The sequence below is a fragment of the Candoia aspera genome, chromosome 3 (genome assembly GCF_035149785.1).
Source record: "Candoia aspera isolate rCanAsp1 chromosome 3, rCanAsp1.hap2, whole genome shotgun sequence".
In the NCBI taxonomy this organism is placed as follows: Eukaryota; Metazoa; Chordata; class Lepidosauria; order Squamata; family Boidae; genus Candoia; species Candoia aspera.
This window is the reverse complement of record NC_086155.1, coordinates 59311954-59384042: the sequence shown is the minus strand read 5'-3', so window position 1 is coordinate 59384042 and position 72089 is coordinate 59311954. Positions and strand designations below refer to the sequence as shown.

The window sequence follows — 72089 nt, the reverse complement described above, 5'->3', positions numbered from 1 at the left end:
GCGCCCTGCCGGGTATATCGCGGACCTCTCCTTCCTCCCCGTCGCCGTCCTTGGACTCCCCTTCCTTCCAGGACTGCTGGAAGCGCCCGGCGTTCAGCCCGGCATGAGTTGGCCGCGTCCTCCGAGGCGGCAGCGCCAATGCCTGGCAAAAGTTCCAGGTCGCCAGATGTGGCTGCCCCGTCCCGGGACTGCAGGAGCAAACGACGAACACAGCCCGTTTCTTCTTCTTCCCCGGCAGGGGCTGCCCGTGGAGAGCCCCGGCCCGCACCCGGCGCGGCTCCGGCTCCAGCCTCCCCTACCTGGCCGGGATAGGAAATACAATGCGGAGGAGCGAGCCGCTGAGAGGCGAGCTCAGCTACCGTAATACCCCACGGAGAAGCACGCTCCTCCTTACCTTATTTCCTGAGTGGAGGGCAGGAGGAATAAACAAACACTCGCAAGTGGAATCCAGTCTTGCCAGATTTTGAAGGATGGCTCTGGACATCCAGTTTAGACTCATTATATTGCAGTTGAATTTACAGGCTTCTCCTTGCCACTTGTCTTTCCTTCCTGACCAGTATTTTTTTCATTCATTCCTACCTTTATTTTCACGACAGAACTGGTGATGGAATTTTTAGAGGGGCTTCCTTAGAAGGGGAGAAGCTGGATATGTGTCCTTGGTGCTAAGCTGAAAGGCCAAGCTAAGTTTCTCTGAGTCCGCTCTCTGCAATGAGCTGGGGGGGCGGGGGGGGCAGGCTCCCACCACCACTACCAGCCAGAAATCTACATACTGTTTAGGTACTAACTATAAATATGCATTGTGTATAGCCATAAAAACAAATCTCTGAAAAGAGGAGTATATAAATGTTTCCAATAAGTATTGACATCTTGTTTAAATTTTTTATGCCAGTTTTTAGAGTCCAAAGCACTTTTATATAAAACAATGAGCATCATCATTAATAAAAGCTAGTGTCTTTTCATGATATTAAATACACCCAGAGAGAGAGTATATCAAAGGGCCTGCACACTACGTTACCAGCAGCCAGGACAAAAGCACATGTTGTTGTTCAGACTCACATGCAACAAATATGTGAAATATTTTGTTTATAAAATGTTTCAAAGATAACAAATACATGAATAAACATTTTAAATATTGCTTTTATTTACAAAATAGATAAATGGCTGATTGAAATTGCACTTTTTTTCTTTTTTCCCCCCACAACCCAATCATCCTTTTAGCCCAGCCTGTCTCCCAGCATTGTTGGGCGAGGGGGACCTGAAAGAAGTTGTAGATGTGTCAGTTTGAATTCATGGATGAAGAGTAAGATATTAGTCTAACATATAAATAATTTGACCAGGCATAAGGAAGCTTCCTGATGACTCTAGAATGAATAAGGCATTTAGTTACAGCAATGGACAGTCTCTGTGTTAATCCTGGAGTAATTAAGTGAGCTTGGCATGAATATGTAAGTGTATTCTTTTTAAAACCTGAGTTTACTTTATGCCCTAGACCATTGGAGTGAAGCATTCCTTACCTGTCTGTCAGTTTCATCATACCTCATATAAGCATTTTACATACAGGTAGATGTCACTTAATGACCCACCTGTTTAGCGACTGTTCAAAGTTACAATAGTGCTGAAAAAAGTAACTTTATGACCAGCCCTCACGTTTACGACCATCACAGCATCCCCGCTGTCATGTGATCGACATTCAGGCACTTTGCAACCAGCAGGCATTTATGACTGTTGGAGCATCCCGCAGTCATGTGATCGCCATTTGTGTGCTTCACAACCGACTTCTGACAAACAGAGTCAATGGAGAAGCCTGCAGTAAAACCACAAGTCGATTTTAACAACCCATGGTGTCTTGCTTAATGAACACAGTGGAAGTGAGGTTGTAAGCTCCTCATGGTCATGTAAAGTTTGCTTAGCGACTGCATCACTTAGTGACAGAGTTTCCAGTCCCAATTGTGGTCACTAAGCAAGGACTACTTGTATGTTCATACTAATTGAGGACTCATAGCCTTTATTATTATGTCATTATATCCACTGTCTGGAAGAGCTCCTGTTTGAACTACAGCAGAGTGAAGTTCAATAGATAAAGCTCCTTCTTTCATTGTTGGATTTATATGCTAGGAAAAGTTGTGCTTATTGATTCTGGGCATATCATTCACATCTTTAAGAGTCTACCTAAAAATAAAAGTAAAATTACATCACAGGTGATGAAACAGGCTCATGACTCAAAATACTTTTTTGTTGAACATGTTTCTTTGAATATCAGTAGACTACCATTTTTCTTTTTGTAAATGTGAGATAATTATACTCCAGGCATGCTTCTGGTTTATGGTCCAATGTTCTGTATGAACCCAGTCAACTGAGGATTACTCAGTACATCACGGTTAAGCAAACCAGGGTTAAGCACAATTTATTAACCCAGTCAAGGAGGTCTTCCTGTTCTGACTCCTCAGACTCAAATTATTCTTCCTCTGAACTACCTATAGCCGTAGAGATCATCCTCCGTCTCCTGTCCTGCATTCCCAAAACGCTGCAGAAGACATTTAAACCATGCCAGAACTCATTACTAAGTAGTACAATTTTATCTACCAAATAGCTCCAGTCCAGGAATATGGGATTCATCCATCATCTCTGAAGAATTTCAATTCCAGATCAGTGCTGCCGTGATACTTCTACTTCCTAGCATCCCACCTAATCCCAAACCTTGCTTCATGGGGAGCTCTCCACAGTCCTGATCCTTAGCTGTCTGATCTATATCTTTGCACACTTCCTAATTCACCTCCCCCAGTTTGATATCTTCCCAACATATGCAGCTTACAGGTCAGCATGTTGGCTTGGAAGGCTGGCAGTTACAGGCCCAACATGTGTGAAAGGCACAAATGTGGGGAACTAGAAATAAATACACCTCCAAGTGCAGGAATAGAACAAAACAATACATTTATTTGCACCAGGAGAAAGAAATTGAACTTCTAAGGGTTCTTCACGATGGCTAGTATTTTGAAATAGATGTATAGCAAGTGGAACTACAGTTTACAAGAATCCATATGATAATGTGTATTTATTTCTTCTTAGAAATCGATTTCTTTTTGTGGAGCTCTCAGTAGCTGTTTTCCCACAACACACTGAAGTGAATTGGCCCACCATTTCTCAGAGTACCTTACTGTGCACTCCTAGACAGTGTGGTTAATTCGAGAGGATGCAGAAAATTGGGGTTCAATGATTCAACCACAGGCAAGTTAACCACGGGGAAAGAGACCACCGAGAAAACTGGTGAACAAACCAATTCTGAATCACAAATTACACCACAAGGGGAGCAAGGAGATCCATTTCACATTTGGAAATACAAAAGAACTTCCAGCAAAATGTATCAAGGAAACATTCTGCAGCCTGTCACTCAGAGTTCATTAGAGGATATATGTATTTGGCCTTAAGTTCTATTGAATTTACAGAGTTTGGGGAAGCTGTTTGTTATAGTGCCTCAGCCTGGTTCTTTTTATTGTTTTTTGTATTTTTTGTTTGTTTGTTCACCAACCAGAGTTCCAATGGTAGATGGGCAGCTGAATAAATACTGAATTTATTCAGTACTTATTTACTGAATAAATTAAGAAATAGGTAAATTTTATAAAGTTGCATATTTGGAACGTATCACCACACCCCATGAAATGAGATTGGCCCCGACTCTGCCAGCCTTTTGTAATGCATTGAACATCTAGATGTGCTCCAGAGCCTGGGGACTGGGAGGTTAGGTGGCCCACTGAGAGATTTTTGTAAATTGTTTTGTTTGGGTTTACCCTCAGTGACCACTGTAGGTGCTTACCTTTGTTAATATTGTTCAAAATTGTTTTTAATGTGATGTTAGCTGCCTAGAGTCACATTCATGAGATGGGCAGCCATGTAAATCAATTAAATAAATATTTAGTAAGTCCCATCAGAGTTTATTCTGGAGAAGATATGCATAGCCTTGTAGTCTAATATTGTTATTGTTCAAATGTGTAAGTTTAGAAACCTAAGGAGTGGATGTCTACACAACAGACTGGCTTAAACTGGCCAGATAGCAACTAAATCCCTTTGCTCTGCCACAGACAGACCCTGCTGGCTGGAGCTGCTGCAAATGAGGAAGACCACCAGTTCCCCAACTGAAAACAGCACAGCTGTCTGTTTCAGGAGCTAAAAAGGAGATTTGTAGACTCAAAGGGGCATAGGGTTATTAGTATTAGGATCCAGTCACTGACTGAGCTACTATTCTGAAGATCTGAGGGAAAAAGATTTCTGCCAATGGCCATACCCATTTTCATCTGAGAGCAATAACGGTACAATGAGGGTCAAGAAGCAATGGTGGAAGGGGAAGGTGATAGCAACTTTTAATTTTATTTGTACAGGAGCTCAAGGCAATATACTAGTGCAGTGTTTCTCAACCTTGGGAACTTTAGGACACATGGACTTCAACTCCCAGAATTTCCCAGCCAGCTGGGAATTCTGGGAGTTGAAGTCCACACGTCTCAAATTTGCCAAGGTTGAGAAACACTACTAGTGCTTCCTCCTCCTATTCTTCCCCACAACAGCAAACCTGTGAGGTATGTCGGGCTGACAGAGAGTGACTGGCTCAGAATCACCCAGTGAACTTCCATGTCTGAGGGCAGATTAGAAGCCGGGTCTCCCTGTACCTGGTCCAACTACCCACTACACCACACAGCTCTCATCACACCAAAGTTACCCTTGGGTTGCAAGTTTTCTGGTGTTGCAGGAAATTACTTTATTTCACAATATTATGCAGCATATCTTTGGAGACACTTTGTGTGTGTGTGTGTGTCATGTTCTCATTCTAATGTCTGGTTAACATTGTAACGTTTCACATGTCATTCTCTGTTCCGTATCCCTTCACCCGGGATTTTTCCATTCTGTTGCCCTCCCTTGTTTTGAGGGCTTGGAATGCATGTTTGGGTTTGCGCTCCTGTTCAAGGTTACTTTCCCAGGCGCGTCTAACGGCATTCAGCACCTGGGAGGGGGAACGTCCTGACGGGCGACGGGGCGGGACCTGCCCCAAGCAAGGCTTTTAAGTTTGTATTTGGCGCGCTTTTGCTCATTCTCAGCTTTCTCTGTATTTGCATACTATTCCTTTAATAAATCAGTTATCTTTAAGCCCGAGCTTGTGAGACTGAGTATTTGGGTTTAGGCAATCATTACATAAAGCTGAGAATTCATTTTTTCCATTTTCCGCTGGCCCCATCCAATCCTTGGATAAGAGGGAACGCCAGCGATGACAGAACCTCAACTTCGCGTAAGTGAGGGAGGCGAAGACGAGCGGGAGGTGGCCAAAAGCCGGCCAGCGCTAACCTCGAGAGCGCAAAGAGCAGCACGTCGGGAGTTGCGAGATACCCAATTGGACGAGCTGCTGACATCCATACAGGAGAGTCTCAGGAGTGAACAGAGATCTGTTATGGAAAGAACCACGGGGAGGGGGTCTCCCCAATTGGCCTGGGAGCACGAGGTCCCCTTGTCACCGAAGGTGGTGATAACCAACCAACCCCAGGAGGAGCCGGTCACTCCGGCCCGTATGAGGGCATTGGAAGATAAAATGGATTTAATAGTGACGATCCTCAAGGATCTACCCAGAGAGGATCAGCCCAGAGAGGCAGAGCCCACCCCGGAGGATTGGGAGGAAGAGCCGTCACAGTACCCCAGGCACAGCACCCTGTCGACCCGGGGGAGAAGTAAGACTCGATCAGCCCATCAAAGGGGAGAGCGAGAGGCAAGACCTCCTAGGGATCGGCCACCTCTGGGGGCTCGGCGTACGCTGTCATTCGCGGCACCGCCACAGCCAGCTGAGCCGGTAAGAACCTTCCCACCATTTGGAGTGAAGTTTGATGGGGATCCCGCAACGCTCTCCTTCTTTATTACGAATGCCAAGCATTATATAGAAGATTGGGGTCGGAACTTTCAGTCTGAACATGGCAAGGTCAATTTCATTGCCAACAAGCTGAGAGGAAGGGCAGCGGATTGGTATGTGCAACTATGCCAAGCTGAGGCAACTGAGTTAGAGGACTTCGATGAATTTTTGTGGGCACTCAAGGAGCATTTCGAAGACCCCCTAGCTCAAGAAACGGCCAAAAATGACCTGCGCAAACTCTACCAAGGGTCCCTCTCAGTTGCTAAATATGCGTTGGAGTTTAAAGCTTTAGCAGGAAAAGTGGAAGACTGGTCTGAGCCAACAATCATCGAATTGTTCAAGCAGGGGCTAGAACCCGAAATCCTTCGATGGGCACTAGGCAGAGACGATCCCAAAACGCTATATGGGTGGATTCAGCTGGCGGGAAGCGCAGAAAATGCCCTACGAACCTACGCCCATACCAAAGAGCTTAGACAAACACGTCTGGCTAGAGGAGCGCGCACATCTGGACTTGCCAGCCGCCCCAAACCGAAAACCTGGGAAGAGGAGAGGGAGCAACGGTTCTCCAAGGGTCAGTGCCTCAGATGTGGGAAAGAAGGGCATCGAGCCACGTCGTGCCCGAGACGCCGTCCTGAGGAACGACAGACGAAGCCCACGGTAAAGACGCCTGCTACTGCTCCACCGCGAAAACTGAAGGCGGCCCTCGCAGAACTGGACCCCCCCGACCTACCCTTCGGAGAAGAGGAGGAAGAGTTGCAATTCGAGCAGCCGGCGGGAAAAGCCTACCACCTGCCCTGAAGGGCGCCCTAGGGCAGGTGGAAGAAACCGGGCGTAACCATGATTCGGTGAGTGGAAACTTCCCCACACTGACTGTTAAAGTTAAACTGAGCTCAAAAACCAAAACTGTGGAAGTGTGGGCCATGCTAGACTCGGGTTGCTCCCGTTCCCTAATGCACCCTGATGTCGTAGCGGCTCTGGAACTGCCCACGTTCCCTTTGCCAAGACCCATGATTTTCACCCAATTGGATGGAACTATGGCGGGAGGGAAAGCAGTCAATCTTTCCACGGGACTGGTTGCCTTGCAGATGGGCTCCCATCAGGAAAAGCTGCCATTTGTGGTAGCTCCAGTGGGGGGTCCTCTGGTAATCTTGGGGATGCCTTGGTTTGTGCAACAAAACCCTTTTATCAACTGGCTCCATAGAACTGTAACGTTTGCAGATGGATTTTACAAAGTACCCGAAAAGGACCTACTGGAGGACATGGAGGGTGGAGGGGTAGCGTATACTACTGTGCAAACGCTTCACCCTCTTGAAGGACTACCCAATCAGTATCAGGATTTTGCTGAAGTATTTGGGGAAAAAGAAGCGGATCGCTTGCCACCCCACCGAAAAACGGACTGTGCCATTGAGTTTTTACCAAATGTAAAATTGCCTCACCCAAAAATATACCCCATGTCTCCCAAAGAGCTTACCACGCTAAGGGAGTTCATTGACAAAAACCTCGCTAGGGGTTTCATTGAGCCGGCAAATTCCCCGGTAGGAGCTCCTGTCCTATTTCGGCCAAAAAAGGATGGGTCATTAAGACTTTGTACCGATTTCCGCGGGCTCAATGCGGTCTCAATATTAAATAAATATCCTTTGCCCCTGATCAAAGATATGTTATCACATCTGGCCAGAGGCAAAATCTTCTCAAAACTGGATTTGAGAGAAGCTTATTTTCGCATTCGCATAAGGAAAGGGGATGAGTGGAAAACAGCATTTAACTGTCCTCTTGGGGCTTTCCAATATAAAGTCTTACCTTTTGGTTTATCTGGGGCACCTGGGGTTTTTATGCAGTTAATCAATGAGGTCTTGCATGACCACCTATTTAAGGGGGTACTGGTATATTTGGATGATGTATTGATTTATACTGAAACCATGTCAGAACATATCCACTTGGTGCGTCAAGTATTGGCTAAATTGCAAAAAGCAGAATTGTACGCAAAACTGTCAAAATGTGCGTTTCATCAGTCGCAAATTGATTACCTGGGTTACCGAATTTCAGCTCAGGGCATTGAAATGGACCCTGCAAAAGTAGAAGCTATTGTGGCATGGGAGCCTCCCCGTACCAGGAGACAATTACAAAGTTTCCTTGGATTCTCTAATTTCTATCGGGCATTCGCCCAAAATTTTGCAGAAATCGCCCTCCCCCTTACGGAACTGTTAAAAACCAAAGGACAGGGGGATACGCGACGCTCGAAGAACCCAGGCGCGCTCCTTAAATGGACTCCAGCCTGTCAGCAAGCGTTCGAAACGCTCAAACAACTTTTTACCACAGAACCAATTTTACAGCATCCAAACCCTTCTAATCCCTTCGTGGTACAAGTCGATGCTTCTGATTTTTCCATAGGCGCAATTTTGTTACAATCTGACCAATCTGGCGCTTTAAAACCCTGTGCCTACCTCTCTCGCAAATTCACTGAAACAGAGAGACGATGGCACGTTTGGGAAAAGGAGGCTTTTGCTGTAAAAACGGCTTTAGAGACATGGCGACACCTATTGGAAGGTACTTCCAACCCTTTTGAGGTCTGGACTGACCATAAAAACCTGGAAGCTCTAAGCACCAGCCGAAAACTCAGTCCCAAACAGCTGCGCTGGGCTGAGTTCTTCAGCCGCTTTGACTTTACTCTAAAATTTATACCAGGCAAGAAAAACTTTTTGGCTGATGCACTCTCGCGCAGACCCCAAGATGCTGGCCCAGGGCCAACGGTCCAAGGCACCGTCTGGACCGACAAACAATTAAGTCTGGCAGCGGTGACTCGCAGCCAGACCCGAGCACAATCGACTCCGCCTCCCGCCGCTCAGCCTTCCAGCGGCTCGCCTCCCTTGTCAATTCCCTCCGATTTGCAACAACAGTTGCTCTCCCACCTTAAAACAGATACTTGGTTACAAGCCAACAGACACATGTTAACTTTCACCGATGATCTTGCTTGGCGCAACGATCGTCTCTATGTACCCGAAGCAATGCGAAAAACCATACTCCAGCGCTGCCACGATGACAAACTAGCGGGGCATTTCGGCTACGTGAAAACGTTGCATCTCGTGCGCCGCCAATTCTGGTGGCCCACTTTGCTCAAAGACTTAAAGGAATATGTCACTGCGTGCCCTGTATGTGCGGCGATAAAGCGCAAACCGGGCAAGCCCCAGGGTCTCCTTCAACCCGTGGCCACTCCGTCTGTCCCTTGGCAAGATATCTCCATGGATTTTATCGTTGATCTACCCCCTAGTCAACGAAAAACTGTCATTTGGGTCGTCAAAGACTTTTTCTCCAAACAAGCCCACTTTATTCCATGCGCTTCTATCCCCACCGCACAACAGCTGGCACGCCTCTTCCTCATCCACGTGTACCGCCTCCACGGTATCCCCGCCCGTTTGGTGAGTGACAGAGGCACACAATTTACGTCACAATTTTGGCGGGCATTTTTGAAACTCTTGGGTACGAAACAATCACTTTCTACTGCTTGGCATCCGGAAACGGACGGATCTACAGAGGCGGTTAATTCTACATTAGAACAATACCTCAGAGCTTTTGTTAACTACCAGCAGGACAACTGGGTCGATCTACTCCCATTTGCTGAGGTCGCTTATAACAATTCCATTCATCAAACCACTGGTCAAGTTCCCTTTAAAACAGTTTTTGGACGTGAATTTGTTCCTATTCCTGAACTCCCTCATCCTCAACCACTCCCAGCCACCCTCGCTGGCTGGGCAGACTCTCTGAAAGACTCATGGTCTAATATTCTACTCGCTCTCCACCATGCCCAAGCTACCTATAAACGCCATGCTGATGCAAAGCGTTCCCCAGAACCATCCTTTGCAGTCGGGGATAAAGTCTACTTATCAACTAAATTTATCAAGTCCCCACAACCCTCCAAAAAACTTGGTCCTAAATTTGTCGGTCCTTTTCCTATTGTTGCTCAGCTCAACCCTGTTACGTTTAAACTTGATTTACCTCACAACCTTAAACGTTTACATCCTGTTTTCCATTGTAGCTTACTCAAACCCTGCCTGTCATCGGACCGTTGGCATCCACAACCCACTCCTCCGCCTCCCCTCATGATAGACAACCAGCAGCACTTCGAGGTGGCGTCTATTCTCGATTCCAGGCGCCAGCGCTCTACTCTACAATACCTCGTCCGCTGGAAACATTTCCCTCATCCTGAATGGGTTGCTGCTCCAGACGTGCATTCTCCTCGTCTTGTAGCCCAATTTCACTCTGCTTATCCTGACAAACCAGCTCCCTAATTTCTTTTGGGGGGGCAATATGTCATGTTCTCATTCTAATGTCTGGTTAACATTGTAACGTTTCACATGTCATTCTCTGTTCCGTATCCCTTCACCCGGGATTTTTCCATTCTGTTGCCCTCCCTTGTTTTGAGGGCTTGGAATGCATGTTTGGGTTTGCGCTCCTGTTCAAGGTTACTTTCCCAGGCGCGTCTAACGGCATTCAGCACCTGGGAGGGGGAACGTCCTGACGGGCGACGGGGCGGGACCTGCCCCAAGCAAGGCTTTTAAGTTTGTATTTGGCGCGCTTTTGCTCATTCTCAGCTTTCTCTGTATTTGCATACTATTCCTTTAATAAATCAGTTATCTTTAAGCCCGAGCTTGTGAGACTGAGTATTTGGGTTTAGGCAATCATTACAGTGTGTGTGCCTTCGAATCAGTGTTGACTCCCGGTGAGTGCCTGGACTAGTCCCTGCAATTTTCTTGGTAAGATTTCAGAAGTGGTTTGCCATGGCCCCCTTCCTAGGCCAAGGTCACCTAGCTGGCTTTGTGCCTAAGGTAGGACTAGAATTCACGGGCTCCAGGTTTGTAGCATGGTGCCTTAACCACTGCACCAAACTGGCTCTCACCTGGAGATCTGTCAGAAAAACTGTTCACAGAATATGAGTTATTACAGGGTGACCCCTGTCAAGCACTCTGCACAGCCTGAAATGCTCCTACCCTATGAAAATCTTAAAAGGACAAGGGCATGAAACAGATGAACACAGGATGGACAGGCTTCAGTCTTTCCAAATGCTTATTTGGAGTAGGACAAATAGCACTGCAACTGCCTATGTAATAGCATGTTATGTAGTACATATTTATACATACACACCCATCGTGAGATTTCCTTTCAGGATAAGCAGTGTTATGCAAAGCACAGAAGGGGAATACGAAATAGATAGCCAAAGACATTAAAAACATACAGTATGAGAAGAAAATAAAAGGAAATACAGGTAAATCTAGTTTATACTAACATCATTAATTACGGCTCTCCATACTTTTTATCACTGCTAACCATTCTTGCTTCCATGATATCCAACCACTGCTTCAGACATTACCTTCTGTTCTTAAGACTTCTCACTTTTTCCGGAGGACCTCATCAACTCTGTCCAGCCACAACTTTTGACCCATTCATTCTTCTTTCATATATTAATTTTGCAATTCAGTCCTCATTCATTCTCTCTATTTGACCAAACCTTTGCAACATACCTCTTTCATACTCATTTTTGTATTCAGTTCACATTCATTCAGCACCTATTCAATCTTAAACCCATCTCTTCCTTTCTACCATACACGTACACTACTTAAGTACTTCATTCCCACCACATTCAACTTTTAAGTTTTTCTTGATACACCCATACAACTAAGTGGGCAGAAGCATGTTTTTGTTACAACCATTTTTGTTACTTCGGGAAAACTCTGTTTTCTCACAATAGACCATGTGCTACTTGCAATCTTTATGCTCGTTTATGACCATTATAAAGATTTGGTTGATTGACTGATTAACATGTATACCAGCGTTAATATTTCTCCACCTATTTCCCCATTTTTAATAAACATTCTATCTTATTTTTTTTCCTTCACATACTGCTACTAATGCACTTAACAAGTGATTTCTCCCCTTGGTTCCTGGTTCAAACCCAAAATGTGTAGATGCAGCATTCCCTGGAAACATCTCACATAGCTTTCACTGGCCCATAACGACTGAGAATTCTGAAATTTGCAGCCCGACATAACTGGAAAGTACCAAATTGAAGAAGGCTGATTTAACATATCCAAACTATAAAAATAAAATGAAGAATGAAATTATTCATTTATCCCGCCTGCCATTCTGGCTCATACTTTTCGAACTGTGTGGTCTTTTCTTTGTTTCTCCCACTTTGTAGTTGACAGTCATGCAAATCTGAATGGCTAGGAATTAGCATAGTAGTGCCTCAACAACAGGGCTTCCCTCTTGCCTAGACAATGAATTCAGCCAGAAACTACAAGGAAATGCATGCAGTCAGCCGTTTAATTGTCAATCTGTTCCCAGTGAGGTTCCAATCCACCCCCTCACAACAACAGCAGCAGCAAAGCAGCACAGAAAAACCATCCAGTGATCAAAAGCAGAAGAGATCCGGGCTGCCCTCTTGACTTTCTACTTGCTTGGAAGAAAGAATTTCAGTAGGACAGCTGCATCTGCATTTTGACCCTCCTTGGCATTTACTCATCTTAGAATGAAAGGTCTATCAGATGAAAGATGACAAGCTGCCTCCAATCCTGAAGAGTAATTTAGAGGAGGAAACCTGGAGGACTGCCCAAAGAGGGTAATTAATAATTAATATTATCCTCTTTAGCCCAAACTATTTAAGACACAGATGCAACTGAGCAAGGTTCATGGGTCCATAGTATTGCAACAGCTTTGCCCTTAGAATAATCTTACCTTACCTGGGCTGCAAAAATCCAGACCAGCACTAGATGAAGTTTTGCAGCCCAGATACAATAGCCTAACTAAGAAAAAACCAAGGTTCAAATCCTGGTACCGCTAATCAACATAGCTCAGTAAGACAAATTCTATTTGTAGGCAGAGAAGGCAGGATTTTCCTCAGCATCTCCAGATAGGACTGGAAAAGTTCCTGCCTGAAAACCTGTAATCTGTGTGGACAATACTGGACCAAATCAGAGCTAGAAAACATGCAGCCCTCCATTATTGCTTCAGTGGCCAAGAGATGCTTTGCATCTAGCGGGAAAAAAGGAACTTCTTTTTTATATTCTTTTGAATTGTTCTAGAATTTTGGAGGGCTTTTAAGACTCAAAATGGATGCTATAAGCTTGCATTTCATAAAACCTCCAATCCTCTGCCACCGCCAGTTGGCAGTCAGCTGCTTTTGACGTGCAATGCAAAGCCTGGAGTTTCCTTCCAGTTCACAGAAGTTGTGCACTAAATGGAACACTAGTCCGACTTACAGTAAGGCAGCTTATTATCTGAGAAAGCTTCTCTGGAGACTTGGGGAACTACTGATAGACAAACTGAGCTAGACTGACCAATGATCCAAGTTAGTATGAGGTCTTCTCTTGTACTTCTCAGATGACTCTGCCTCTAAGAATACTGTAGAAGTTCCAAACACCTACTCTGGATAATAGTCTTAAGAGGTGGATTATATTATAGTCATAGCCAACAAGCAGCAAAACAGCCCTTCTGTGAAAAAGTGTGAAGATGGAACCAGATGTTTAGCATTTGGTCTAAGGTTATAGTCCTATATCCACTGACTTAAGATTATGCTGCACTAAACCAAATGGGACTCCCCTCTAAATAGACATTTACTGTATAGGACTCCATTGCAAGAGTATGTCGGATTGAAAAGAAAACACCAACTGATCTTAGTGAAATAAATTCATAGAATTAATTCTGACCAGTTTATTAGATCAGAATTCACCTTGAATAGTCTTTTAGATCAGTTAGAAACCTGCATTTTTAGGAATCTTATAGAAAAACAGCTAAGAGCAATAAAATAGCTAGCAGTAAAATTATCTAACAGCTATTCACAACATCTTGAAACGGAATGGTTAATCTGAACACTGAAGTCAACACTGTGAAGTCAAAATGTTACAGTGGATTTATTTTACTGAATATCCTTCCTGCCCTTTAAAGGTTCCCAGAATGGCTTACAAAGTATGACAATTACAATAAAGCAGATTAAAGCAAAGACATCAACATTAAAATCAGTATAAACCATCCAACAGATTTAATAACAACAACAAAAACATAAACACAATACACAGAGAATTTTTAGAGCCTGGGAAAAGGTCTCTGCCTGATCCTGAAATGACATCAAAACAGGCCTCGCTGGGAAAAAATTAGCCCATCACCACCTCTGATTACCAGTCAACCTTATCTGGAAAAATGCCCTGTTTCTAAATGTGGCATTTTATTTATATAATTAATATTGAACATGCAAATAGTGCTCAGCCTTCCATCATACCTTCCATCATACCTTAATTTATCATACCTTAATTTAAACACCAATTTATTCCATTTGAAATACCACCTCTGTTAACTGGGAGTAAAAAGAGAATATGTCCACACAGAAACTTTAGAGCTTAAAACATTTCAATTTACACATCTATAAGAATATCCTAACAAAGCACAGGGGCATGAGGGTGGGATTGTTGAGATGGGCGGCTATAGAAATCAAATAAATAAATAAATAAATGTGCTTAGAGTTTCAAGGCTTTCCCTTGAAAAAAAATCCCCCTACTTCTGTCTATCCATGCCATTATGCTGCCACTTAGTGGTGCAGGACTGCTTCTCCATCAGATAGCCATCTACTTACTATTATGAAATGATTCAACCCATGGAAGTAGAAGCACGGTTGTGGCTGCTGTCCCGAACCAACCCCTTTGCCCACCTGTGCTTTTAGGTGCACAGATCCTATGCATGTGTTTGTTGTTGTTTATTCATTTAGTCGCTTCCGACTCTTCATGACTTCATGGACCAGCCCACACCAGAGCTTCCTGTTGGTCATCAACACCCCCAGCTCCCCTAGGGACAAGTCCGTCACCTCTAGAATATCATCTATCCATCTTGCCCTTGGTCAGCCCCTCTTCCTTTTGCCTTCCACTCTCCCTAGCATCAGCATCTTCTCCAGGGTGTCCTGTCTTCTCATTATGTGGCCAAAGTATTTCAGTTTGGCCTTTAATATCATTCCCTCAAGTGAGCAGTCTGGCTTTATTTCCTGGAGGATGGACTGGTTTGATCTTCTTGCAGTCCAAGGCACTCTCAGAATTTTCCTCCAACACCACAGTTCAAAGGCATCTATCTTCCTTCTCTCAGCCTTCCTTATGGTCCAAGCTCTCTCAGCCATATGTTACTACGGGGAACACCATTGCTTTAACTATGCGGACCTTTGTTGTCAGTGTGATGTCTCTGCTCTTAACTATTTTATCGAGATTTGTCATTGCTCTTCTCCCAAGGATTAAGCGTCTTCTGATTTCCTGACTGCAGTCAGCATCTGCAGTAATCTTCACACCTAGAAATACAAAATCTTTCACTGCTTCTACATTTTCTCCCTCTATTTGCCAGTTATCAATCAAGCTGGTTGCCATAATCTTGGTTTTTTTGAGGTTTAGCTGCAAGCCAGCTTTTGCACTTTCTTCTTTCACCTTCATCATAAGGCTCCTCAGTTCCTCTTCGCTTTCAGCCATCAAAGTGGTATCATCTGCATATCTGAGATTGTCAATGTTTCTTCCAGCGATTTTAACCACAGCCTTGGATTCCTCAAGCCCAGCACGTCGCATGATGTGTTCTGCGTACAAGTTGAATAGGTAGGGTGAGAGTATACAGCCCTGCCATACTCCTTTCCCAATCTTAAACCAGTCCGTTGTTCCATGGTCTGTTCTTACTGTTGCTACTTGGTCGTTATACAGATTCTTCAGGAGGCATACAAGATGACTTGGTATCCCCATACCACTAAGAACTTGCCACAATTTGTTATGGTCCACACAGTCAAAGGCTTTAGAATAGTCAATAAAACAGAAATAGATGTTTTTCTGAAACTCCCTGGCTTTTTCCATTATCCATCAGATATTGGCAATTTGGTCCCTAGTTCCTCTGCCTTTTCTAAACCCAGCTTGTGCATCTGGCAATTCTCGCTCCATGAATTGCTGAAGTCTACCTTGCAGGATCTTGAGCATTACCTTACTGGCATGTGAGATGAGTGCCACTGTTCGATAGTTTGAACATTCTTTAGTGTTTCCCTTGTTTGGTATGGGGATATAAGTTGATTTTTTCCAATCTGATGGCCATTCTTGTGTTTTCCAAATTTGCTGGCATATAGCATGCATTACCTTGACAGCATCATCTTGCAAGATTTTGAACAGTTCAGCTGGGATGCCGTCGTCTCCTGCTGCCTTGTTATTAGCAATGCTTCTTAAGGTCCATTCAATCTCACTCCTCAGGATGTCTGGCTCTAGCTCAGTGACCACACCGTCAAAGCTATCCCCGATATTGTTATCCTTCCTATACAGGTCTTCTGTATATTCTTGCCACCTTTTCTTGATCTCTTCTTCTTCTGTTAGGTCCTTGCCATCTTTGTTTTTGATCATACCCATTTTGGTCTGGAATTTACCTCCGATGTTTCTAATTTTCTGGAAGAGGTCTCTTGTCCTTCCTATTCTATTGTCTTCTTCCACTTCCGCGCATTGCTTGTTTAAAAATAATTCCTTATCTCTTCTGGCTAACCTCTGGAATTTTGCATTTAATTGGGCATATCTCCCCCTATCACTGTTGCCTTTTGCTTTCCTTCTTTCTTGGGCTACTTCTAGTGTCTCAGCAGACAGCCATTTTGTCTTCCTGGTTTTCTCTTTCTTTGGGATGTATTTTGTTGCCGCCTCCTGAACAATGTTGTGAACTTCTGTCCAGAGTTCTTCCGGGACCCTATCTACTAAGTCCAGTCACTTAAATTGATTCTTCACCTCCACTGCATATTCCTTAGGAATATTAGTGAGCTCATATCTAGCTGATCTGTGGGTCTTCCCTAATCTCTTTAGTCTGATCCTAAATTGTGCAAGAAGAAGTTCGTGATCAGAACTACAGTCAGCTCCAGGTCTTGTTTTTACCGACTGTATAGATGTCCGCCACCTTTGGCTGCAAAGGATGTAGTCAATCTGATTTTGGTGTTGTCCATCTGGTGAAGTCCATGTATAAAGCCGTCTCTTAGGTTGTTGGAAGAGAATGTTTGTTATGCAGAGTGAGTTGTCTTGGCAAAATTCTATCAGCCTATGTCCTGCTTTGTTTTGTTCTCCCAGGCCATGCTTACCTGTAATTCCAGGTGTCATTTGACTGCCCACCTTACCATTCCAGTCTCCTGTGATGAAAATAATGTCTCTTTTAGGCGTGTTGTCCAGTAGGTGCTGCAGATCCTCATAGAACTGCTCTACTTCAGCTTCTTCAGCATCTGTGGTTGGGGCGTATATTTGGATCACTGTGATGTTAGATGGCTTGCCCTGAATTCGAATTGAGATAATTCTGTCATTTTTTGGATTGTATCCAAGCACTGCTTTAGCCACTTTACGATTAATTATGAAGGCTACTCCATTTCTTCTGTGGTCCTCTTGTCCACAGTAGCAGATCTGGTGGTCATTTCATGTGAAGTGGCCCATTCCAGTCCATTTCAGTTCACTGACGCCCAAAATGTCTATCTGTAATCTTGACATCTCACCAATAACCACATCCAATTTGCCCTGGCTCATAGATCTTACATTCCAGGTTCCAATGGTGTGTTGATCCTTAGAACATTGGATTCGCCGTTCACCACCAGCACCGTTGGCCGCTAGCCGTCCTTTCGTCTTTGAGCTAGCTGCGTCATCATGTCTGGGGCTAGTTGAACTCATCCTCTGTTCTTCCCCAGTAGCATTTTGACCATCTTCCAACCTGGGGGTCTCATCTTCCGATAGTATACCGACATATCTCTGGTTGTACTGATCCATTTAGTTTTCATGGCAAGAATACTGGGGTGGGTTGCCATTACCTTCCCCAGGGATCGCATTTAGTCTGACCTCTCTGTCATGACCTTCTCATCTTGGGTGGCCCTTCACGGTTTAGCTCATGGCATCACTGAGGTGCTCAAGCTCCAGCACCACGACAAGGTAACAATCCTTTGCTGAAGATGCATGTGTTACAGCCTTGTAAATGAACCTACATGTGTGTTACTAGCCTTCAAAAGCACTGACTAATTGCTAGAGTGAAAGAGAATGAGTGAGCTCTTCCAGCAGCATTTGGGGCACATTTTTACGCTGGAAACAAAGCAGGGGTATTTCCTCTAGCAGTTTTCTTGGTTTGAACCAGGCAGAGAGGACAAATGGAGTGACTTATCTCTCTTTCAGCAGCCTGCTCACTCTCTTGCATGCAATTCCTGTCCTAAGGCTACCAGGAAAGTGCTTAAATACACTTTTGGTTTACTTGCCTGCAACACCAAAGAGACCCTGTAAAATTTATGAAGAAATATTTTCCCCATTTATTATATTAAAGTAGGCAACTGCAATGGTTTACCCAGTTAAACACATCCTGAGTTCAGGCAGGGCTATCAGAACTGGATTGCAAAAATCTGGATGGCTGCTTAATGGCAGGAAACAGAGTTTTCTGTGTGCCTTTGCTGCCATGTCCTGGTCATCTTGATTTTTGCAGCCTAGGTCAGCTGCATCTAATACCTTCAGCCTAGATCTAGTAGCCCAAGTTCAGGAGAAATAAAGCATTTGTTTAAAGAATCAGACTGATTCATTAAAGGCAAATCTACCAGTAGTTATCAGGTAGCAAAAGGTGAGTTTCATATGCCTATGCAATATATCTGTGAAGCCTCAACGCCAGGAACAAACAACAAGAAATTGCCAGAAGGCTCCCCATCATACCTTCATTAGATGACTCTAAAATCAGTCCTTTGTCCTCCTGATTTTGCTGATGAACTTGCAGTGATTTTGTTCAGCTGGCCTAATAAAGCCTGCTCTTATGGATCCCTCCCCTCAGCCTCCACTTTAGGCATCTGAGTGTTTTTAGGGGGGAAAAAAGCTAGGCCAGGGCCATAAACCATCATTTAGAGAAAGGCACTTTCTTAAGAGTCTCAATTGGATGTAAGTACTACAGCTGAGAATGGTTCCAAGCAGTATTTTCAAACATCAGTTGGGGATGCTGGCGCTTTAGAGTGCTCCTCACATACGTATGAACTTAATTAGATCTTTTACTACCACCTGGATTTTATTTTTTTTATATTTATATTTATATGTATATTTTGTATTTGTATTTATATTTTATATACTATTTATGGCTATTGGTTTTAATTTGTTAGCTTTATTGTAAACTGCCCAGAGTCCCTCTTCTGGGGGGAGATGGGCGGTAGCAAAATTTGAAAAATAAATAAATAATTGATTGATTGTCTGCAGGCATCCATGATGGTTTTAAAAATCACTACCACCAGTCTGAGGGAACTACAATCCCCACTGAGAACATCCATGCAAGGCAACCAGGCTGGTACCCATAATTCCACAGGCCATACTAGCAGACACTTACAGTAGTTTTAAGTCTTGGTTGATAATAAAAAAATACCCTTGGCTGATAAAGACAAATACCAGATTGAACAAATAACTAAATCAAGACTCAAAAGATAAATATTTCTGCCTTCAGTCTGAAAGATGTAATATACCATAAGTAAAATGAAGAATGCCAAGGCTTTGTAATTCCAACAGTCAACTAAACCTTAATATGGTTGTTTGGTTTTGGCTCAGCTTGATGTTTGAATTGTCTCCTGTGCTTTGTACTGTGTTTATGAGTTTATACTAAAGGCCCAGTTAGCATTCCTTTGTGTACTTTCCTAATTAAATGATATGGATGAGGGGTTTGTGTTCACTATTCAGAACTTCTGTATCTCTTTTATTATACAGAATTAAATAGCAAACTATATCAACATCGATAATCATAAATATTGTCCAAATAATTGCTGAATGCAACAATATTTATGAGCACTCAAACTAACATTTTGTATTCAGCCCTCGCACTGACTTGTGAAGATTTACCACAAGCAGTCAACTTTTGGCAGTCCCTGACAGCTGGGAGGCTGTAGCACCATGATCGCATTTGACATATAGCTGTCAGAATGACACCGTCTGATTGCTAACATACAGCAGCAGTCAATTATTTAACATTATGTGACATGTAGCAGCCAGCATTTATTTATTTATCGAATCCTTCCCCAACCTGGAGCTATTGGTTAGGCTGGTTGAGGATTTGGGGCCTTGGCTTAAAGAATTAATAAGCAAGAAACTGGTGCTGAAATCTACTGTCGGTGACAGGAGGCAATACTGGCCTGGAACTAGTGATGATGCCCCTCTTTTGTGTGACTGCTTGCTATCCAACTGGCTCAGTCCTCATATCTCTTCAAGGGCTCAGGACACCATCTAAAGGAGAATTTGGGTCAGGTCAGATTAATCTGAGATATGGAGGGCAAAGAAGGCCACCCTTTTATAAACAGCTAAATACTTTAAAATCAGGCAAGTGGTGTGTGGTTTCATCTACAGTATTAAGTGGCTTGGTAGCATCATGTTTGTTGAACAAGCAACAGTGGCTTGGTACATTTATAACGCTAAGGCATAAAACATGATCTATAAACTTCACACATGGCATTCAGTCCCAAACCCCAATCCAGCCACATTAAGGCTTCACAGGAGGTATGAGCTTCCCGGAAGGAAGTCCCCGAAATCTGCCTGCTGTGGTCTTCAAACCCAGGGGACTCTATACGGCCGTCTCGGGGAGGAAGCTGGTGTGTAAGTGCGCGAGCGAGCGCCCGGTCGCACGCGGGACTGTACCGTGCCAACATTTCTCCCCAAGGGAAAGCAAGGCAGTTCTTCTCACCCCTTCGTCTCCTTCAGCCCATCTTCGGCAGGGCGCCCACTACGCGCCTGCTCTCCACACCGCCGCGGGAGGCGAAGCAGCCGGGAACAAGCTCCCATCCCGCGCTTTAGGCAGAGACAGCTGGAGGGAGGACTCACCTCTGACGCACCCCCTCCCGCGCGCACGCCGTCTTTCAAAGGAGGTGCCCCAACTCCAATAGACAACCGAGATAACCAATCACATTTTGCGACATGGTGGCTCTTTTCTTGCCGCCGCCGCCGCCGCCGCCGCCGCCGCCCTGAATTGGAACGCAGAGGCCTCGCCTCCTCTCCAGGCGCTCCGCCTTCCACCCCGTCTCCCCCGACCTGGCTCGCTGCCTTGTTTGAGCCGTCTCCTTTAAGACCAGGCTTCTAACCTTATATCCCGCGCCGGAAGCAGAGCGGCGCGTTAATTTCAGCTTCTCGGAGTGGGGCATCAGCAGCTGTTTCCACCCCCGCTCGTGCAGGGGCGGCTGGAGTTCTACGTGCGGCGCTTGGCTACGGAAAAAGCTCCGCTGCTGGCCTCGCGGTACACAGCCCCAGTAAGTGGATCTGTGTCTTTTTAGAATGGCAGGTGGTGTGGAAATGAGAGGGATTCACTTGGGAAGCGGGGGTCCTTCCCACCTTCCAATACTCTATGATTCATTTTGCATCATCACCATCCACCCCCTTCCGTTTGTATTGTGGGGCAACCGGTCCATCCGTCTTAATTGGTTTCATTTTACGCGCTTCCAAATCAACCTCATTTACTCTGTCTTTATCAACGGTTGGATGGTAGGGGAGAAGAAAGGTCGTCCAGCTGCGCGTGGGGTTTGTTTTGAGACAACGGTATGATACCTCTCTTTGGTAGCCAGCGCTCTCTTTCTTCTCTCCCATTTTCTGCATTGTGAATTCTGTTTGTTTTTTTGTTGGATTTTTATCCCGCCTTTTATTCAAGAGCTCAAGGCGGCGTTCATAGCACTCCCGTTTCTTTGATGAATGTAACTCTGATGTTGGGTTGGACAATTTGGGTTAAAAAGTTATGGGTGATATAAAACAGACTCTGCAGGTGCTGCCCCTATGATTCTTATAATGCCTGGCTAGCATGTTGATGGATGGGACATTTGAGTGACTAAGAGCTTCATGGGATTTGAAGACCAGCCTATGGTAGGCTAGCAGATTGAGGAAGCTAGTAAAAAGGTCCTGTAGAAAAATATCCTTGGGGATAATGAAGCTTGGCAGAGATGCTGATTCAAAATAATGAAAAATCTATAATCCAATCACTTTGATGCATGATCCAGGTCTGTCTGTAGAGATCTGGATTGGAAGGCAATTCATAGAAGAATTCTTTTCTTAACAGCAGTGTTGAAAGGATGGTTCTGTATGAGAAATTCAGAACGGGCTAGATCTGGTCTCTTTAACAAGTATTGCAAACTTAAAATAGCCTCCATGCAATTTCTAACATGTTCAGTTTCTTCTTTTAATATATATCTTTCTGGGAATGGAAATGGGACAAAGTTTTCTGAGTGCCTCTAAGATCTTGCCCCCATTTTCTGCTGTCTCTAATGTCCACAGAAGGTTCCTATTAATCTGAAAATATACTGTTTTCTGTGGTGGTGGGGGGAGAGGTTTGCACATATATCTACACGATATGGGTATACTAACTATGATTCTATTGGGATGTGGAATAAAACCCATGATCCTTTGCTTGGGTCCTTCTTGTTCAACATTCTTCACTCTTCTTTCAGTTCTCCCTGACAAAGAATTCATTGTTCTTCCTTCCAATCTGTCTTTGTCAAACCATTACATTCTGCAAATTTCCAAGTGCGTTGCCCAGAATAAATTATATTAAATATATGTGCAAACTTGGGGTTTAAAAAACAGCAGTGTGCAAAAACATAGTGAGGTTCTCAGACATTTGAACCTAAACATGACCAGCTCTTCCTTTTAGGACTTCCGTTTTATTTGTTTTCTCTGTCCTGCCAGGTTTAACTTGAAGAATTCAACTAGAGAAGAGCCGATGGTGAGCGTTAGCTCATGTTATCTACCGATGTCCATTTTGCCCTGCTATGATGGATGAGTGGAAGCCTAACCCACAACCCAAGCTGTGGAAGAAACGCAGCTGGTATCTGGCCTGGAAGTACAAGTTGACAAATCAGAGGGCGCTTCGGAGACTGTGTCAGGTGAGAAGAGGCCCTGTTCATCCTTCCATCTGTTCAGGTTGCTTGGGTAATAGTATGCATTATATCTGGTAAGAAGATTAGCAGAGATCATTGGCTTTAAATACTTCTGGATTATAGTGTTCAAGGAATTGTAATCCTTGAAAATGGAATCATGTGGATGTGATATTCTTTATATAGCCTAAAGAATATATTTACACAAATGGATGCATTACTTTGGAAAGATGGAATGGTGTAGTGTTTTGCAAACTAGCATATCTATTATAATGCAAGCTCTTCTTCAGGCAAGAGTGCAGGGCCATGAAGCTCATATTACAGTAAGAATTGCTCAGCATGGTACATTAAGGCACTTGTATCTTTTTAGTGTATCAGACAAGGGCATATGATCTCCTGAACTTGTTTCTCTTGGACAATTACCCTATTTTTTTTTCCTATTTAGTTATCTTTCTGCCTAAAGGTCAGTTGTAGCACTTTGAAATATTTTAAAGGCTGCAATAAAGGATTTTTTACCTTTTCCAAACTGATACCTCTGGTAACTACAGTGTAATGATTGCCTTGATCCAAATAAAACTCTCAGACTCAAAATCACAATTCAGGTTCTGGGTTTATTTAGAATAGAGTGCAAACAGGTAAAAAGCTGAGAATGAGAAAACTCAAACTAAATAGTATCGTTTCAAACATCAGCCCACCCCCTCCTTCACATCAGTACAACCCCACATTCCCAGGTGCTCCTAACGAGCTCTGCTGATCAACGGGTAAAAAGACCTTGACGTTTAAGAGATAGCCGAAACATATTCCTCCCTGGCACAGTCCAGCACGTCTTCTGTACAAGGCTCTCAGCAGCACCCTCCCAGCCAGCACATGTATCAGCACTTTGGCAAGTAAACCGTTACGATGCAGAAACACCGCAACGGTGAAAATGACATACCGCCCCCCCAAAAAATTTTGCATTAATTAGAGGGCTTAGAAGGATAAGCAACATGAAAAGCACATATCAAATCAGGTGCCAGAACATCACGTGCAGCAACCCATTCAGGATGGGGAAAATGCCTCCAGCGGACCAGGTACTGAAGAGAACCCTGAAGCCTGCGAGAGTCGAGAACCTCCTTGACTTTGAAGTGTTGCTGCCCATCAGTCATGATCAGTGGAGGGGGAGGTGGGCATGGATGCCAGCGAGATGAGTCGTGCACGGGCTTGAGCAAACTGCAGTGAAAAACAGGATGCAAGCACTTCAAATTATGAGGCAAATCCAAACGAACAGTTACAGGATTGAGCACCACAGTAATAGGGAAGGGTCCAATAAACTTAGGAGCCAGCTTCTTAGAGGGCTGAGGAGACTTTATAAATTTCGTAGAAAGATAGACCAAATCCCCAACCCGAAAAGCGGGCTGCTGGCAGCGGTGCTTATCAGCATGCAGTTTATAGGCTGCTTGAGCCTCTCGAAGAGCAGTCCGAATAACGGGCCAGGCGTCAGCCAGTTTAGAGCCCCATCACAGGCGGCCACCACCAGAGCGGGAGGCTGGGGAAACTCCGGAATGGGAACAAAATCCCTACCCGAAACAATGCGAAAAGGCGTTTGCCCAGTACTCTGGTGAACGGCATTATTGTAAGCGACCTCTGCAAAAGGGAGCAAGTCAACCCAATCATCCTGATGGTAGTTTATGTAAGCGCGAAGAAATTGCTCCAATGTGGCATTAAGGATCTCAGTAGATCCGTCCGTCTGGGGATGCCAAGAGGTCGACAATGCCTGCTCAGTGCCAATTAGCTTTAAAAAAGCCTGCCAAAACCTCGAGGTAAATTGTGTGCCCCTATCGGTCACCAAACGAGAGGGGCAGCCGTGCGGACGGTACACGTGTACTAAGAAAAGCTTAGCCAGCTGCTGCGCCGAGGGAATGGAAGCGCAGGGAATAAAATGAGCTTGCTTTGAAAAATAGTCTTTGACCACCCAAATGACAGTCTTCTTTTGACTGGGGGGTAGGTCGACAATAAAATCCATGGAGATCACATCCCAAGGGTGAGAAGGGTCAGCCACGGGCTGCAGGAGGCCCTGCGGTTTACCAGCAGAACGCTTGGACATAGCGCAGACAGGGCAGGAAGCCACATAGGCCTTGACATCCCTTCGCAGGGTGGGCCACCAGAATTGTCTCCAGACCAAATGGAGGGACTTGAGAAAACCAAAGTGACCAGCCTGCTTACTGTTATGAGAACGGGCTAGTATGGCAGAACGTTGAGAGTCAGGCACATACAAACGTCCCCCCACCCAGGCAAGGTCATGCTCAAGGGACACCTTGTCAGGATTAGCAAGTAGCCAGGGGTCAGAGCGCAGTGCAGAAACAAAATCAGAACGCAATCCACCTGACAATGAAGGAGGCTTGCGAACCGGAGGGCAGAGCAGTGGAACCGCAGGCGAAGGTGACGACACCTGGCCCCGAGTTCGGCTACACATAACAGCCACCAGACCTAATTGTGGCCCCAACAGGACAGTGCCAATTATATCGGAAACGGGGCCTTTGTCTTGAGGCAATCTGGAAAGGGCATCAGCTAAAAAATTCTTTTTCCCTGGGATAAATTTAAGCTGGAAATTAAAACGGCTGAAAAATTGAGCCCAACGAATCTGCTTTGGGCTGAGGCGTCTTGGTGTACGGAGCACTTCGAGGTTGCGGTGATCCGTCCAAACCTCAAAAGGGCAAGAAGCCCCTTCCAACAGGTGCCTCCAAGCCTCTAAGGCAGCCTTAACAGCAAAAGCCTCCTTCTCCCAAACATGCCAGCGCCTCTCCGTTTCAGAAAACTTTCGGGAAAGGTAGGCACAAGGCTTTAACAGCCCGCCAGAATCCTTTTGTAATAAAATAGCTCCAATAGAAAAATCAGAGGCATCCACCTGAATGACGAACAGAAGGTCCGGATCAGGGTGGGAGAGGATGGGCTCTTCAGTAAAAAGAGCCTTCAGCCAATCAAAAGCAACCTGACATGCAGGAGTCCAACTGAGCACGGCCCCTGGGTTCTTAACCTTGCGGGTTTCCCCCACCCCTTTAGTGTGCAGCAAATCAGTTAGGGGCAGGGCAATTTCAGCGAACCCCCTGACAAATGATCTGTAAAAATTGGCGAACCCCAGGAAACTTTGAAGTTGGCGCCGGGTGCGGAGCCGCTCCCAATTCAGCACTGCCTGAACCTTAACAGGATCCATTTCAATGCCCTTAGCCGAAATCCTGTAACCAAGGTAATCTAAGCGAGACTTATGGAACTCACATTTAGAAAGCTTAGCATAAAGCTTGGCATTCCGAAGCTTAGTGAGGACCCATTTAAGAAGTCGTTCGTGTTCAGCCAAAGACTTAGTATAAATTAGGACATCATCCAAATACACCAGAACCCCTTTAAACAAGTGGTCATGCAAAACCTCATTGATCAGCTGCATGAAAACACCCGGAGCCCCCGCCAGACCAAAAGGGAGAACTTTATACTGGAAAGACCCCAATGGGCAATTAAAAGCCGTTTTCCATTCATCCCCCTCCTGAATGCGAATGCGGTAGTAGGCTTCGCGGAGGTCCAACTTCGAGAAAATTCTGCCTGTGGACAGATGTGTGAGCATGTCCTTGACGAGAGGCAGAGGGTACTTGTTGGAGAGTGAGGCAGAATTTAACCCGCGATAGTCCGTGCAAAGTCTGAGGCTGCCATCCTTCTCCTGGAACAACACGGGAGCCCCAAGCGGTGAATTTGCCGGCTCAATGAAGCCGCAAGCCAGGTTTTTATCAATGAACTCCCGCAATGCGGCAAGTTCTTTCTTAGTCATGGAGTAAATTTTCGGCTTTGGCAAAGGGACGTCAGGAAGAAGTTCAATGGAGCAGTCTGTTTTGCGATGGGGTGGTAATTGGTCGGCTTCTTCCTCCCCAAAAATATCAGCAAAGTCTGCGTATGTAGCCGATAGACCCTCTAAGGGGGACTGGGAATCTAGAGATTCAACAAGCTCTGCTCTCCCCGCCGTCATAGGCATGGAACATCCCAGAAGAGGAGCTTGATAGAAGCCATCCTCAAAAGTAATAGAGCGGGACTTCCAATTGATGTAGGGATTATGAGAGGTGAACCAGGGAATCCCCAACATAACCAAAGGATTTCCCACTGGGGTTACGATGAAGTGAATGAGTTCGAAGTGCGACCCCATATGTAAAGCGACTTCCCCAGTAAACGGTGGCAGCCCCCCCCCCCGCCATGGAGCCATCAAGCTGCTGAAAAAGCAGCGGCTTTGGAAGAGGGAAGCAGGGCAAATCCAATGCCTTGGCTAAATCAGGATGGATTAAACATCTGGAACAGCCCGAGTCTAGTAAAGCCCAGACCTCGATGGACTTGGATTGAAATCCCAATTCAATTTTGACAGCGAGGATAGGGCAATCAGCACTCACCATGTTGGAATTGCACCCGAATTCCACCACCTGCCCCGCGGCGCCAGTTAAGGCAGGTGGAAAGCGTTTTCCGCCGGCTGTTCCAGAGCAGCCAAAGCATCTCCCAGTGTGTAGACATCATCGTCGTCCGCAGTCGCCAGTGCCCCAGCCAATCAGCGAGGAGGGTTGAGTGGTTTCTTTGTGGTCTTTTGTGGCAATTTGGATGGACGGTCCACTACTTTAACCTTGGGGCAGTCTACGGCGCGGTGACTCGGTTTTCCACAAGTGATGCACTGTCCCTGGACAAAACGGTGTTGTCTCTCTGCATCCCATCTAGAGGTCGATGGTGGGAATGGTGGTCGGGTAGTGGTGGCAGGCTTGTCTTCTTTGGTGGCCATCATAAAGGTGCGCTGGGCGTGCTCAGCCTTTCCAGCGAGGCAAATCCAGTCATGTTAGGAGTTCGGATTGTCTCGCCCAAGCACCCAGCACAAGACCTCGCGATTGAGGCCATCCTTAAATTTATCAATCAAGGTGGCCTCGGACCATTCAGGAACTTTACCTGCCAAAACCTTGAATTCAAGAGCATAATCAGCAACAGCCTTCTGCCCTTGCACTAGTTCTTTCAGAGCGTCCTTAGCTCTCTCTTTAGCCAGGGGATCCTCAAAATAGCGCTTCAGCGCAGCCAAGAAGGTATCGAAAGTTGCCAGGGCAGGCGCTTCAATCTCCGACAGCTGGACATACCAGTCTGCAGCCCTGCCCTTCAATTTCGTGGCCACCGCTGAGATCTTCTCTTCTTCTGAAGAAAAGAGGTGGCCATGCTGCCTCATGTAACTGGCGGCATTGGTGAGAAAGAAAGATAAGTTAGCGGGGTCACCATCAAACTTTACCGGGAAATCCCGGGGAGTTCCTCCAACATGTGGGACCCCCCACTGATGGACAACTTGGGGCCCCTACAACGGGAGTGGATCCCCGCGGACCTGATGGAAAGTCTCGTGGTTGGCTTCTTCTTACGGCAGTCTGTGAGGGGGAAGGCGGGAGGCTAGGTGGCCCCATTGCTCCGGGACCTCGGACGATTTTCACGAGGTCCCCAAAGGCAGCCGACATAGAGAGCAGCACGTGTTCCATAGATTCGATCTTGGATTCCAGGACCCTGATCCTGTCCGGTGTGGCAGAGTCCTCCAGCCCCGGTCCCTCAGGTAGCGGGCTCCCCGACACGTCTGGGCGCACCTCCCTCGGAGTGTCGGGCCAGCGCAGCTTCCACGTGGAGCGGGACGTACCGGGCCAGGGGTCCATCAGGGCATCCCACAGAAATTGTTCCTGTCCCAGCACGTCGTCCGTCGGTGGTTTCTTCGATCCTGGGGTAGAGTCGGAGTTCCCCGACTGAGGTGTGGGGTGGGTTGGGACGGGGCTCGGGTCCCTGCTTGGGAACGTTGACTCTGGAAGTTGTCCCGTCTCCTCCTCGAACTCCGTGGGATCCTTCCCCCCTTCTGCCATCGCTAGTTCCCCTTTCGCAAGAAAAAATTTCCGGTAAAGAGTAGCGAGGTTGGTTTGAACAAAGATTCTCAGCTTTATGTAATGATTGCCTTAATCCAAATAAAACTCTCAGACTCAAAATCACAATTCAGGTTCTGGGTTTATTTAGAATAGAGTGCAAACAGGTAAAAAGCTGAGAATGAGAAAAGCGCACCTAAACTCAAACTAAATAGTATCGTTTCAAACATCAGCCCACCCCCTCCTTCACATCAGTACAACCCCACATTCCCAGGTGCTCCTAACGAGCTCTGCTGATCAACGGGTAAAAAGGCCTTGACATTTAAGAGATAGCCGAAACACATTCCTCCCTGGCACAGTCCAGCACGTCTTCTGTACAAGGCTCTCAGCAGCACCCTCCCAGCCAGCACATGTATCAGCACTTTGGCAAGTGAACCGTTACGATGCAGAAACACCGCAACGGTGAACATGACATACAGTATATATAAGCTGTACCCATTTTGGATAGTATGGCTGTGCATGCTTTGAAAAGGATTTGGAAGAAGTGCTTCAGACCATACATAAAAACACAAGTCTGTACTATGAATTAAACTACCTAGCTTTTTTCAAGTTTCCATGCAAGCCTGAAAAAAGTATAGTTGCATTAAGGAATGTATCCATTCATATCAATGCAACTCTTAAAGTAGCAGTACCTTTTTTTCAGGCTCCTTCGGAAGCCTAAAAATGAAGGGCTGCTTTAATAAATAGGAGAAAGGTGCTTTGTATATTTGGAGTCCAGAGCACATTTCCAATCGTGGTCAACGTGTGCTGTATCCAGTCCTTATAGCTGTTACATCTTGTAAAAGGGAATTCAAAGGGGCTTACTCCTCAGCAGTTGGATATAGATTTCAACCTCAGAAACCTAAAAGAAGGCTGTCTACAATTAATGAGTAAATATGAAATTTAACCCTACATTTTCCAGATCTCAGCATAGTATATAACAGCACAACTCTAAATGTAGAAACAACACGACCTTCTATTTGATCAGATGTGTTCATTGGATACTGTACATAAGAAGCTGCATGTGACGGACAATTTATCTGTCTTGCGTAATGTCTTGCATAATGTCTTGCAATTCATTTATCTGTCTTGCATCATGTCTGTTTTAGCTGATAAAGGTTTTTGATGCTGTTAGAGATCTTTCCTATCACCTGCCTCCTAGTTCCTTCAGTATAACATGTCTGAGATTGAACCTGGGAGTTCTGCAAATTGCTCCTTAATATGGCCCATTCTCTAAAGCCAAGTGTACAGTCTGTTAGCAGATTGCTAGGAAAGCCTTTGGCCCAGGAGAGATCAGAAAAGTCACACACCAGGCATTTCTATAAAAATAATTTTATTTACAGAAAGCAAACATATTTACAGGCTCTCAGTGAGAGTTGCTTAACTCTCTACATGCCTACACAGAAGGGAAACTGAAACTAAAACAAGTCCAGGCAAGTTCTTCTCCCCAGGTGCAAAAATTAACATCCAAAAAGGGGACAATTAAATTCAACCTCTTCACCAGGCCAAAATGATTAGTTACCATAGTAACCTTAATCTGTAGTAGAAAACATATTAACACTCCCCTTTTTATACTACAGAATAAGATGCAAACCAATTTTCTTTGACAACTCTGTGTGTCTTTCCATTCACATTATTTTAACATTATCTCCCCTTTGGTTTAACAGAAAGCTACCATCCTTCTCCCTGTGTATTTCCAAACCTAGGTAACTTGTTACAGTTCCAAGGACCCTATTAATGCTTGCAGAAAGTTCCATGACTGCAGGTCTTTTGGTGGGAGTTGATTGATTATGGACAATAATTAAATCACTTAAGCAGATTAATCATCTCCTTTTTGTTAGGATAATATACATGTACATAAAAGTTGCAGTATTGACTGAAGGAAGACCAGCAGTTCATAATTTAAGCAGCAAGAACAACTAACGTCTTCATTAATTGATTTATCCACTTGAAATCCTGGTGGTAGTCCTGCACTGAGACAATCATTGGAGCCATTTTTGATACAAAACCTATTAACATGGCTACTGTCTGTTTGTGTGTGTGTTTTTGGTAATGCGCATAGAACCTTAATTGGCAAGTTTATGGGGTGGGGCTGTGATTTTGCAAGGAAAGGGTTTTTATAAAGTAAAAAAATTGACTAAATTTCTTTCCCTCCCTCCCTCCCTCCCTTCCTGCCATATGATCTCTCAGGACCAAAAAAATACATTCTACTGTGCAAGTGATCCATATATTGATATTTGGAGATAGATGCACACATGAACTTGACAAACTTCCGGCTCCTTCAAGATCACATGAAGGAAATCATGTAATAGCTGTGATTGCCATGATCAAAAGCCATGGCAGACGAGTAGCCATTTTTTCTATGATTCTAGGTAGGTTGCAGGCTTGCCAATTGTTCCATATGAAACAATATGGACTCACCTGAGGGCCACAAAACTGAACTTGAAGCAGAACTGGGGAAATTTGGGTTTCTCTCACACCCTCTCCTATTTTGAACCAAATTACTCTTCTCTTAAATGGACTGCTCTGGCATATTCCTCCCAAGCCCAAATTTCTAGGAAAACATGGGATGGAAAATGGCTTTCTGAAACACAAGGTTCCCAGTTCTGTTTTGGATTTCCTACTTCTGATGACTTCTGTGACTAATAATGGATTTCTTACACATTATATCTTCATACAAAATGGGAATAAATTCATCCTGCTACTTTCTAGAGACTGACAGTGTAGCAGTCAGGAAAGCATGACAAATGTATTTCAATATCTTGGCTGGATCCCCATGTCTTAAATTAGCAAATTTAATACAGAACTGTCAGTGCTGTGGGAGATCCTGACTCCTTAGCTACATATAAACAGGGCTCTTCAAGTTCAGGTTCCCATAGAAACCTATATTGCTCTTTGTGCCTTCATCACTGGAGACTTAATCATTATAGCACCATAGAATATGTTGTGGAAATGTGACATTTTCCTGCACATAGCAGTTTATTACCATATCATGGCAGCAACAGTGACACTCTTTTTCTACTGAGATAAAGTAGAGGAGTACAGGAGAAGTTGCTTTCTTGTGGGTGGTCTTGTATTGTGTCCAGTAGGTAATTAGGAAAATTTGAGTATGTGTAAGCATATGAATTGTGGGGCATATAGTTATGTGACTTTAGAAGATCTTGTTGTTGGGAGTGGGGGAGCCAAAAACATGGTAATAGAGCAAACTTGAACTTGAAAATATTTCATTACTATTTTTATAGTAATAAGCATAAGTGGAACAATAATTCCTAAATAGAATAATATTCATTATTTGAGATATACTATAGAATGTATCTAACCTCCCTGATGTCCACCTAGAATGTATTCTAGATGTGATGTGGATCCTGATCCACAGATAAAGATTAGTGATTTAGTCCTAAGATTGTTGGTATGGTATTCATGGGCACAGACAGAAACTCAGAGCAGTTAATACATTACACAGCATCCAATAAAAACCTATTCAGGGAAACAATCAGGCCCCAAAACTTCTAATTATCATAGTGGTGGTACAAAACTTGGCTACAGTTGTAGATACTTCCTAATGCTGGTCAACTGGCAGGCAGTGCACAATTACCGTATGAGAGCCATGGATGCTATAGCAAAGAACTATGTCCCAAAGAATTCTTTTGTGTCTGGAGCTCAGACTGTGCCTTTATTTGTGCTTATGCTCTTCAGCAAGATACTTTTCTTCTAGACCAGTGTTTCTCAACCTTGGGAACATTCAGATGTGTGGACTTCAACTCCCAGAATGGCTGGCTGGGGAATTCTGGCAGTTGGTCCACACATCTTAAAGTTCCCAAGGTTGAGAAACACTAGTCTAGACTTAACAGTTTGTCATCCTGGCAGCCACATTACATTCTCAAGATTTCAAGTCTATCCACAGTCCACAAAAGTCAGGGAATGTTGCTCTGCTTTTAGGGCTTTTGTCAAGAAAGAGAGCAAACTTGAAGATAGACTGAACAATACAGGTAGTCCTCACTTAACAACCACAATTGGGACTGGAATTTTGGTTGCTAAGTGAAGCAGTCATTAAACAAATCTGACCTGATTTTACGTCCTTTTTGCAGTGGCCATTAAGCGAATCACTGTGGGTGTTAAGCGAACTATGTGGTCTTTAAGCGAATCACGCAGTTCCCCATTGATTTTGCTTGCCGGGAAGGTCGAAAATGGCAATCATGTGACCACAGGACACTGCAATGGTCATAAATGCAAACTGGTTTCCAAGTGCCCAAATTGCAATCATGTCACTGTGGGGTCGCTGCAATAGTCATAAGTGTGAGAACCGGTTGTAAGTCATTTTTTCCAACACCGCTGTAAGTCCAAACTGCCGCTAGCCGGGTTTTCTCTGAGATAGAAAGTAGCATAAATAGTGCTCACTTTGTTGAGACAGCTCTCTTCTCTGAGACTGTGCCTTCATATTACACAGCCTTTTGTTTTATGGGTAATATATTGTGCAGGCTCCTCTGAGAAAATCCTGCCACAGTTTGTACAGATGCTGTGACGCTACATTCCTATCAAGTAGCTGGTTTTCACTGCCCTAAAATCTATTTATAGTTTGTCAGTTGCACTGTGCAGCCTTCTTGAACCTGGTGTGGTACAAATTCCAGAATTCTCCAGACAGCAAAGACCATCTGGGGTGGGAATTCTGGGAGTTGTAGTCTAAGCATTCAGATGCCAAGGTCTCAGGCTCAGCTAAAGGCATGGTGGTGAGAGGGCTCAGTGTTATATTATAAGGTAAGCGTTATGTTGTAAGGTTGATACTAAACACGGATGAATGTATGGCAGGACCTACTGTGATCACAGCTATTAAGGTACGTGAATGTGGTTCAGTTAAAGAGTTGTATGCCACTTACTAATATTTCCATTAACAAAAGATGGAAGGCATGCCATATTTGTGCTGCATGACACTTAACCCAAGAACTGATTTCCATCTCCAAATTTCAGCAGTTCACTTTTAAGGAATAAACAGCTGGCTACTTACTTTGGAAACCTAGATATATGTATGTGCAGGAGACTCAATATTTTGCTCTACTGCATCTTTATACATGATAAAGGAAGTACATGATGCACAAGGATAGAAAGGCAAACCAACACACAAAATGAGACATCTTGTGGAGGAGAATAGCCCTTTTTAAATGGAAACAGGAACTAAACTTCGCCCTTAAACAACAATGGGAAAGTAAGGTCTACAAAGAAGTCCAAAAGTTCTTGTCACTCACTTTTCCAGTGCTATGTCCTTCCCTTTATGTCTGGCATAAGAATCTGTGTTTCAAACACGGAGGGATTTTAACCATCAGGTTTTCCAAATCTTTATTTTCTTCTAATCTAATAATAGAGGCTTTGCCTTACAGATGGGAGCTGTCCTCTTCTTGCTGGTAACTGTTATTGTGAACATAAAGCTGATCTTGGACACTAGAAGAGCAGCCAGTGAAGAAGAAGAATCAGCTCAGGATTATGGTGAGCAGGACATGTGATTTGATGGCAGTGTTGGAATGTACTGTGTGGTTGGTCGTCGGGATGGTGATCAGATTCTGGGAGAAATGGAATGTTGTGGGGACGCTAGACTGTTCTGTGCCTGGAGCATGGAATTTTCCACACAACATTACTTAACCCCTGACTAATCGATCCCATCCCATATTCCTAGTAATAGGAGAATTGAACATGGTCTAGATCTTTGATAGTTTTGCTTGCAAAATAGTTTTTGATAGTTCAGAGAGAGAAAGAGAGTAGTTTCTTGAGGAAATATGTGTAACAATGGACTATCTTCCAGACCTTAAACATTTTCAGGTAAAATTAAGTAAATAGACCATGGTTCATATTCTGACTTTTAAAAAAAAAATAAAGCCAGGGAGAAATTGACTTAAATAAGTGTCAAAGGGAAGCAGAACCTGAAAGCTTGGATTTCCCGTATTTGCAGATGAAAACCAGTTTCACCAGGAAACCATTACAACTAGAATTATAAAATGAAGTACCACTCAATTGAAGTCTTCAGTCTTACACTGCAGGCTGTTAAAAGCCAAGTGGAATGAACCATGTACGTAGTTTTTCATGTAGGCAACCTGATGTCCTTTGGGAGATAATTCCACATGGTGCTGCCACAGAAAATGAGGACTACCTGTATACAGAAGACCTTTCAGAATGTTCATAATTTATGGAGAGCTTACCACAGGATATGAATGTTAAATGTATGAACATAAGAATCTGAAAAAATGTGCTCTTTCGTTTCCTAGATGAAGGTTTGCAGAAGCTAGAGATTCCTCGGCGGCCTGTCAGTAATAGAAAAGTTCTGGACATAGAGGTGTATTCCAGTCGCTCCAAGGTTTATGTTGCAGTTGATGGGACCACGGTGAGAGAGTCTGCCCTGCAGCTATAAGACATGAGAATCAGGGCAACAATAAATTCTCATATATTTTACTCTGAAGGGCAGCACTGTGCTTCTTTGAAATGGACAGTCTCTTCCTGCGTTATCTGACCCCGTGTGTCTGTATTCAGGCTGCAGTTTCACAGTCCAGTTAGGTCTGCAAGCGTATTTAGCTCTTGGTGTAAAGCTAATCATAACTCTTTCCAACATGCTGGATTATGTTCTGAATAAGGAGCACAGGAGGAAAAGCTAGTTCAGTGGGTTTCTCTGGGTTACAAAATATCACTGAATAAAATTACTGGAAGAAAACTGTGTACGTGAAACAGGGGAGGGCGGGTGGGGTAGCAGGTGTGAGAAGGATAGTTTGATAACAATTACTTTTGTTAATGTACAGGTTTTAGAAGATGAAGCCCGGGAACAAGGCAGAGGCATCCATGTCATAGTGTTAAATCAGGCTACAGTAAGTGATGAAGAACATAACCTGTCTTGAAGCTCTAAAAGAGGTCAACTTGCTCCTTTTTTCCTGATGAAAAGGCAAAGGCAAGGCAGAGTTTCTTACATTTCCACAAAGCTACTCTTCAGCCGTCACGGAAGTCCAAAAGAACTGTACCTTGGAGTAGATTTTGAGTCACTCTTCTGTTTTTTTGGTCAGAGTTGTAGAGAAGTCTTTTAAACTCCACTGAAGGTCTCAGCAAGTTTCTAGAGCTCTTGCACTACGCCAGGCCTGTGTTGCTCAAAATTAAAGCTGACTCTAAGTGTAAAAGGAACTCTGGTAATATGCCATCTAGTGGGCCTCCCTGAATTGCACAAGGCTTCACCCAATTCTGTGGGCTTACCACTTGTTACTGCACTCCCCAACTGGCAATAGTAAAAAGGTGCTTACCATTCTGCATTCCCAGTAATCTCCTTTACTGGGGGAGGAATTTCCAAATGCCAACTTCCTCCCATCTTTCTCCATATGCCTGTGAGGTGGGTGACTGGGAAGTCCTGCTTCTAGAGTCAATGGACCTTCCCTGGCATTGAGCTCTCTATAGCTGCCTGAATGTGACAGATGTTCCTACCACTTCTATTTTCATTAAAAAATGAACTGAGATGATACATGCTAGGATACATTCTTGTAATGGGGAGGAGAGGGCAGAGATATTTCCTACATTGGATTAATCTGGAGAAAGCTGTCAAGTGTTTTTTGTCAGCAGATTGCTAGGAAAGCATTTGGCCCAGGAGAGATCAGAAAAGTCACACACCAGGCATTTCTATAAAAATAATTTTATTTACAGAAAACAAACATATTTAAAGGCTGTTTGCTGAGAGGAGAGATTTCTCTCAGCTGCATATTCTCTGCAAGCCTACAGAGAAGGGAAACTGAAACTAAAAACAAGTCCAGGCAAGTTCTTCCCTTAGGCAATGCAACCATTAACACATGAAAAGGGGACAATTAAATTCAACCCCTTCACCCTGCCAAAATGATTAGTTACCATAGTAACCTTAATCTGTAGTAGAAAACATATTAACATTTTTAAAATGTTTCCTCTGTTGTGTTGGATCATAGAATTGTAGAGTTGGAAGAGGCCATAAGGATCATCTAGTCCAAACCTTTGCAATTTGCAGGAAAACCAATTAAACCATCCATGACAGGTGGCGGTTCAGTCTCTTCTTAAAAACCTCCAACAATAGAAAGTCTGCAACCTCTGTAGGTAGACTATTACACTGTTGTACGATCAGGAAGTTTGTCCTTATATTTAAACAAAATCTACGATGTATCCTTCCCAATAGCTGATCTGCTGTATATCTGTGTTCTCAATTGCAACTCCAAGAAAGCGTTGTGGTCCCAACATATTTGGAAGGTGACAATTTGAGAAGAAATGATCTAACACAATTTCGGATTGTTTTTGTAGGGCCACGTGATGGCAAAGCGGGTTTTTGACACCTATTCTCCCCATGAGGATGAGGCCATGGTCCTCTTCCTCAACATGGTGGCCAAGGGTCGCATCCTTATCTTCACAATTAAGGTAAGTTGAAATTGATGTTGTAAAATCTTTCCTTCCTTCCTTCCTTTCTTCCTATAGCTGACATCTAACAGAAGTTAAATGTCTACTTTAACTAGAAATTAGTTCTAATAGAAACACTTTGATAGAAAAGAAAAGCTGATTATATTATTATTAGACATTAATTTTATGAATGGTATCTGAAAATTTGATCTTGTAATTTTGTACAGTATGTATTTAATCTTAAATTATAAGACACACCAGGAAAGCAAAATACAAGCCTTTCATTGACTTCTTGTTAAAAATTATTTTTTAAAAATAAAGCTTTAGCTTAAAAGAACCTGAAGCAGCATCTAAAGAGTATTTAAGCTTAAAGAATATAAATCAGGTATCCATTAATTCAGTACCATCTATATGATTTGGATTTAGACTTCCATTAACACCGGCCTGTTTGGCATTAGGGAAAGATGTATCAACTTGTGCTCAGGCAAAAGAACAAATGAACCAAGTGACTGTTTGGGTTGGCTTTTCCCAGACACTGCAGAAGGAAAAGATAATGATACTGAAGATTTATTCTAGCCACTAATATCTCTTCTAGCTAAAATCATTCCAGCTGCTGAATCCTCTTTATTGATGATCTAGCAGAGACACAGGGAGCTTTTTGGTTTGTTAAAGGCCACATTCTGTTGGGAGTAAATTGTTGGGTGACACGTTGCTGGTGGACTTGGCTGGACCCTGAGCAGACAAACCCTTGCATACACTTATGTGTTCTTTCTCTGCCACCCTGTTTTCATGCATGCATGCATGCCATTTTACTCACTCTCTCTGCCCAACCAGAAATTGATGGTGGAAGGATAGGCTCTTAGGAATTACTGTAAAGCAAGCTGTGGTGTTATTTATGTGAGCCACTTAAAATGAAGAAAGCTATGTCCCTATCATTTTCCCCCTGAAAATTAAAGTTTGAGCTAGAAGCTACAAAAAGTTCTATATTAATATTGTGGGATTTCTTCCTTTTCAGGATGAGGGCTCCTTCCACCTTAAAGACACAGCCAAGAGTCTTCTGAAGAGTTTAGGGAGCCAGATTGCAGCTTCCCTCAGCTGGAGGGACATGTGGACATTTGTGGGGAAGAAAGGAGGTCAGAATCGAGCATGGGCACAAATCTCCAGGGGAGAAAGGGACACAGGAGAGGGCTCCTGGTGGGTTGTAACTTTTTAAAGGAGAAGTATAATACTGATCAAGCAAACATTTGGTTCTGCTCTAGATTCTTGATTTTCATATCTTTATGATACTTAAACTTTTCAGACACACTAAAGTGGAGCATGAGAAGCTGAGGACTTTTTCTGTTAATAATGATGTGGGGGAATGGGCATAGGCAGCTGCAATTTTTCATATCTAAACCAATTTTCCCTCGTCTACAGCAGTTGAGAGTGCCACTATCTCCTCCTGCTCCATGGCATCTGATTACCATAGAGGGATCTTTTTTTAATCTTTCTTTTGCACCATAGAAAAAGTGTCCAAAGGAGTCTAGAGAAAAAGCAAGATTAGTGGCTGATTGCTGCATCAGCGATTTAAGAGTGGACAAGCCCAAGTAGTGAATGATTATTGGCTGCCTACTGACCATAATGTGTTGTGTTCCCTACAGGTGAAGTCTATGGTGAGAAACATGCCAAGTCCCCAATGCTTTCCTCATGGGGAGAGCCAGTCTTGTTGAAAACTGAAGTCCAATTAACCTCTGTGGAAGGTATGATATGCCTTCCCAGGAGGGAGTAGTAGAAACGAGGTTGGGATGATCCAGCAAATCTTGAACAGGTTCAAAGCCAGGAAATTGGGAACCTGGTGAAGAACTGAGGAGGAAGAGTAAAAGAAGGGAGTCTCAAACTCACCTAGTAAAACTAGCTGAAATGTGATAATAATTCTCAAGTGCTTTGTGCGATGCAAGCAGGAGATCTGAGCCAGGGATAGATTGACTTCCTACTCAGTTCAATATGTTGGTTTAGCTTTTCTGATCTGGATGTTCTACAGAAAAGCAAAATGGTTAGGCTGGACTAGGGATAGGCTTTATACATGGTAGCTGCTATTGCACTGACATATAGCGCTGTTCTCTTTGGTTTCTCCTGAGGCAAATCCAATGAAATAAAAAAGACAAGATCTTACTTATTCCATATTCGAAAGAGAGGTTTTAGAAAACTCATTTTCTCTTTGGCAGCCAGGCATAGATGACCTGGTTGCCATGCAGATGTTTTGAATTTTCACTCTCAGAATTTTGATCATTGGTGATGGTTTGTTTCTTATGGGTGTCATAGTTTGTAACATCCTAAGGATGTTCTGAGCTGACAGTAGCAGGACTTAAGCTGATAAAAGACTATCTGTTTCAAAGCTCTCATACATATGAAGCTAATCATATGCACACGTCTGATGCATTCCACAGATGCAGAATGCCACTGGCCAGATACTGAGCTGAATCGGCGGCGGAAGCGTTTTTGCAGCAAAGTCGAAGGCTATGGCAGTGTCTGCAGCTGTAAAGATCCTACACCCATAGAGTTCAATCCTGATCCAGTGAGTACAATTAATGCTCCTTCACCAATTCTTTCTAGAAACAAAATTTCTATCTAATTACACAGATTTAAGCGAGCCATACTAATCTCATCAATGATTAGTATGAGATAATAGCCTGGATGTCCAATCGGCCAATAAAGTTTACCAGGCTGTGTAGCTGGGACTCAGTTTTTTAAAAGACCTTTTATATTCATCTGGTTTTTGATTTGTCCATCATGCCTTGCCTACTTTTTTTCCTGCTTTCTCTCTTCTTTATTTCCAATCTCCTTGTTTCTTTGCTGCACTGCCCACTTCTCTGAACTTGAGATACATGAGACAAATATAAATGCGACTGGGAATTTCTTCTGAATTCTGCAATATATAAGTAGTGCACTTTAAAACCTACTTATACAATTCTAATTCTGGAAGTGGTCAGAGTCCACTGACTCATTGGGCTAAATTCATAATCTAAGTCTGAGACGACATGCAAGGAAGCATTGCTTATATGGAACATAGCTGTTCTCGGTCTTCCCCTTAAATGTTCAGGTGTAAGTAGAGGCAAAAGAAGGGAAAATGGGGTGCGGGGGGAGAAGTGTTGATTTCCTCTCTTAAACTTTTGTTTGTGGTGTTCCTTTCTTTAGCTCAAAGACAACAAAGTTTTTGATGTGCCTGTTGCTGTCATCGCAGGGAACAGACCCAACTACCTGTACAGGTGAGAGCCAGTTAGTAGGGACTGGGTGATTGCTATGCACCATCAAGTGGAGAACCCATATTTCTCCCCTGCATAGTTTCTATTGGAAAATAATCTCCAATTCCCAAATGATATGGTCAGTTTTCTTGAGCATGTTCCTCTAAACCAGTGTTTCTCAACCTTGGTAACTTTAAGACGTGTGGACTGCAACTCCCAGAATTCCCCAGCCAGCCATGCTTGCTGGGGAATTCTGGGAGTTGAAGTCCACACATCTTAAAGTTGCCAGGGTTGAGAAACACTGCTCTAAACAGGAAGGAAACCCTTCCATCCAGTAAGGATGGAAGAAGGAGAGCACATACAATCAGGACCAAAAATACTGGAACAAGGGTAACTGTTTTGGCATTTGGCCTCTGTACACCACCACACTGAAGTTGAAAAGAAACACACCCAGATGGGAGCAAAGTCAGGACTTTCAGCTGTCATTCAAGGGGTTTGACAAAAGTGGGGCACTAATCATTCAGGAAGTACAGCCAGTGGCATACACTTAGGAGCCCCATCATTGGGGCTCGAATGACAGCTGAAAGTCCTGACTTCGCTCCCATCTGGGTGTGTTTCCTTTCAACTTCAGTGTGGTGGTGTACAGAGGCCAAATGCCAAAACAGTTATCCTTGTTCCAATATTTCTGGTCCTGACTAGTTGTCGCACTCAGAACCAACTGCAAGATTTCACCTATAATAGAACAAAGGGGTAAATCTTCTGAGATCCTGCAAATCTTACCCTTTGTTTGTTTCTTTGTAAACAAAATTCATGTTCTAATCAGTCAACTCTGGCATACAATACACAATTTGGGATTAAAGCAAACAAATGTTGGTCAAGTTTATATCATTAATACTAGATTAGATTTGAGCTCCTATGTGAAAGGTGGGATATATATCTTACTAATAATTTAATAAACTTTCTGGGAACCACAGAAAATATGTTAACCCTTCTCTCTTTAGGATGCTACGGTCTCTGCTGTCAGCACAAGGAGTCAATCCTCAAATGATAACAGTTTTTATTGATGGATATTATGAGGTAAGACATCAGGAGGGGTGCATCTACTTCTACTTTAGAGGTGTGCAACTTTAGGGGGTCAAGTTGCAGTGCTTGGCCTTTAAGTGGTATTCAGAACACCGTGTACCAAAGAGTTGGTGAGGCCAGGACAAATCTTGTTTTTTAATTTTTAAATTTAATTCAAATTAAAATTGCTCCTCCAATATTTTCTCTTTATGAAAAAATAGACTTCATGGAGAATTTTTCGAAAGGGTCTCAAGATGAACGCAGAGCCTGCGGGTGACCAGAGGTTATGCATTCAGCCTTTCTTCACTAATCACCTTTCATATTGTTAGCACTGCACAAGATGGAAACCTTAAGAGGGCTATCTTTATCTGAGCCTTGGAAATGTATTTTGCCTGAAAACAGTGAGGAGGCTTTCTTTGATATGTGCCAAATATTTCTAATATTACTTCTTTCCTTCATGTTTTGTCATGAAATTTGTTCTGGGGGCAGGAGTAGCATTTACTAACTGGTATGGTGCCACTCAGACTCATATCTGGTGGCCCATACAGCAGAGCTGTTTTTCTTCCTGAAAAGGAATACCTCCATTCACATGGTAGATATTCCTTTGCAAAGAGGAGTAGATATACAGTACCTCCATTTTGTTGCCATAGCAACTGTGTCAACTGGCTACAGTAGGGCAGCATAAAAGCAAACCTTTCAGGCACAGAAGGATTCAGTTCTACGTTCATGCATGTAGGAGAGAATAGATGGCTTATTTTTTATAGATCAGAAATGTCTAGTTATGGAGTCTTAGGATCCCTGTAGACTTCAGAAATGCATTTGAGCCAGATGTCCATCTTAACAAACTAGGTCCCATAGCAATTGACTAGATCTATAATAATGTTGGCCCCATCTAACTACTGAGATATTTAGTTATATTTTGTGTGTTACATCATAAATGAGTCCTGTGCAAATCTTTAATTTGGGTAATTGATCTGTCATTTATAATGAAACAAAATTATGAGCCATATCCTTTTTTCAATGACTATTTCAGGGGCCTTGTTCAGCCCAAGATCTGCCATTGGCTGTTCCTATAGCATAAGCTACTATCTTTGAAACCAAAATGTAACTATGTAACTATTTAATAAAACAAGTATATTCTGATCTACTTCCATCTTTCTCAGAACAAAATGAACAACTTGTATTCAGTGTGCAAGTAAAGAGGTCTATAGTGTTTGGCATTGAAAAAGCATATTATCAAAATACGTTATGACTATAAAAATATATGCTAATGTGCCATTTTAAAAAGATAAGGAACATTATCTATAGGAATATGAATGGTGATCCTTATTTTTTTTTTTAGAAGTAGCCAGTGATATTCATTAGATACACGATTACACATCTTAGATTGAGGATCTGAAGGGTGACGCTCTAAGATATGTGGCAACTGTAGGTCAGGAATGGAACATAACACAAGCTGTTACAACGTTAAGAACTGTGTGCAGTTTTCACTACAATCTGCATGTGTTTCCTGCCTGAAAATAGTGATAAATTATTATTAAGCAGTAATGCTCACAGAATGCACTGAGGACTATAATGAAAAAGCTAGAGACTACAAGTTGTTTACCCCCATTCTAGAAATAAAGCCAAGTCCCAGAAACTGCAACTTAATGCATCTAAAGTGGAAGAATTCATATGCAAAACTGGAAGATGAAAATGAATTACCACAATTCAGGCAATCGTCTCTACCTCACACATTTCCTTTCTTTTTCCAGGAGCCAATGGATGTGGTTGAATTATTTGGCCTGAAAGGAATCCAGCACACACCCATCAGCATTAAAAATGCAAGAGTCTCTCAGGTGAGTGGCTCATTTCCTTGCCTTGACTGCTGCTTCCATTGAACTGTGAACTCCATTAGAAATCCTGGACTGTGTAGGTTGTCCTCAAGACTGATTTGTGGTGGATGAACTCAAGCACAAGCCTTGGCTCTCCACTGGCACTCTGGGCTTGAATTTGTCAACTTAGTGTGATGAGAAATGCACAGCATGGACAGTTCTGCTTCGAGACACAAATGAAGCCTGGAGGTAAAGATGGTTGGGCTGAACATTCTGAAAAGTAGCATTTCAGCAATGACGCCTATTAATAATACCATATTGATAAGACTAAACAGGCTTTGAGAAATGCTCCCATTCTTACTCCTCCTTTTATCCCCATACAGCACTACAAGGCCAGTTTGACTGCAACATTCAACTTGCATCCGGTATGTTGGGTCAGATCTTCTGTCTTTGCCAGTTTAGAAAGGACTATTCATTTGGGAAAATTCTGCTTTGGAATATGCTCTTCTATGTAGCTACTGAGAGTTATGCAATGTTAATTAAAAGGATTATAGTAATAACTACCTATTGTAAACCCTGAAGTTGCAGAGGCTCTTTTTGTTAAACATAACAGACAATAGCAAATACGTGTAGTGCAATGCTTTTTAGAAATATGGGTTTTGATGATGAATAGAATACTGAAAAATGTCCTCATGTTCTAGTGAAGATAATACATTGCTGGATTGCCAGCTTCCCAGAAATTCTTACACTGTTTGAGTGAGAATGTGTGTATACTTTGGAAGCACTGCTGGTTCCCTTCTGCCCTGACTGTTTTGCAGGATGCCAAATTTGCTGTGGTACTGGAAGAAGACTTGGACATTTCCATTGACTTCTTCAGGTATTAACTGAATTCACTTTCCACCTTGGTCCTATTTTGTTTTGCCAACAAGAAATCGTGGCTGGGTCCTGATACCTCTTCTGTCAGTGTGTCTGGCCAGTTTTAGGTGAGTGCATTGCCATCCATTGACAATGAAAATAAAACTCCATTGCAAGGGAAATACTATAAGATGAGAGTGCCTCAATCAAGCCCATCAGAAGAAATTCTGAAGGGCAGGAAAGATAATTTGGGTCACATGTATGCAAACTGTCTCAGAAAAGTCTTTACACTGAGGAGTACAGACTAGCATTTGACTTTAGGCAAAATGTCTGCATAAGTTTAAGGCTTGTTCAATATCCCATTTTCCAACTCTTATACCCAAAGTGAGGACGTATTGAGCTCATGTATCTCATTCATGTCATTGGGTTTCACTTGTGCTTGTTTGACTTTGTTCCAAACAGTCTACTTTTCAAAAGAATGCCCCCATCTTAAGCAATTCACAGCATTGCTGTCATAAGTCAAATCAGTGTTGGCTTGCTCTTTAAAATTCTTCTCCGTTCTCTTAGTTTCCTAAGCCAGTCTGTCTATTTGCTGGAAGAAGATGACAGCTTGTATTGCATCTCTGCTTGGAATGACCAGGTTAGTTGTTTGTTACCCTGGTCCTCCCTCTTATCACATTTCACCCCAACCCACCCCCACCTCCCCGCCGCCCAATTTGGATGAAGGATTGTGTGATGAGTTTCCTGTTGGGGAAGATTTCCTAAATCTTTCTCTTTTGGTAATTAGGGGTATGAGCATACTGCTGAGGACCCTTCACTGCTGTATCGTGTAGAGACCATGCCAGGGCTGGGCTGGGTGCTAAGAAAGACTCTGTATAAGGATGAATTGGAGCCTAAGTGGCCAACACCAGAGAAGGTCAGTCTGTTCTCCCAGGTTGTTTTTCCTTATTGAATAAGACTTTGCATTTCTTTTACATAGATGGCCAGTTTTGTATTACTACCATCTGGTATTCATAATGAGTTAATGGTATCTTTTCTTGCATCACTGGGATGATGGGACCCTCTAGCATACTCTTTCCCAACCTTTACAATCTCCATATAAGTCAACTTCAGTTCTCAGCATTTTTAGTAAAGGCCATGTTGGCTGAGAAGTTCTAGAAGTTGAAATACATATATCTGAAGTGCAACCAGGTTCAAGGAAGCTGCTACAACACTACATATGAAAATCTTCCTTAATTAGATAATGTTATTATTGGAAGGGGCTTAATTTTTTTATGCGTGTACACATATATGAAGGTTTAAGATTTAAACAATCATGTATTGTCCCCAAAATCATCCAGAGCTGAACAGAAAGAGCCAGGAGGAAAAATTTCAAAAGTTGGTACATCAAGCTTTCGGTAGAACAGAACAAAAAATTTGATTAAAATAATTGACTACTCAGTAATTATCAAAATGACCTGCTGCTTTAATAATAATCCATCTTGATATAATGTACCAGCCCCTTCTAATCTGATGTCTCCCAAATACATTGAATTCATTTCTAATCATTTCCAACCAGTATGCTTATAGGGAACAGATTTGGAGGACCTAGGTTGAGAAAGGCAGATTTAGTTTCTTCTTCATAAAGGGATTTCACATGTACCTCCATCTACCAGTCTGGTCAGAAGTCATTTTGCTGCTTGGACTTGGCAAAGCAATTGAGAATGCTTAATGTGGATCTAACAATTAACATACTTAAATAACATTTGGCTGTGCATGTTTGCAAACTACTGTATGTTTTCTAACAATATCACATCATCCCTGGCTATTCATGCAATCCAAAAAGCTCACCACACTGACAGCATGCAGGAGTTTTTAAAATGTGGGATATACAAGAGCAATGAAAGCATTAGAAAAGAAGGGGAAATGCATTTTTAAAGCATTTAGGTTTTACTCACGTAATAAGCTCAGCGACTTGCTATTTTCTAGCTATATAATGGCCAGACTATTTTTTAAAAAAAATTAGGGACTATTATGCAGCTAGTAAATACCTGAACTAATGGTATATAATTGCATTAGTCAGGGATTCTAAGAAAGCCTGACTTCTAATGCCAAATAAAATAACTGAAATCAAAGACAACAGAGAGCCTTCCCATTTTGTCTAGATTTTATGCTTGCACATGAAGTATCATTAGAACAGAAATGTCTGAGCATTAGTGCCAGGATACCAGCCTCAGAACAGCCTTCTGTGACATTCCATTTTCAAAATTGGGAATTTGCTAATAATAGTCTACATCTGAAACTTGGGGTGGGTTATCTTTTGCTTCAAGCTCCAAGGCGTTTTTAAGCAGTACAGATGCTTTTGGGGCTGCAGCAAAATAAGTTGCTCTCAGAGAAAAGCTTTTTCTCTGGATTGTATTTTGTGTGCTTTCTTCCCTCAGCTTTGGGACTGGGACATGTGGATGCGCATGCCGGAGCAGCGGAAAGGCCGCGAATGTCTCATCCCGGACGTATCGCGCTCATATCACTTTGGCATTGTTGGCCTCAACATGAATGGTTACTTCCACGTGAGTGGGCCATCTTAACTTGAATACCGAAAAAGTGGCCCCTTTTCATACCTTTCTTTGCTCACAAAACTAGCCTGTGTAAATTTTGAGAGGTTTTAACTGGAGGGGGAGTGCAGTTGGATTGTTCAGTTTCACATGCTTCCTTGCCCTTCAGATATTTGTCTTCTACCAACCTCAGCATAACTCTGGAAGGAGGAGAAGCTGGTCTTTTAACAGTCTGTGCAAATCTCCCATATTAGTATTCAAAGGCCATTATAAGTAAATGGGACTTCTCTAGATGGACAAAGTATACCCTTGAGCCCCATCTTCTGGGACTGTAGCAGAAGCCCAATTGCTTGTGAGCACTCAGAGGAAAACTGAGTAACCATTTTAGGGATAAGCTACAGGACTAGATTACCTATGACTTGACCCAGGAAAGCAATCAATATCTTCAGTTGATTTATCCCCTAGTCCCAATGGTTGCAATTTGTCCTTCTAGTCAAGCATTAATAAGCAAAACCCAGCAATTTATTCACTAAGTTTAGCGCTCATCAATGATTGCCCTTAGCCTTATCTATGAAACGAATGAGATTGTTTAGCTGCAGTTGTTCTTCCTGGGACAATAATGCAAAATGTTTCCCCTGCAGCTCTTTGTATGTAGCAGCAGCCATGGTTCTTCTCTATCAGGAGAAAATATGGAAGGTTAGGGTAAATGATACTTCAAAAAGCCTTTTTTTCCATTCATATTTTTCTAGGAAGCCTATTTCAAAAAGCACAAGTTCAACACCGTCCCCAATGTACAGCTTAAGAATGTGGAGAGGTACGTTCAGTATGTAGAAAATATGGAGAACAAGCTGATATGGATACCTTCTGACCCAAGCATACAGCTTTCTTGTGTAGGCAACTCACCAAAATGAATGTAGCCGTACCAGAGCTCTTGAGGAGCATGAGCAAGTTGAGATGAACCCTAACATAACACTCTTGCTTGACAGGAGACCCTACTCAGGGTGGAAATTAGATTCCCTTACCAATTGCAGACTGCAAGAATTTGGACTAGTGGAGGGACTGTGCACTAACGCCCAACCAAGATAGACTTGCAAAGTATAATTCAGTGGTTGCCAGTTGGCACCTTCTGACTTGGTTCAAACAAATGTGCGTTTAAATGTTCCACACCAGTTCATGAGCATGTGGAACAACAGGAAGAAAGAATGGAGAAAAAAATAGAAGATCAGAAATGTAGGAGCTGGTTAAATTTAGATCTTGGGCTTAATGGCCTGACAGAGGCCTCTGAGTATATTATTTGCAGAGGGAAAACATTTTGTTGTGGAAATTGTATATCACATTCAAGCAACAGCCTGCTGACTATAAAATGGCTTTACAAAAAAAGAATGGGGTGGAAGGTGATTTGGGGTTAACACTATCTGCCTTAATAGCTCCAGCATCTACATCTCAGTCCAGATTTATATGTAGGTGGATCACTGTGCTTGTTTGCCTTTGCAGTCATTACCCGCCATTCCCTGGATTATTATTTGAGCCTGACATACGCACCCCCACAAACCAGCCTCTAAGTCTATCTTCTTTGGTTCTGATGTCCAGGTATCATTAGGTACAAGTGTTATTCACTCTCCCAACCAGCTGGGGACAGGTGATACTCCTGGAAAGGGCAGAAACAAATGATTCTGCCTTTTCCTCTGTTTCTAAGGGTTTTTTGAGAGTGGGAATAAAAGTAGAGGCCTCTGGGTGACACATCATATGGTAGAACTACAGCAGCAAGGTGGCTGAACTTTGGTAACATTATTCCAGGCCCTGTTTTGAGGATTTGCAGGAGGTTAAGGATGGCAATAAGAGCAGTCCCACGCCCCCCCCCCCCCACGCCCCATGCTTAAGATTCCCCTGCTTATTTGGGGGAGAAAGGGGTGTGGAGATGGGAGAAGAAGGTGCACTGCTGCAAATCAGCCATTTGCCACAACCTTTTAGTGACACAGTCTTGAAATAGGCGAATTGCCCCCTCCCACTATAGCACATAAAGCAATTCAATTTCAGTTCTGACTTTTTATTTCTCTTTCCGCTGTATAGTTTAAAGAAAGACGCATATGAAATTGAACTTCATCGTCTGCTCAGGTACCTTGTGTGTTAAGAATTGGATCACTGAAACTGATGGAGAGGTGGATTTCTTATATGGCCTGATCTAGTGTGTGAAATGTTGGGACCGAAATTATGAAATGCTGGCAATCTCTCCTCAAATGCTTGAAGGCTGAATCCAGAAGAATATAGTGGCCAATTTGGCAATTAGCATACTGTACCTTTAAAAAATACTGCAGTTTTGAAGTAAGAATTGAATTTTACTATCTCTCAAAGCCAATGAATATTCCTTGGATTGCATGTTCCTCTTTTGTTTCTTTAATATGGCACCTGCTTCATATTACGGCTCTTGAACTTTTCTCTCTGCTTGCCCTCTCTGACCTTGTCTTATTTTCACCCTCCTGTTCTACTTCTTCAGTGAGGCTGAAGTCCTGGATCACAGCAAGAATCCTTGTGAGGATTCCTTTGTCCCAGACACGGAAGGAAAAACCTATGTGATGTACATCAAGATGGAGCAGGAGGCAGATTTCACTACTTGGACTCAGCTTGCCAAGGTATTTTTTTTAAAGATAGATAGATAGATATAAAATTAACAGATATAATCAGAAACAGAAGCAAAGAAAAAATAGAAAAAGCTACCCAGAAATAAAGGAGGTTTTCAAGAACTGCAAAATTGACAAGAAGAATATTGAAATGATACTGATATAAATCTACATATTAAAATATCTTATATCAATTTGAAAGTTGAAGTAAGTGTTAAAATAAATCAGTCTAAGAGTCAGATTATTATACAGTAATTAACAGCTTTAGCCAGTATGATTTGATTTATAAATTATGAACTAATTAAAAAGGGGCAATAAGTTCTGTCTGACTTGGAAAATTTAATGAATTTAGCAAATCATAAAAAATAAAAAGCTAAATGTTACAAGTTTATGTTACGAGAAACACAACTCTGAATGTAGGACAAATCTGTTTGTAAGATTATAATCCAAAAATAGTTTCCACATTCAGTTGAATTCTGTATCAGATCTGTTTTTTTAAATACAAAGTTGGCTTTCACATTGATGCATACACCCATAACTTAATTTGCCATTCTTCTACAGAAGGAATTATTTGTGCTTTCCATTCAGAAGTATAGAATATTCTAGTAGCTGTTGCCATGTACAAATCTAATTCATTTTGCAGGAATATCTGGTTTGTTTAGTAAAAATATAACAAGCTGAAAAGAAAAATCCACTGTTAAAATCTGTTTAATTTCCACCTCTTCTTCCTGCCTAGTCTGTGATAAGGTTGAAGAAGAATTCCTGCTCATATTCAGGCTGTACCATATTGCAAGCCAGTGCACTCAGCTGGTTTAGATTCTGAAGCTTTAGTCTCATTATTAATTCAGTCTTGCTGGAAGGTGCTTATAAATTGTTCTTTTAGTGCCTCCACATCTGGGATCTGGATGTCCGAGGGAATCACAAAGGACTATGGCGGCTCTTTCGGAAGAAGAACCACTTCTTGGTTGTAGGAGTCCCTGCCTCTCCATATTCGTAAGTCATCTTTGTGAGTCAAGTCAGACCTAACTGTTGTGTAAAACTTGGCTTGTTCCCATCAGACTCTTAGGGCCAGATTGCTTGGCTAGGCACCTTCTCTTCTGATGTTCCACATGTGTTGTTAAACAAAATGTCAGATCATATGATTTTCTCCAAAGCGACTCATGGAGACATCTCCTGTTATGGGTAATTAGCTTCTGTCCATTGCCGTGTCTCTGCTGCAGGTTGGTACTTACTTAATTCTCTAATGAAATGGATGTTGTGTAGAACTTTAGAGCAAGAAGCTCTAATGGGATGTTGGTTTACAGCAGAAGTCTCTGGGCTACAACACCTCGTGTAAGCCTTGGATGTAGTTCCCAGAGGCTTTCAAAAGTTGTTCTTAAATTGTAATTATTAATGGGACAGAAGGGAGAAACTGTTAAATTCCCAACTGGACAGCAATCATATTAAAACAATAAACTTTAATTACATTTACATGTACATTGAATAAAATCAACTTTTGTCCAAGGCCCAGCCATTACCTTTTGGAAAGCAGTGCCCAGAATATTGCTTAAAAGCCAGATGTGGCCCATGCGCAGCTTAAATTGTGCACCCTTGCTTTTCAGTGAATCATAGTTTTCCATGATTGTTCAATGGGCATCAGGATCTAGAGATGTGAAGACATTTAAACTGGGAAGGAGAAGGCCATAGAGACAGCTGATTCTGAGTCATTTTGAAGGGAATAATGGAGCCTAGTAAAAGCTCAGGAGCAAAAGGAATGCATCCACTGGAAGCGCACAGCTTATTCTGCAGTGGATAGATGAAAAGTGGTATTGTGTATCTTCATAGAGCAACTATGAAAAGATAAGGAGGGGAAGGGGCAAAAGCTGAAGAATGCTGTGCATTTTCTACACACAAATATTCCAAGTTCAGCCTCCACCTAAAAGCACTGGATAATACTTTAGTTGGATACTATGGAGAACTGCTACAAATCAGACAATGCTAGGTTAGAAGGATGTATTTTAGTCCACTTCCCCCAACCTGCAATTCCCATAACCTCAGTCATTGACTGCTGGCTTAGAATCCTAAAGTTGGGTCTTGGTGCTTCTAGAAGGCACCAGATTAGAAAGGTCTGGAATACTTCGCCCCTCAGGACAGTTTTGTATATTTTGCTACCTATCCTGTTGAATCTCTAGCTTTCCACCTCCTTTTCTGTGCTGAAAATTCCAGACCAATCTCCTTTTTTCCTAGATTCAAAAAACCTTCTTCAGTGACCCCAATCTACATGGAGCCCCAAGCCAAGGATGAGGCAGCAGGAGCCATAGCAGCAGGGGCAGAGCAAACTTGAAGCAGAACATGGAGCGTTGACCATATTGCCTTCATAGCCTGCAGGAGAGGAGGGCAGAGGAACACGTGTAGAACTCTCTGGGATTGGTGTACTCTTTTCTCTGGAAGTTTTGAGAATTAGGACAAGCCAAAGGGGGCTCTCCCCATCCCCCATCCTGAGGCTGCTGCTGAGTATGGATACGTTGCCTTGGAAGAACACTAGCAGGCATCTTTAATATTTTTCTAAGCCGCTGAAACAATGCAGTTGTCTCATTTTTAATACTGATGCTTTACTAATTGTGGGCCACCATTTCCCCAAATTGGGGTTGGGCCTAAGGGAGCTGTTTGAAAGGGATTGATTCCCTTTAGAAGCTCTTTCCACATTGTTACATGAGGATATATAATTTTTTTTTTAATTTATTAGTTTGCTGCAATGGTCAGCCACCTTCTAAAGGCTGTTTTCTTGCTTTATATTTCTGCTAGTTTTTGAGGTGAATAATAATGATGGGAATCTTTCCTGGAAAGCATATGGGGCCATTCTTTAAACAGATTTGCCACAGCCTGGCTAGTGACTTTACGGCCAGTGGTTCCCATGCACACAAAGAGTTTTGTGGCCTTGGCTTCGTGATCAAAGGATGCAAGCTGCAAAAGGACTACATGTATTTACTGTGTACTGAATGTCTTGGTCACTCAGGCTCAGAATTCCCAATTTCCTCTCCCATCCTCTCCTCCCGTTGGGCAGAGATGGCCACGCAAGGTGATCACTTTCAAAGCTATGGCCTCTAGGTTCCCAGTGGATCTGCCCGGATCCAGCTAAGGCAGTTGGTCTTGGTTGAAATGCCTGAAAAGATACAGGCTACGTGGTTTGGTCATTCCCATAAATGCCTGCAGGAAGAGTCAAGCAGCAGTAAAGAAGAAAAGTGCCTTGAGCAAGCATGTGCTGGCCTGGGAAGCTTTAGGGTTTGCCAGTACATCAGGGTGCAGAAGTAGTGAACGAGTCAGACTAAATCTTACTTCTGAGCAAGGCTGGTCTGTAGGTTCTAAAACCCAAACCCAGAAGTAGCTAGCCATCATAGGGTCTTTCTGCCGCTAATTAGGACCCACACATGCTCTCCCTCCTGTGATGTAACCTGAGTCCTCTCCTGTTAAACGTGAGGTGCAGTTACTATAGCATATTGCCCCAAAGGAAAATCCAAAGGGGCTTGTACACCATCAGGAAGGTTTTGATACCAAGTCCCAAGAAAAGGCAATTTGGGGCTATAGATAGATAAATAGAGGTGAAAGGGTGTGGGAAGAGAGGGGAAGCAGCAATTCAGGGATAAAGAGGGAACCATGGTTTCCTCTTGGATATCCTGTGCCTTATGGGGAAGAGGGAAGCTGTTAGGTCTAGAATGTAGCTTTCAATATATTCACACCATAAATAGATTAAGGGAAAAGGAAATGAGCATTTCCCTCGAGGGAACAACTAGATTCTAGTTTGATGCCAACTTTCCTTCATTTTGCTGAGTACCTTTTTGTGCTTTCCTCTTTTTCCTCACTGTCCTCCAAACTTGTCAGATACCAGTATGTGTTAAGGAGCAAATACCTTTTTCTGTCCATAAGGCAGCTTGAAAACTTCTTGAGTTAAGAGTATCTTGTTTTGATTAGTTAGCTGGTGCATGTTTTCCTCCTTGAAACTCAGGCTTCTACCTGTTCTAGAGTCCAAGGTTTCTGTGCTTGAATGAGACCTTCAGTAGAACTTCCAACCTAATACTGTTCTATATATGAGTTGATGATATTTGCAGAGGTGACCCATCTGCTGTGTCCATGCAGTTGCATTGGAAAAGTAGTGGATAGTTTGTGTGAGGATTTCTGCCTACAAAAATGTGGTCCTCTTGGCCCTGTCAGTCTTAAATAAAGATGTTGTGCATGAGGTGGTCTTCCAGTTGCTGGATGAGTGTGAGCCAGTGTGGGAGTTCAGCAGTGCTGCTTTTGCTCTGCCCTGTAATGTGGAGGGGAAATGACTTTTTCTAAAGAAACATGGGAGAGACATAACTGACTAAGATTCCTGATCATGATGTTGTGTGTTTTAGATATGTGAATGTGCACCACAAAAGTTTTTTTCTTCTGTGCAGATGCACAGAAGAGCTATTTCACGGTGTAGGAAATAGCTCTCATTCTGAAGCACCTAGCACTTTGCCCATTGTGTGGGATCATGGTATAGAACTTCCTTTTTGGATTCTTGTAGTCTCCCAAAGCCTACAAGAATAGCAAGTTTTGTTAACAGCGAGTGATTTCTAAATTTGGGGCTGAGAAGTCAACAGCTTGAGTTTACACCTTTTAGAAATGTGCTGTGTTTTTGTCCCTTATATATTTGGTCACTGGGACTGATGAAAACAACCCACTTCCCTGATTTATATGGTGATTCAACCCAAAGAGCTGGGAGTAGGGATTCCACATCAGTAACAGAGATCCTAAAGGCTGTTTTTTGGGGCAGGAGGGAGAAGAGATTAAAAGATTTGTTAGCAAGCATATATTAATGCATGTCTTCCTCCCCTTCCATTCGTAGAAGTAAAGTTAATTTCAGATTTAATATTAGGGTCTTCAGAACTCTTGATAGGAGAAAGATGGAGTAGACCTCATTTGGGGGAAGACAAATTCAGGAACAGGCTTCTGACCAGTGCTAATCCTTGATGTGTTGTGTTCTCCCTGCCTTCAGCTCTGGTGTGCCTCGTCCTTGATGGAGAAGAGCACGTGCCACTTCCCTCTATTGAATGTTTATAGCAGAAAGGCCATTCCTGCAAACCCTTCTCACTTTATATAATACTTTCATTGGAGTGGTGGAGGCCCCCTACTCTTTCTGAACTGCATTTTCTGTACAGCGATGCAAGGTTATTAAGAGAGAACCATGGTCCAACTTTTGCCCTGTCTGGCCAAGTGTAGAACACCTGACGGTGATTGACAGTGATGACATTAGAAATGCCATGGAAATGGCATCTCATTTCAGGACGATTACTTTGATGCAAAATTTGTGAGAACTTTATTAAATGATTTGGAGGGTTGGTATATTTGGGAGGGGGTCAATAAATGCTAGAGATGATGATTCTTCCCATCGAGAAGGCCAATTCAGCCTTGAAGGTAAAGGCAGAAGTCTAGAGCTCCCTAAATGCCTTGCCTTTCGTATATCAAAAGGCCGTTGGAGTCATTAGACCTAGAAGCTACTTGCACTGAAGAAAATTACTTGCCCCTATTGAGTAATGTATAGCCAAGAAGGAACAATTGATGGAAGAGGAAGGAAATGGCAGGAAGATGTTTATATTCCATGTGAGTCTACAAGGCAACAATTATTAACTCCTTAAAACAGCTGAGGTGTGTGTGGAGGGAGTGAAATAACCAAATGGCTGTTCTTCTCAGATTTTGTTTAAATCTGAACTGTCTCAAAACACCTAGAAATTTTCAGACATACATAAAACAATGGGATATATTCAGATATTGCTGGACTGGTTATCATTTTGTATGAGATCTTGTTGCCTAAACTGCCCAACGGAGTGCAGGTCCAATCTTCCCTCGTTCTGGATACTGTTATGCTTGGCTCCATACTTGCAGTATAATGGTCCTCCAAATAGATTCCATCTTGGCTAGACTTATTCTTGCCACCATTTTTTGTTGTTGTTGCTATTCTTCTCTCTCTTTCTCTCTTTCCCCTTTCTTTCTTTTTTTGGGGATGGTGTTCACCTTAAGCAAAGATGTACTTTTGTGGCCTGAGTAGTCCTGGTTTGCAGGCAGGAATCTCTTCTTGCATGCAGTCAGGGAGGGAAGAAAGGTTGCGTGAAGTTGGGCTGGCTGCTTTTTGGAATCTAGTGTGCCTGTGTTTTCCAGAAATAAAGATGGCAGAATTTGTTGCATCTCCTTTCCTTTACATCTCTATGCATGGTGATGTCTTTTCTGCAAATAAAGGCTATCCTTCTTTAGTAGGTGTGGCATAGATCGTCATTTCATCCTGAGCAACTTCAACAAATGTATTGTGTTCCCCATTTATTTATCCTCTCGGGTCCTCAAAAGGCACAAGTAATAAATTCTGTCTTGGTTTACAGAAGCTTTCTGAGCTGATAGTCTGCAAACAGTACTTAGTTCAGTCAGGTGCATACTGCCGGTAAGTTTGTTCACGGTGGGCCTGCTTATTTTGTTTCTATATATTTTCATCCTTCTACCTAGCCAAATATTTCACCTTGCTCTATAGTGCCAAATAAGACAACTATTACATAGAACCACTAGAGGTCTCCAGTTCTTCATAAGCTCCAAAAGAGCCAATGGTTTTTAAGTACTGATGTATTTTTTTCCCCTTGGAAATATAAATGAGCTGAACTGAAGCAAAGATGTATCAGTCTATGAATGATCTCACTCCCTATCATTTCCTCCAGGTAGGAAACAAAGAACAAATAAAACACTATGTTCCTATTCAGATGAAGGGCAACTCCTAGAAAGGGGCATGATGAACATAAATAACTGAAAAGGTGTGTTCCCTTTAGCGTTGTATAAATTTATGCCACAAAACTCCGCACATGCATCTACTATAGAAACTGGGAAACGGCATATTGTTCCATTCAACACTTTGTTATCCAATAAGACAGTGACCAGTGCAAGCTGTTTCAAGTGCAGTTATCCTTTAAAATCGGAAAGACAGAAGCCTAGTTTGAATTGGCAGCATAGAGTTGCCAGCTCAGGGTATTAGCAACACTGAACAAAAAGTGTCATTAGCTGCTTTGCATACCATTTGTTGATGAAAAGGGAAGTCAAACTCAATTAAATAAAACTCTGAAGAGAAAAAAAAATTATTTACTGCAAGCATTAAATGTAAGCTGTGCCATTGTTGAAGGCATTGAGGAATCTGGTAAAGAAATATGTCTGAAATGATGACCCAATGGGTCCCAGGTTGTCTAGTGTTTCATAAAAACAGCAGTAATGAACAGCATATGTCCATACATGCATTGTTGATTCAGCATATCTTCCAAGGTGGATGCTTTCTTACAGCATAGATTATGTGGTATCAAGCAATATTCTGGACTTTCCTACCACGAAGGGTACAACAATCTAGTAGATTATCCATCTGACAGCAGAACATAATCTGGTCATTTATTTTAGCTGAGAAATGATGCAAACCCAGGTGCCTTTACATGCATTTCAAAGAAATATTTAAATGTTCCTTTGATTGAAGCTTCTTACAAGATTCTGTTATTAAGCTTGGTCAGTTGTAAGCCTGTGTGGGCCAAATATAGCCATGATCCTTGAAGACCCATAGAACTGCATAGTGAAATGAATTAATGATGTGAAAGCATTTGTTTATACTAAAGTAGCTCATGGACCTATCAGACATAAGCATACTTCCCGCTTCTGTCCATAAGCAATTGAGACAGAGAAACAGGCTGCCTATCATAATGGAGGTAATATAAAACCATCATGCCTTATAACCATTGTCCATGAACCATCGTGCCTCATAACCTCCATGAATGTTACTTTCCTTTTGAAACCTCTCAAATTGATGTCCATCAATGGAGCCATGTCAGCATATTTTGCATGCTTAATGCCTTCTGTGTAAAAGGGCTTCCTTTGACCTGTCCTTATTTTTCCACTCTTTGGTTTCACTGGATTTCAATAGGGCATAAGCTTCATTCGTGTCTTACTGGGTTGGTTAGATGAGGCAACTCGTTCTGCACAGCCCTCAGTTTCATAGTAGCAAAAGGATATGTTCTTTACTAATATTTTCCTATTACATGTTCACTTGCAGCCCTGTGGCATGAAACCATAACCCATGAAATGTCAACAGTAGCACTAGCAGGTGAAAGAGATAAGTAGAAACACAACAGCTTGTAAATTCATGACACTGTGAGAGAACAGCTAAGGACACAACTGATGTCTGGATAAGGTGGCCATCACCACATGACAAAGGCACAATGCTTGTAGTTCCTTTTTTTAAAAAAAATATTTTTTATTAGGAGATTTTATATAGATAATAATAAATACATTCAAAGAAAAATATATAGCAAAGTAAGTGTGAAAAAGAAAAGGGAAAAATCAGGAAGAAAAGATACAGAAAAGGGGGGGGGGAATCCTGAAAGCATACATAAAGAAATGGCTTCCAATATCCTTCCCAGCAGTTATACATACAATTCTAATAAAACCTCCCTCTCTAAGATTACATCATAATTCTCTTCTTTCTATAACCTTTCTAATCATCAAAACCATAAATCACAAAGTCACTTTCTCACACAAAAAGTCCACAAGAGGTTTCTAGTCATTGATGAATGTCAATAATGACCTCTCTCTAATCAAAGAAGTCAATTTGTCCATCTCTGTAAGTTCTGTCAATTTCACCAACCATCCCTCCATGGTGGGCAATTCCAAATCTTTCCATATTTGTGTATATAGTAATCTCGCCACCATAATCATTTACTGAAATAATCTTCCATGGCTCTTTTCTAACTGTTTATCCATCAATCCTAAAATGAAAAGTTCTGTGTAATGGTTGCCTATTCTAAAACACCATCAGACTCATGAGCAGGAATTCAAAGATATCTGATTTATTAAAGAATAGTATGCAGGATCACAGAGAAAGCTGAGAATGATGAAAGCGTGCCAAATTCAAACTAAAAACCCTTGGTGCAAATGAAATCCCTCCCCCCATAGAATCTTCTCAAGTTCACAATCCCAGGTGCTCCTAACGGTTTCTGATGGTCTGCAGGAAAAGGCCTTGAACAGATAACATAACCCAAACACATTCCATTGTAATGAATTCAGATACAGAGCTTGGTACAAGGTTTCACAGCAGCTCCCTCCCAAACAGAAACGCATATCAGCGCCGTTGCATGTGAAATGTTACGATGTATAAACTACATTGAAACAGTGAACATGACATTCTGGCTTCAACTGAGTATTATTCTTTAAAATCCTCTGCTTCAATGTATGTATTTAAATCCAAAATCCCTTAGCTTTTCTACATGTCCACCAAGCATGATAAAATGTCCCTCCATGTTGTTCACATTTCCAACATACATTTGAAATGCCTTTATACATTCTAGATAATTTCTCTGGTGTCATGTACCAACAACACATCATTTTATAAAAATTCTCTTTAAGATTATAACATAGGTAAATTTCAACCCTTTTAACCACATATTTTCCCATTGTTCCATCTGTATGTTATAACCAAAAATTCTTAGCCCACTTTATCATATATTCTTTAACCTCTTCTTCCTCTGTTTCAAATTTCAACAAAATTTTATACATTTTAGCAATTACATGTTCATCATCGGTACACAATCGTACTTCAAATTCTATCTTACTTTGCTCCATTACCATAAGTTTTTTTTAATCCATTTTAAATCTTTCTGATAACTAAATGGGAGAACCATTGAGAACTATATCTTTCTGCCATTAATTGCTCTCTTCATTTGATTTTGTATTCGTCTTGGTGATTTTCCAATAATTCCTGGTACGTTAACCATTTGTCTTTGTCTGCTGTTTCTCGTCTCTAAAATGCTTCTTGTACTGAGATCCACAGAGGTATTTTGGGCACAGCCTGGGTTTATATCTATTTCATAGTCCCAATATGGCATATCTAAAAAAGTCCACATTAACTTTATCATACGATAAATAGCCATGCCATCCAAACCTCAGGTCATCGTCTTCTCACTCTAAAAGTCTCTTGTTTCTCAGCAACACCCATTCTTTCATCCAGATCAAACAACAAGCTATAAAATACAATTTCAAATCCAGTAAACCCAATCCTCCTCTTTCCTTTGCATCTTGTAAGACTTTATATCTAGCTTGTGTTTTTTTCCCTTGCCATACAAATTTAGATATATCTTTTTGCCATTGCTTGAGTTATATATCAGTTGTCAAAACAGGTATTGTCTGGAACGAGAACATCATTCTAGGCAAAACATTCACTTTATCACAGAAATTCTCTCTAACAATGACAGTTTTAAATTCTCCCATCTTAACATGTCCTCTTTCATTTCTTTCCATGTCTTAACATTTCAAAATAACATACAATTCATATTTGTCATAATAAATACTCAAGTATTTTACTTTTTTCTCAACCTTAAAACCAGTTTTCTCCATCAGTTCTATTTGATCTTCTATTTTCATATTTTTGTTAGCATCTTCATCTTCTGATTATTAATCTTTAAACCCACAAGCATACCAAAGTCCTTTAATTTCCACATTAACATTTCTACACCCTCTAGCAGATCTTTCAAAGCTAACACCAGGTCATCAGCAAATGCCTTTAATTTATACGTTTCTTTTTTAATCTTAATTCCTGAGATCCTCTCATCTTGTCTTAGTACCTCAAGAACTAAAATAAACAAGAGTCGAGAGTGTGGGCATCCTTGTTTTGTCCCTTTTTGAATCTCATAGGGTTTTGTTAGTTGTCCATTAATATGGTGGAATAATAAATGGATAAATGGAAGTCATACTTTATTGAGCCTGCTGATTTTTTAAAAAATGGTTCTGTTTCCTTCTCCAGTGCAAATAGAGATCAATTGCACTTGATTTCCTGGACTTTGATAGGCAGTAAAGTACATTTCTCTGTAAAAGATAACACTGTTGTATAACCATGAATCATAGAATCAGAAAGTTGGAAGGGGATCTTTAAGGCTATCATGTCCAGTCCCTGCTCAGTGTAGGAATCTAAATTAAAGCATCTCAGACAGATGGGTATGTAGCCTCCCCTTTAAAACACCCAATAAAGGGGATCCCACTACCTCTCTAGGTAACAGGTGCCACTGTCAAACTGATCTTATTGTTAGGATGATTTTTCTAACATTCAGGTGGAAGCTGTAACTTAATCCCATTATTCCATATCCTGCATTCTGTAATGGGAAAGAACAAGTCTTAAACCTTCTTCTATGTGACACCTTTTCAGATATTTGAAGTGTGGTGTCATATCCTACCGGTATCTTTTCCTCAACTCCTTTAACCTTTCTTCATAGGAAAGTTAATTTCTAGTCCCTTTATCATCATTACAATTCTCTGAACCTGCTCCAATTTTCCTGAAGACTTTTAAAGGATACAGTACTCAAGGTGGGATCTGACCAAAGCAGCATAAGATGGAGATACTATTTCCAGTGATTTGGAAAAGTTCTGTTGATGCATTTATGCTTTTTGCAACAATTTCACACACACTTCCAGGACCACTTTCACAAGGACTGTTCCCAAGACAAGAATCCCCTATTCTGACCTGTTTATTTTACTTTTATTTCTAAGCAAAGAATTTTGCCATTATCTCTATTAACTCTCATTTTGTTATTTCAGCCCATTTCTTTAATGTATTAAGAGAATTAGAATAGAATAGAATAGAATAGAATAGAATAGAATAGAATAGAATAGAATAGAATAGAATAGAATAGAATGCTTTATTGGCCAAGTATGATTAGACATACAAGGAATTTGGCTTCGGTGCAAGAGCTCTCAATATATGTACATAACATCAAAAATAAACATTAGTAAAGTAATAATGTTATTTACTAAAATTATACAATCAAGAAAGAAAAAAATGGAAGGAAATAATAGTATAGCTATTAACTAACACACACTCATACTTAAAGGGAAAATTAAGGGGCAGTATACTGCATCTGTTGTCTAACGTATGTTCACATTTAACAGAGCATTACCGGTCACATCTTAGCAGTCATGTCTTACCATACATTATCAATCATTATATCAGGCTACATTAATTAGGAGTTCAACAGAGCAATCGCACGAGGGAAAAAACTGTTCCGATGTCTAGATGTTTTGAAATACGGCACTCTGTAGCGCCGTCCTGATAGTAGAAGTTGAAACAGTTTATGTCCAGGATGCGAAGGGTCTGCAGATATCTTCTCCGCCCTCCTTTTGACCCTTGCAATATACAGGTCTTCTATAGAAGGCAGGCGGATTGCAATAATTCTTTCTGCAGAATTATTAACTAGTTAATTAATTATTAACTAGACTTAACTATCCGTTGAAGTCTATATTTGTCCTGCTTGGTTGCGGAACCAAACCAGACAGTTATAGAAGAACAGATTCAATCATTCAATAATTCCTCTGTAGAACTGTACCAAAAGCTCCTGAGATAGATTAAACTTCCTAAGTTGACGCAGGAAGAACATCCTTTGTTGTGCCTTTTTGATGATAGTTCTGATGTTAAGTGTCCATTTCAGGTCTTGAGAAATTATGGAGCCCAAAAACTTAAAGGACTCTACTACTAATACTGGGCTATCAGATATAGTAAGAAGAGGGGAGTTAGAAGGATTCTTTCTAAAACCCACAACCATCTCTACAGTTTTGAGCGTATTCAGTTTCAAGTTGTTACAACTACACCACAGGGCCAGTTTTTGTACCTCTCGTCTATATGCTGACTCATCCCCATTCCGAATGAGACCAATAACAGTTGTATCATCTGCAAATTTCAGAATTTGCAGAACAGAAGAATCTTTTGAAATACAGTCATTGGTATAGAGGGAGAAAAGCAATGGGGAGAGCACACATCCCTGAGGGGCATCTGTGCTAATTGACTGAATACTGGATATAGTTTCACCTAACCTCACATGCTGTTTCCTATCTGTTAGGAATAAAATATTATTTCTGACTGTTAGGGCAGTGTTTCTCAATCTCGGCAAGTTTAAGATGTGTGGACTTCAACTCCCAGGATTCCCCAGCCAGCTTAAAGTTGCTGAGGTTGAGAAACTCTATTCTAGGGTATTAGCTCGCTGATTCAATTTTGTGTCATCTGCAAATCTGATGAGCATTCACTCTGTTCATTCAAATTATTAATAAAAATATCAAGCATAGAGGACACATATGCCAGCCTTCCCAGATAGACCAGACAGGAAACACGACCAGATGAGCTAATTCTACTTCATTATAAAGGCTACATTAGCAGAATGTTGCAAGACTAATAGTACAAATCTCCCAGCCGTCTCCTTCACAGTCTGAGAAGTTGGGGGCGGGGGGGTGTCCCTTCTGAGCCAACTATCCAGCTGCAGGCTATGCTGTCTTTTATCTGGCCATTCCTTTGGCAGCATCTCTTGGCCCCATCTCTCAAGGTCTTTCCCACATACAGTACCATTACATCGTATCTCTCAATACTCTCTGTAATAATGAGCACTCTTTGAATACAGTTTTAGTCAGGTATATATCTACTTAACTGTCATGCTATCCAGCTCACCTTCAACTTGTTTGCTAATCAGCACATCATTGTCCAATGCTTTCCTGAACTTCAGCTGTATCACGTCTACAGAAATCTCCACAACCTATTACAGAAGTTACCTGATCGAAACATGAGGTAAGACTAGCCTGGCAAGATTTGGTTTTGGCTTCTGGAAATTACCCCATTGTTTTTGAGGTGCTTATTGATTGATCACTTTGCAATCTGCTCTAGACTTTTCCCAGATATTGATGTCAGACTGATTGGCTTGTACTTTGTTGGATCTTCCTTTTTCTCCTTGTTGAAGATAGGCGCAAGATTTTCCATTTTCCAGATCTGCCATTTCACCAGTTCTCCAGATTTCTGTTGATGCTTTTGCCTTTTTTTTTGCAACCATTTCACACTGCTGAGCCATACTTCAGTTTGGCAGACCATCAGTTAGTTCCTCCAGTACCTTAAAATGCAATTCATCTGATCCTGGAGATTTCAATTCATTTAAAGTGAAGAGGTATTTCCTGAGCATCTATCTATCTTTGTTCCTGCCCTTCATCCTGCATCTCATTATTTCTTCATGAAACGCATACTTTTCTTTCTTGGCAAAAACTGTACCAAGATAGGCATAATTCTGTGTTTTCTTTATTATCTGTTATCATTTTCACTCTTTACTAAGAAGCTGGTATATTGGTTCTTTTCTTTTCCTTTTCTTTTGAACATAACTAAAGAAGTCCCAGTTGTTAAGAGTTAGCTTTCCCTTCTTTGATACCAGCTGTACAATTCTAAGCTATCTGGTTGTACTCTTCCTTTGTAATGTGGCAGGGGTTGGTCAAAAGAGCCAAGATGGTAGTTGCAACAGTGTGATGGAAGCTTTGCCTGTTGTGCCCTGCACATAAAAAAGTGGAAGATCAATTGCACCATTGCAGCCACCATCTTGACATTTTTGATCACACCCTGTGGTCACCCTTGTACTGTGGCATCTTTCCATTTTTGCATTGTGCACATTTTTAATATTTTCTTATCACTAAGCTTTTTGTGTCACCCTGTTGGCTTCTGCTGTCCTTTTTTTCCCCTCCCCCTTTCTCCTTCCCTTACTGGGATGATTTGCAGGTGTCCTTTTAGAATCTGCTCCTTTAGGAACTTCCACCTATTGTGAGCTCAATTTCCCATTAGTTTCTCCTGCCATGGCATCCTAGTTATCACAGCTTTAAGTATAGTAAAATCAGGAACTTCAGTGTTACATTATTATTTTCCCTCAGGTTCTGTCACATACACTTCCTCATACAGTTCACAATGACATAAAATCTTCTTGCTGATAAGCATCACGTCAAAGATAAGATAACTCTTATGCTTTTTTCTGTCATCTGAAGGACAAAGTTGTGTACAAGACAAGTCAGGAATTTCCTGGAAGTTCTATGCTTGACTGAGATTATCTCCCCAAAGATATAAGAATAATTAAAGTCTCCTGTGATTTGGAAAGCATTCATACACATCTTTCTTGTTTGGGCAGGCAATAATTGTAATGGTATGTGAGAAAGACCTTGAGAGAAGGGGCGAAGAGATACTGCCTAGGGAATGGTCAAATAAGAGACGGCATAGCCTGCAGCTGCATAATGGGTGGAGAAAGAGTCTCAGAAGGGACCCTCCCTAACTTCTCAGGCTGTAAAGGAGATGGTGGGAGATTTGTACTTTCAGACTTGCAAGATTGATGTCAGCCTTCCCAGGTAGACCAGACAGGAAACCAAATAACCAAACCAAACCAAACAACCAAACCAAACCAAACAACCAAATAAGCTAATTCTGCTTTATTAAGACTACATTAACAGAATCTTACAAGTCTGAAAGTACGAATCTCCCACTATCTCCTTTACAGCCTGAAAAGTTAGGAAGTGTCCCTTCTGAGTTTCTTTCTCCTCCCATTATGCAGCTATGGGCTATGCACTCTCTTATCTGACCTTTCCCTAAGCAGCATCTCTTCGCCTGTCTCTCAAGGTCTTTCTCACGCACCATTACAATAATAGACACCACTAACAACCTTTCATTTGGCTTGTTGAGTGCACATTTTTCACAAATAGTGCAACTGTTCCTCCCTTTCTACTACTTCTGTTCCTTTTCAACAAATTATATCTTTCAGTTGATATATTCCAGTCATGTGAGTCATTCCACCAGGTTTCGATTATACCTATTAGATTATATGTGCCTTTCTGTATCAAAAGTTCAACCTCTTTTACTTCCCACACTCTGGGGTGACTAATAGCACTACTTTTTATACATACTTAAAGAATGATCAATGTATTTTTAAATGAAGTGCTGCAGGAATAATCCAAAGGTTTAGATATTGGACTTTTCTATACTTGGTGTATTTGCGTATGTGCTTATTATTATTATTATTATTATTATTATTATTATTATTCTGAATAGCTTCATTCAGAAATAGTTTAATTCATTGCACAATAAGATATTGCCCAGAGCTGATTGAGACACTTATTTCTACCACCTCTAGCTTAGACATATGATAGTAAGCTGGAGAAGTGAATAGCAACTACCCAAGCAACCAAGCCAGGAATGTACACAAAAAACAAGATTGTTATGTTGCTTCAATCCTTTGGTCAGTATAAATACATTTTCCATGGCTAGAATCACATGTTATAGACTACAGAGGAAGGATAATGTGGCACTCACATCTTTTACAAGTGAGATGTGGTCAAGTCAATGGTGTTTCTGTGAAAAGGGATCCTCAGTATTGTGAAATTGCAAATACCCACATTGTTTTTCTCCATAGTTCCCCTGTGTACATCAATTGAAAAGATTGTCAGATTAACACGAAGCTTTGTAGCCTTTATTTTGTGATGCAGCCCATCAGTGTTCTTAAAGGAAGCAACTTAATATATGACAGGTTCTAATACTGTATGCTTAACATGCCTGGGTTTCACTTCTATTTTAATCTAACTAAATAATTTAATCTCTACTGAATTTTGTGGAAATGTTCCATTATAATCATGCTGCAGTGGTGAGAGCAGTGTTTCTCAATCTCAGAGCCTTTAAGATGTGTGGACTTCATCTCCCAGAATTCCTAGCTAGCATGGCTGGCTGGGGAATTATGGGAGCTGATGTCCACACATCTTAAAGGCTCTGAGATTGAGAAACACTAGGTAAGAGGAATAGTTTAGGGGTGCAGAAGAGACCCAGGTCAATATGCCATTCAACCTGGGTTAATCACATTCACACAACCTAATCATTCTGACAAGATTGTTGTGAAGAAATATAGAAGTAATAAAATAAAAATGAAGAATGGGACGGCAGAGATGATTAAACTGAGCACTACAATAGGAGGGCTAGCCCACTCACTATCGCAAAAATTTCACAGTCAAGGGGAGGACATCAACAGAGTCAAGGCAGCTCCAGCTCTTTCACGTGTGTGCATAAAATTTTGATTGTGTGGATGCAGCTGTTCACATTTAGATGAAACCACATCATGACCTTTTTACACTTACAGCCATGCAAGTATCTAAGGGTACATTTCTGTAGTGCTATTTTATTATACCAAGGATTATATAAAGAAAAAACTAAGACTGTGATCTTATACACACTTTGGGGGGAGTAAATTCAGTGGAATTCAATTACCTTTATTTTTTTAGTAGATGCATGTCTTATTCTGTTATAAAAAAGAGATGACTGAATTTAGGAAGTCATTTAAATTTAATCCTATCCTAATTCTTCTAGGTTAAAGTCCACTTTCCTTTCCTAAAATAGTTAGCAAAGGTAGAAATGGGAGAAAGATTTGTTTAGTTTATATTTCAGTTAAAGGCTATTGAATTTTATATTTTTTTTAACCAATACATAAATTGAAACTTAGTCCTCATTTAAAATAATTCATAGTTTTAAAAAAATCATAAAGTTTTACAATGCAGTTCAAGTAAAAAAAAACTTCTTATATTCAGAAAACGTAGGTACAAAAATGATGCATTCCTGAAAATAAAGTATGAAATGCTTATTAATTACAATAATTGTTAAGAAACTATATAATGCATTGGTATTATTTCCAATAAACGTGCACATTGGATCATGTTGCAAACAAAAATTTAGTTACCTGGAGAAATGTGTAAGTAAAACAAACACATTTTAATATGAAGTTATTCTCAAGTTCAGTAAATAACTTGACAAATGTGCATAAAATGAGGAACTGAAAAAAACTGACAAGCCTTGGTTCATAACTGATATCCCTAATCTTAACTGGTAATATACAAGTCAAAGATTGTATGATATCATGTTAACCGTTCCAATGTTGCCATTACATCGTAACGTTTCGCATGTCATTTGGCTGATGCGTGTTTCGTCTGGGAGGGGAGGAGGATTCCATCTCGTGGGATTGTTATGTGTTAGCAGCTGGATTGGAATGTGTTTGGGTTATCTTGTGTGTTCAAGGTTCCTTTCCCAGGACATCAGCAGAAACGGTTACCAGCACCTGGGGGGGGGGGAGTTTGCAACGGCAGGGCGAGGGGAGGGATTACGTCTGAGCCGAGGGTTTTTAGTTTGTATTTGGCGCGCTTTTGCTCATTCTCAGCTTTCTCTGTATTTGCATACTATTCTTTAATAAATCAGATATCATTAAGTTCCTGCTTGTGAGTCTGAGTCTATTAAGGTAGGCAATCCTTACATATGACAATAGTCAAATAATGACTGGTTCCCATATAGATAAAGCCATCATTTTAACCATGTTTTGTTAAATAAGCCATAGTTGGCTGGGTTCACTGGCCAGCGTTAATGTATTGTGCTTAGTCCAAACTGCACAGTCGGCATGCCCACTTAGCATGCTATCTGAGGAACACAGCATAACAAACTAAGTGCGGCCCCATACACACATACAAAGGGATTGTGACCCCCCCACCATCATGCCTCTTTGGTCATCCCCTCCCAGTCCCACTGCCATGGGCAACACTGCCTTTGGAAACCCAGCCACTAAACAAGTGGAGCCGACTTTCCCAAGCAAGAGGAAAGAAGAAACTCAGTGCTCTAATAATACCTTGCTCTTCCCAATCAACGGAGCTGTAAAATTTGCAGAATTTATTCAAGTTACCGAGTTTAGGTTTTGTAATATAAATCCTCCATGCATATTCTCTGTTTTTTAGGTTTAAATCACAGCTTTATTGCTGGACATCAACTGAATTACACTGGCTCTACTGAGAGGTTGTTTTTTTTTTACAGTACTGTTGTGTTTGTTGGCCTTGCAATTTACAGTCATGCTCTTTTAATTAGTAACTTTTTCTTGCTTAATAATAAACCCAATAGGCCTTATGTGGATTCTTAATACAAGTGAGATGGTTTTTCTGTTTTCATAAAGTTCAGTACCGCTTTCAAGAAATTTAATGGGAATATTTTGTGGAGGTTTTTGCAATTTGCGAATCAAATTCAAAGGATAATTCACATTCAAAACCTCTGAGATCATCTTAACATTGTATCTGAACTCTATTAAATAAAGTTCAATTACATATTCAGTCTGAACATAGTTAAAACTTAATTGACTTGTTCACATAACAGCAAAACAATACACTTCCAAAGTGCTTCACCAATGAATTTGAAACTGGAGTAAAATAGCAATTGAAACAGTAACATGTGAGTTATAAAATCAGTAATCAAACTGAACAAATCAGTTATCACTATTTTACAGAATGATAATTGAGGCAGAACATAGTGATCTGCCAAAGATTATTTAAGAAATCCAAAAAGTGCAAGGCTGTATACCTAAATTAGCAATTCAGTAAATGAATAATGATCATTTTGTGACAAAGACAAAATGAACCCATTTCACTGCAATCACTGTAACTGCAAATTATTAATGGAATGCTTGCATTAGAAAGCTATCACACTAACTATGATTTGCTAAACCATAGCCTGCTAAATAAGCCATAAATAATGCATTAAACCATACAGTAAACCATTATTTACAAAACTTCATGTCTGGGATGATACAACATGACCAAACTCCATTATGGGTTCACACAATACATGAACTTTTATCTCACATTTGCACATTACATCATGTTACATTGGAACTAACTTTCATAACCTGCAATAAACATTACAGTTACTTTACCAGGAAAAGGAGCAAATATCACGTATACACTAGTGTTGAATTTTATAATGTCGTAATAGGGTCGTCATCTTTTTTATAAATGAAGTAATATTAAAAGGAAGTTATTGGTGCACTTTAGTGCATTCTTATCTGATCATACATCATTTATTGTTTACAAATTTTTGCTTGCTGTATCCTGTTTCTGCACTGATGTCAATGCACAAGCTTAATGACTGTTGCAGATAGGCCAGCCTGCCTGCCTCACTGGCTCCATTTGTTAGAGGCCCTTGTTCAGGGTGCCAACCGTCAATTTCTCACCCTGGCTGCACAGGAATAGTTGGCATCTGGGTTTCCAAAGTAACATTTGACTTGAATGTGTAATGTTTGGGAGTAGTTGAAGAAGAAGAGAGATGATGGTGCAGGTTGTACTTGCCTTTTTGGCCCAGCCCTCCTCTTTTGACTCTTGATTCACACATTGCAAGCTCTAGCTTAGCAGCTTTTAGGAACCAGGAACTTGGGAAAAAGGCGGAAGTGAGCTGGCAGGTGTGTTAGGGTGTATTAATTGCTTTAGTTGTCTCAGGATGCTGTGTTTTTGTGTAAACTTCATTAACCAATGGGGCTTAGAATAAACAGACAGGTCTGAGCTGTCAACAGAGAAAGGAACACCTGGGAGGGCCATGTCCTACCCATGTCCTTCTTTGCAAATGTCCTTTTCTTAAAGGACGTTCTACTTTCTGCTATTTTAGAAGCAGTAAAAGCAAGAGGTAAGAACACTGGTCAAAGTTACACATTGTACTTCTGCGTGGCTTGGTCTAGGCTTAGTGGGATGGATATCAGAACTACTGGTCCTTCCTTGCTTCTGAAGAATGGAAGCAACAATAAGAAGTAATAGCAGAGACATACTACTGCAAAGGTTTCTTCAGAATGCTGAAAAGTTGTGCAAAACATCCTTTTCTAGGCCTATTGTATCAGGTCAAGAAAACTCTTAGTGACCACAAGAAGGCAACAATGTATTTGAGTTTGAGTTATCTCTATCTCCCAGCTGCCATCTTGTGGTCATCTACATTTTTGCAGATCAGATTTGGTAGGCCTACCCATCTGGTGCCCTCCAAACAGCAGCATCCATAGGCTTTCACTGCTTTCATCAGAATAATGAAAGCAGTGTCTATTTGATGCATGTGTGCAATGTCTTGATGCAGATAAAAAAGGTGTGGCACACCTATATCACAATACCACAATGCCACTTTCCTCAGTCTGACTACCCTTGTCCCTCCAGCAGACCCCACTGCCTCCAGACGTCTTAGATGGCACAATGGTCCAACACAACTAGAGGTTGCCAGTGGAGTTTAAATATGATTTCTTAACTGTAATCTTCATTCAGGGCAAAACTGAGGTGAGTCAATGGAATATAGAAAACTTTATTGTGGTATTCTCATTCAGTACTTTGAATCATTGCAGAACATGAAGTAAAAGATGTATAAATGCACAGTCATAATACCTGTGCTGTTCTAAACCCCTTATCACAGAGCTATTGAACAAAAACATTATCTTTCAGTAAACATTGGCTTTTAAAATAATCTTTCCCTGTGGAAACACATACTGTTCTCATTAAATTGTGATAAATTCATTTCATCCTGGGTGCAGTGATAAAGTCTTCAAAAAGTCTCTCTCAGAGCAGGTTATAATGCATATCAAAAATTTTATGAATTTATTGATCATGTGTATCCTCTTGCAGTAAGCCATGATGGAGACCATGGCTTAGAGCAAAATCCGGTAACCTTTTTTCACACACACAAACACCCATGTCTGCTGGCCTGCCTATCAAGGCCATAGCAAATATGATGATGATTACCAGAGTGGGCAGGATTAAAATTTGGAAGGTGGGTGGGATTTGTTATAAAAGCAAAATAGGTATGTGGAAATCACCTGTTCTGCATGTCATTTCATTAAAAAATGTACTTCTGAATTTCAGTAGCTTATCAAAGAATTTTGGTGGCACAATATCAAAGGACTTGACACCACAGGTGTGGATGAAGCATGGGTGAGCCACCCAATCCATGGTGTTCCCATTGTGGTGCAGGTCTGAGAATTCTGAGTCTCAACAGAAGGCAATAGCTTACAGACTTTGTGTGGGCTTGGACACTAAGCAGCTGATTAGTCCTTTGTGGAAGACCTCAGGGGAATAACAGAGCGGTAGGTGGGACTGGGAAGCTGAAGAAACATCCCTGTAGAAGGGAACCATAAGTTATTTCTCTATTTCTGTTCCCAAGAAAACCGGGCCCATGAAGTCACCAAAAGATGAGTTTGACTCAAAGGAGATTTGACTTTAAGAATTACAAAGAGAATGTATGCAGGAGCTAAAAGCCACACTGCAATAAACTGGCTCTTAAATATCTTAGAAGTCTTCACTGAAACACATATTAAACAAAACATAGGGAGGGAAAGAAGATGTTGATGGTAGAAAGTGCAGAGGGGAGGGTCAAATTTATAACAGATAATAAACTAAGCTTGGGAGCTTCTTACACTATTAGTGCACAAGATCATTGGCAATTTGTGGCAAAGTATCACCTATTCTTCCTACATAACTGCAAATATTTAAAACCTCTGTCTGGAACTAAGGAGAAGTCCTGGGAAGTAGAATAGTCCTCCTATAAGCAAACCTGGAAATTAATATTAAGTGATATTGCTGCTGCTTTTCTTTATAATTAGCACACATATCACTATTATTTAACAAGGATTATGGTAACTGGAGCACTTTCTTGTCTTAACCCTGCAGAAAGTATAACGGCACAAGCTTTTTAACTCCTTGAAACACTATCAGTTCATGATGTGAACTCTCTCCACAGTATCTATGCTATGCATCATTGCATATGCCACTATCATATCTCTTGTTACTCTCCTTCTTCCAAGCAATAGTGCCCAAAGTGTTATAATCTTTCCTTCCAGGGAAACTGCCCAACTCCCCTACCTATCTTGGTTGCCCATCTTGACACCTGTTCTCACCTCTAACATCCACCTAAAGGTGCAGAGATCAGAACTGCACACAACCCTCCAAGTTGGTCTTACCATAGATTGCAGCAGGCATTATTGTATGGAGAGCTCTATTTTCAATCCAGACCTAGAATTTGTCTTTTTTACAGCAGCTGTGCACTGGGTTAATAGTTTAATTAAGTTGTTTATCATGATGTCAACACTGCTTTCCTGATCAGTCATTTCCACCTCAGATCCCATTAATGTACAGATGAAATTTGGAATTTTTGTGGCACCATGCATTGCTTTACATTGAACTGCAAACCTAGACACTTCACTGCTCCACCCAATTCCAGATTATTTTTGGTATGTAAGTTAAAAAGTGGCAATCCCCAAACCAATCCCCATGGGACCTTACTTGCATACCACATCAATGTGTGAATTGCCCTTTAATTTCCACTCTCTGTTTTT

At 41.7% G+C, this 72089-nt stretch overlaps 2 protein-coding genes across 2 annotated transcripts in view; one reads left to right on the top strand and one right to left on the bottom strand.

Moving 5' to 3' along the window:
* LURAP1 (leucine rich adaptor protein 1) overlaps positions 1 to 540 on the bottom strand; it is a 14823-nt gene extending 14283 nt beyond the window's left edge. The window contains exon 1 of the mRNA XM_063297859.1: positions 1 to 540. This exon is cut by the window's left edge and continues 460 nt beyond it. The gene's annotated coding sequence lies outside the window, so the exon portion shown is untranslated.
* Positions 541 to 20925: 20385 nt separating this feature from the next.
* On the top strand, positions 20926 to 55364 carry POMGNT1 (protein O-linked mannose N-acetylglucosaminyltransferase 1 (beta 1,2-)). Its single transcript, XM_063297858.1, has 22 exons — positions 20926 to 21122; positions 22546 to 22742; positions 34015 to 34120; positions 34894 to 35009; positions 35419 to 35484; positions 36920 to 37033; positions 38028 to 38145; positions 38653 to 38751; positions 39439 to 39566; positions 40187 to 40257; positions 41235 to 41310; positions 43050 to 43133; positions 43493 to 43534; positions 43928 to 43986; positions 44532 to 44604; positions 44752 to 44880; positions 46385 to 46510; positions 47245 to 47309; positions 48566 to 48610; positions 48990 to 49125; positions 49997 to 50106; positions 51340 to 55364. The coding sequence occupies exons 2-22, from the start codon at positions 22629 to 22631 to the stop codon at positions 51434 to 51436; spliced, it is 1974 nt and encodes a 657-aa protein (XP_063153928.1). The 5' UTR covers positions 20926 to 21122; positions 22546 to 22628; the 3' UTR covers positions 51437 to 55364.
* Positions 55365 to 72089: the final 16725 nt, after the last annotated feature.

What these genes read in the sequence shown, in the direction of transcription:
- POMGNT1 (XM_063297858.1), top strand. Translation starts at nt 22,629, where the DNA reads ATGATGGATGAGTGGAAGCCTAACCCACAACCCAAGCTGTGGAAGAAA. An exon ending in AGACCCAACTACCTGTACAG is followed by an intron (nt 40,258 to 41,234) that starts GTGAGAGCCAGT and finishes TTCTCTCTTTAG; the next exon opens with GATGCTACGGTCTCTGCTGT. An exon ending in CAGCTTAAGAATGTGGAGAG is followed by an intron (nt 47,310 to 48,565) that starts GTACGTTCAGTA and finishes TCCGCTGTATAG; the next exon opens with TTTAAAGAAAGACGCATATG.